Genomic DNA, 72,089 nt, shown 5'->3' on the forward strand with positions numbered 1-72,089 from the left:
TTTAAGTGTTTGCCCTACATTTTTAGACAATTTGGGGTACTAGATTTTTAAAATGTTTCGTTTCTCATTTCTAAAGAATCGTTACTTATTGCTGAAGACGACTTTTCATGTAAATAAAGCCAAGCATACTGTTTGCATATGCAATGGTGCAATTTCAATGTTAACGCTGATTTAATTGACGACACAATGCCACTATGCAGTGATAGGCAGGTCTTTTTGACAGGCGCAAAGCTATTAAAGCTGATACAAATTTGGGAGGGTTTTCTTCTAAGTCGGTTAGAGTTTATTAAGTAATTTCTTTGCGAATAAGAAGCCATGGTCGCTTAACTGTGCTCCGCTCAGTGACGTTACTTGTTCACGAATAAATTACTTAACAAACACTAACCTATACATAGGTCACTATTATTGGGTTGTAATGTCGGGTATTCGAACTGTGTTTCTCAGCATAAAACAAGGACTCCGAGGTATTTTAGAGATATTGCTGATACGTAGTGTTTCAAAATGTTGATGTCATATTTGAATAGAGGCAGGACACGTTTGTTTTTGCTATAGGCGAAGCAGCTCGAATAATTTGCCGTAACTTTCTCTACTTCTATATACATTTTGATTTCCTGCTCTGTACAATGAATCGCTCAATATACGACAGTATGACTGTTGAATCAAGTATTTGCAGGTGATCTATATATGTGGTGGCTGAGTACCAAATAGCGCGAAACGACAAATATGATAGCTGAAATATGGTTTCTCTTTACAATAACTGCGCATCATATGCAATTATAGCATGATTATTTCAATCGCATGGTTTATGAACAATATAACATATTTGACAATAAATAATACTGCTTTGTTTCATACGAGGAAATACTTGCCGTGTAATTCGGGGTACTATTACACAACTCGCTGTAGTATGTATAGCAACATATGAGATTTGGATAAACTGCATGCATATAAAAGCACATTTATTTACATCCATCCTTGGCGATGATATTTGTTCAACCGCCTACAAAGACAAACCACTAGAGCAAATGAGGACGTTTTCGACAATGAAAATCGATTAAACAAACAGGGCTTTTCGCGCAGCTGAAAGGGATATATAATAAATAAATAACAGAGGAAAACTATTTCCTCGTAAGTTGTGCGACAATAATTCATTGCAGACGTCTGTGTTTGTTATTCGTAAGGCTCTGGCATCGCCAAATTGAAAATAAATTAATGGTTCAGCAATGGTTAACGGTCATAGGAATGTATTTTAGAAAATATATGCCTTGATGCGAATCCGTTGCATAAATGTTCATTTTTTTTGTAAATACATATTATAAATTGGTTAAGTGTTTGAAGTAACAGCTTCTAACAACTTAGTCAGCCTACAGCGAGTCATGAGTTATGATGAAATGTTATGCACCTCTTTATGCATTGTCATTTGAAAGAAAATGCCACGGACTTGTGTTATTTCTGCTATATAAGTACTTTATTACTAGTACAGACATGTCGGTGAAGATGTTGAGTTATACGAATGGAAAAGCATTGAACTTGACGCGTTTAGTTTTCTTTATTACACATATTTTGTTAGGACCCGATGTTTATGTTGTGGTTATTTAAATCACGCCGTTTCGGAGTAGTTTTTGGACTAGGGCACTTGTGGCCTTGTTCATAGCCGTAATCGCGATGTCTGCATTTTCAAGCCGAATCTAGGGGTTCACTGACGTAATGTATGCATACGCTGTATTTTGATTGGATTGCCGTTAGCAAATTTGAATAATCAAAATAGTACCAGAACTGATTACAATGAAAACATCCAATAAAAATAGTTCTCCTAACAAGACAAGTTAATTGTATGTTCTTTTAATGAAGCACAAGCAATGGGTACGTAGCGAGTGAGTTAATCGGGTTAACTACATGAATGTTCTTGCATACGGTCAGATTAAATGCAATAAGAATATGAACATATTGGAAAAGTACGCATCGACATTTTCCGTTCAAAGCTCTTGATTTATAGACTGGTAGCCGCTTTCTCTTTTATCCGAAAAGAGACCAATATCAGCTAACCACGGTGCCCGTCGCGCATTCGAAATGTCTTGTGGGTACGTAAAACGAATCAAGCTTGCGGTCTAAGTAGTAAACAACCAAGATATTTGTTGTTGTTTTTTTTTAAGTATTGTTATCCTTTGTATAGAATGTTGGTATTAATTTATTAACAGGGCTGTTCTTTTTTTCGATATAATTTGCATGTTGCCGTGACATTTTCTCTTTGAATACAAAGTTTATTTTTTAACTAATCATTGCATGTCACTCAGCACTTTTTTAAATACAGCATGATTTTTGGTATTGATTGTTTAAATACTATTAATGTAAAATAAAAAAAAAACATATGCCGCGTACCTGTATAACGTTATAACTTGTGTTCTTGAGGAAAAGTAAATTCGGGTACCAGTCTACTGTATTGGCTCATTCACTCTGATCAGAGCGGTCGAATGATTCACACATGTACATGTTATCACTACTTCCGGATGCTGATTATGTGAATTTTATACGTGTTATATTGAAGAAATTTATCAATAAAGTCGCCATTGAATGATTACCACCATCAAACGGATTTATTGTCATCTTACCGTGGAAAACATGGTTAATTTGACACGTAGAATTTCAAGCAATGCAAGTTCGTTTGATAAAATCATGTGATTTCAATTTTGCAAAATGGAGATAAAGAAATATCAAATATGCGCATACTTATTAATAAAGTTTCATTTTAAATGAAGTCAAATGTATGAATATGCGCACAGCATCTGGCTTATGAATATGATGAGTGTTTACCTATGTGCATAGAAATGTCTTGGAGCCATTCTCAGTGTAAGTACATTTTGTTCAATGACATTGTGTGATAAACCATCGCCATTTGCCTGCTCACTTTGGATTTCTACTCTTATTATGCACCAGTCAATTGTTACCACCCCCTCGGGGTATACTGGGGAAATGGGCAGTGTTTTCACCTTTCAGGGGTGTCCTCGCTGTGCCTGATGACTGCGTTGGTTTTGTCTCCCCGCAAAATATAGCAGGGAATCACCCTTACCTAAGATCCTTGGGGTGCGAGGTTATTTGGCAGGGATTTTACCACCAGTTCGTTCCCGCAGGGTAGGGCAGGGATTTTATAGGGGATTGGTTGGACTGAAAGTCAAAGTATTCCCCAGACCTGGAGGGGGGGGGGGCGTGGTTACATTTGACTGGTGCATAAAGTTCTTTTTCTGAAGACGCTTTGAACTCACTTTTTGTTTCCTCGCCAAGAATGAAAATCAGTAATCACCCAATGTGGCATAGTGCAGTAATGAAGATTTAACCTCACAACAGTTTTTCTCAAATGCTGTCCAGGCTTTTTTATGCTTAAGAATAACTTACCTGGAGATGTCAGACCAGAAATCGTCTTGGCATGAGATTGGATTACTATGGATCAGTATGCACCAGTCAATTGTAACCAGGGCCCCCACATCCGGGGGTATACCGGGGAAATGGGCCGTGTTTTTACCTTTCAGGTGACCCCGCAATATCGGGTCTTCGTGGAAAATACAGTGCGGATGTGGCTTAACCTAATGTCCCTTGGGTGCTGGGGGGATTTGGTGGGGACTTTGCCATCAGATCATCCCTGCAGAGCGGGGATTTTAGCTTGGGTTGGATGTACCGAAAGTCCCCGCTATTCCATGGACCGGGGGGGGGGGGGGGCATGGTTACAATTAACTGACTGATGCATAAGCTTGCGTATACATACAGTTTCAGTGTTTTGGTGCGCAGTTGACAAATTAACTAATTACTTATTAGAAGTTAAGAATATATATTTATTTATATAAGTTATACTTTGCAATCTAAATCATAGATTTGAAAAAGGTAACCTGTATCAATAAATGCAATTATACATAAATAACTGTGCAAATTTTTATGATATCCAAATATGAGTACATTGCAGGGTCTATGTTATTTAAAAAAAATATACTAAGGGAGCTTTTAAGATTAGCTTTCCAATCGCATACGCAATGCAGTTTGAAACCTTGATAATTCAAACAAATCTTGGTTGCAGACCATTGCTATTAAATATTTGATAAGTCACATACATTATAAGGTACATTTTAAATGGGCTGTACTCAGTTAATAATGAAAAAGAAAAAACTTTCTTTTTTATAGAAACCTGACATTAACTTGGTATCAATGTGTACCGAATAAATGCATTGAAACTTACTAACTGATGATGCACATAGTTTACAAATGATTTATTAATAGCAGTTATTTCGTGTTTTTCCTTTAAAAAAAAGATTCGACACTGCACTGCAATTTTTTACATTTTGGTATTTTATTTACAATAACGCTATCAAAGAGTAAAATAGTTTATTAAAAAAATGTCCTTAGATTCGTTAAAGAAATAATCCAACTTTTTTGGTGCCATTCTGGTGTACAGTCCCTTTAATAAACATCAGGTGAATCCAATGCTGTATTAAATTTGAGAAAGACAAAAAGAAGACAGTACAAAGTTCAAAAAGTGTGATCAATTTGAGAATACCCGGTACCTTACGTAATTTATAAATATTCATGCGATTCAGACAATTTAAATGCTAGAAATCACAAAAAAAACATTCCCTTGAATTATTCCTGTCATAGTTTAAACTCATAATCAAATTTCAATGCACAGCATTTGAAATAATTTTAAACAGATGAAAAACTGTTATTTTTAAAAAGCACAATACATTGTTTATCTTTTATGTGACCTAACATTTAAAAAAAATATTCAGATCATAATTTTGAGACTTTTCTTGCACTTAAATGTGAACAAGTATGCTTGGGATTGAACACTTAGAAAAACAAATTTCAATGAAATTAAATGAAGCACAAAATATACAAAAATTGAAACTTTTTAGACTTTCAAAACTTTAACATTTATACTAAATACGGTTTCATAAAATGATGAATACATTTGTAGGATTTGATATCCCACTAAATGTAACCGTCGGCTTCGTTCATTCTAAACTTTTTCTCAGTGATAAGGAATAAATTTTATTCATTGCAGTTGTTTTCTAACTTTATGAAAATAAGAATAATGGAAACAATGCATTTACTGTTGATCAGTGCAGATTGGGGGAGGTCATGGTTGATTTCACTGAACCACCAATAAGCCCTGCCGAAATTGGATTCTAATTGGTCAGTCAGGTGTTTTTGGTAGGCATGATTAGTATGAATCTTAATTTTAACCATCATTTATGAATGTTTACCAAATCATTGAATATTAAAATAACAAGCGAAATGTTAGTTTGAATGATGAAAGCCATGAAATATGTGAAGTATTCAAAAAGAGACCATTTTCCAGCTTGTGTAAGTATCGAGAAAATTATTAAGTAAACTTATTTATTGTTTATCTGGAAAATGTTGAAATCTCATGTTTAGGCTTGATTGCTATGTTATTGCAATATGTTTTATTCATTGCAATATTAATGTAAAACATTTTTATGTTGACTTAAGTTTGTAGATAAAAACTAATGGTATTGGTGATATGAGAATGATCTCGTAAGTCTTTAAAATCCCTTTTGGTATTGTGAGGATTTTGCTCCAGTCTTGATCAGTTTAGCTTTTGAAGATTTTCAAAGTAACTGCAAAACAAGTCCAGCTGCCTAGAAAGACTATGACAAACCCTGACCAGATAAAATTTCTAGTGTTTTCAAATTACCACCTTGGCAATGGTTTTATCATAACATAGGATATTAATGCTAGTGGTTTTAAAGAAAATGCTAGTGTTTTTGTATTCGGAATGATATATCATAAGTGGCACTAAATTGAGCATAATTTATAGTTCTCATTGATAAAACACATAGCCCAAAGTACATGTTGATCTAAGATTGAAGGCTTGGATGGAGTCAGGTCAAGAAAATTGCATGTAACATTGTCAATACATTGTACTTTCCAACTCAAAAACTGTTTGTTTATTCAAGTATATAAAGCAATCCCCACACCAAGGAAATGCAGTATTGCTTAACCAGCTCAATTGACATCATGAGTTGAACATTAAATGGCTGCAATTAAAGGCACATCTAGATATCAGAATTATTCAAACTCTGATTTAGCAACCCTATTATAGTTTAATATATGAACTACTTTTGCGAAATGAAAGCTTTTTTAGATTTACAAGGACGGGTAAAAGTATTTGTAGTAAAGTAAATGTACTGCAACACCTGATACATGTTGCCTAGGAATCTTACAAATTTTAGGCACTCCAAATGTTACAGTTCTATTCAATTCGGAGTGCCTGAAATGAAAGCTTCTTGATTCTACATTCAACATCTTTCTGTACGACCAATGACCAGGAGAATCATGAACCTACAACCATTTGCAACTATTGAGATAGGGAGCTATCAGGACAGAGACAGAGGACAATACAAGAATGGCCTACTGTTGCATTTATTGATGTCTTTTACAAATATTATCCAAAGTATGGCCCTGTGGTTTAAAGCTCCCCTGAAAAAGAGGTGACAGGTTTTCTATAAAGGATATAATTACATCATTGAAAATCTTCTCTGAAACTGCAAATAACAAACCTTTGATATAAAATGATTTAATCATTTAAACAAGTATGTGTACTTTGGTTAACATACGCCAACCACGTAGTTTAATTTTTAAGGTCTGATTTAACGACATTGAGATTTTCAAAAGAACTATGACTTTATCTGATTAAACACTTTAGCCCCCCTCCCTCTACCCACACTTTTAAAATTTCCTTTGTAGCTTGCAAGCAGTTTTAGTCTAAAATTTAAGCTAGCCCATTAAACAGTGACCCCTTGTGATGTGATGCGAGCCGATTTGTTTAATGCTTAGAACATGGTTATCAACATTCCCCTAAATAAAGCCCGAGTCCATCAGTGCTCTCAGCACTTTGATTATTTTTAATTTCATAATTTCTCGTTCGTGTTAGGAAGTATGATAGGAAACAAGATGTGTACCTAAAATCGAAATGCGTCGAAGCATCATAAATCTATGCATTTATACAATGTTTTCTGTTTAATTACACGGTCATAAATAGAAGGTGAGGGTAGTATTGCACTCAAATCGTAGTATACACGACGCCCTGTCATTTCAACCAATCAACTCCTTTTCTTGTACTGTTGCGCATGCGCATCACCGTTACAAAGTGCATCGTATTACCAGATGAATGCCATCATCTCAAGTGTTTACTGAACTAAATGCTCGAACAGTTTCAAACACTCTGCCATCCCATTGGACAAAATAAAAGTTGAAACGTTAAAGGTCATTAGTTACCCTTTCCCATCATAAATAGTTTAATATGACACAGTTGCATAACCAAATAGTTTGTGTAATGCATTCCAATAACCTTTAGCTGTTTTACTGTTCGGAATGATATGTTCGGCTACTCATCACTGACTCCACCCACAACTTTGTAATGAAGCATGTGATGTTTTGTTTTGCGCCCGATATATGCAGCGTCGTTTGCAGGAGAAAGCCACGGCTGAGTTTGATTTGTGACATTTAAAAGAATAAAGTACATAATGCAGATACTGATGAATAATACGAATAGCAAAACATTTTTAGTTCTGTATCACACCTACGAGTCTTTTTTTCGTTTTTACTCGGTATAAACACACGTAATATTATAGGATCAACACTCTTATGATATAATTACACTACACGGCCCTGTTTATCTTAGATCGTGTAAAGTTTCATATTATTTTGTATAGTGGAATGCAGTATTTTCCAAACTGTTCGTACATTCATTTCAATAAATCAGCATCTACTTGCTATTCTGACATTAATTCGTTACATCGACGATATTAAACAAATTAAACAGTTTATCTCAATACGCATGCACAATGGGACATGCGTCTAGAGGATTGCCTTGGTTAAGCTGACAGGAGTTGGCATACATAATGTGATTAGAGTGAGTTTGTGCACACAAACTGGTTTAAACCCCCACTAAATTTACATTTTATTGACCGTTCCAAGGCGGTACCTAACAATCCTTGATAAACACACCTATTTTTTTATATATAGTATATATGCACTGTGCTTTTTGTGGAGTTTTGTGCTGTTCTTCCATGTTTCTTGTTTGTGATTTTATGTTCTATGTCTTTGGCGTTTACTCTGTGCCATTAAATCGGGTTTATGTTTAAACTTTTTGCTACTGAGCTTGTTTCTGTAACTTTTCGCATAAATATATACGTGATAACAAACTACTATTGGTTATTCGTGTGCAAATTCAATCCTATTCATGAACATGCAATTAAACCAAATGCATTTTGATCGTGTTTCGACTTCCACGTTTATCATTTTCGACGCCATTCGTATTACTAAACAGTATCTTTATTCTTCAACATATCTGTTCAAGTAATAAAACAAATAATTAAAACACAAAAAAACTCCACAAATTCGTTGCTCTCTCTCTCTCGCAAACGACATCGCATAATGAGGCACAAAACAAAACACTTGCCTCATTACACATTCAATGTGTTGTTATTGGACTGGTTTCTGGCTTGTAGCCAAAATAACATTTTAAACGCTAAAAACAGTTGAAGGTTATTAGTAAGCGTTTTATTTTGATAAATGCAAATACATACATAGTACATTTGACATTTTAATGAGCACTACTATTCAATATAGAGTGGTTGTTCCGATAAATGTTTATGTTAGTACAAGCGTTTATATATATATCATATGTCAAGAGATTTTAAAATTAGATTGTGATCATTTTACATTATACGATAAGGCATATCATAAGTCTTCTTTTATGTCGGAGTGTAGTTTCTTAAAGCATTTGACCTAATACACCATAAGACCCTACACCCGACTTATTGATGAACCTGTGTTTCTCTTGTGAAATGTAAAAATAAGCTCGTCTGTTTATTAGAATTTTCACAAACATTCGTATAAATGTAAATTCACTATTGTCACGAATCATACAATGGAAACTTCAGTGAATACACCCAGCAGTCATACATTTGGACATGGGCTTTAATAGTTAAGAGTACATGAATCAGGTCCAACAGACTCTTACCGAAACACGCCATAAAATAACATAAAAAGTGTGCATACATATTTAAATTTCTAAACACCTTGTAGGGGTTACTGTCTAGAAACGGTCAGTGAAAAATAAATCTTGACGTAATGTGATGTGCATTTTCAAGTTTAACTTGTCGCTTTTTAAAACATTCTACTCATCTCTTCATATTATGGGACCTCGTTCACGTTTTATATGGTCAGACATAGATTGTGTTTGTTTCCAAAGAGACTTCAAAGTATATTTTTATGTTGTGGTTCTTACTGGAAATGATCTTAATTTGCATTCTAATTATGAATGTAATTTTAACAACGGGATAATTGTTTTGTTTTATATTATTCTGAGTACTTAATTTCTTCAAAGCATGTAACGCGGAAAATGGCATTTATGTGTGGTATTCGGCTCATCAATGACGCCGGTGAACGAAGAAGCCAAGTTAGTTTTAAGTTTTATTTAAATGTTAGGGTCAATATGGGAATGTAACAACATGAAACAGTGTATGAAAATAAAATATCAATAAATGGCAAAAGAAACAAAACTATCTAAAAATGGTGATTTAAGACACTATACACTTTCATATATTAATATAATATTCGTGCATGGTACAACTGTATTATGCGTATTACAACGCATTTGAAAGCCTCAACTATGGAAGCGTCCAGGTGCCAAAGTGAAAAATATTTTCCAGTATACTGTCTCCTAATTAGGAGATACTAACTCACAATTATGACTTACTAAGTCCTAATTACGAGATACTATCTCATAATTATGAGATACTATCTCCTAATTACGACTTATTAAGTCCTAATTAGGAGATACTAACTCATAATTATGACTTACTAAGTCCTAATTACGAGATACTATGTCATAATTAGGAGATACTATCTCCTAATTATGACTTACTATCTCATAATTACGAGATACTAACTCATAATTATGACAAAAACGATGGTGATGACGTTGATGATGATGATGATGATGATGATGGTGGTGGTGATGATGATGATGATGATGATGATGATGATGATGATGGTTGTGGGGATGATTGTGGAGATCAAAATGGTGGTAGTGGTTATGACTGTGGTGATGATGATGTTGGTTGTGATGATGTTGTTGTTATGGTGATGATTAAAATTAGGGCTTTGCATATTACTGTCATTTTTAAGAAAATATTGGACAAGTTGGCAGCCAAGTTGAGCCAAAATGGCAGTTAAAAAAACAAACTTGGAGTGTTCAAATGACTAGTGCATAGAAACACAATAAATGAAAAAAAGAAGTCCATGATGACCCTATTATTAGTTTGAAATGACGTTGAAAATATGTACGTGAAGTTAGCGGCCTAGCGGCCCACCGGCTCAGCGGCATGAAGTTAGCGTCCTCGCGTCCTAGCGGCCTAGCGGCGTAAAGTTAGCGGCCTAGCGGCCTGGCGCCCCAAAATGCTATCCTATTTTCTTAAAAAACAAATAAATATTAACTGAATTTTAAGCACACACTATCACTCTGAGGCGATTATCAACATTTAAAAAAAAATCGAACAAGGAGTCAGCTTTTCAAAGCATGTGAACATGCCTAAAATGGTTTCCTATTTCAAGTATATATTAAGTATGTATACATGCGTTTTCTTTCAAAACTGTAATAATCGCGAGTTAGTATCTCGTAATTAGCACTTAGTAAGTCCTAATTATGAGTTAGTATCTCCTAATTAGGAGATTGTAAGTCCTAATTATGAGTTAATATCTCCTAATTAGCAGTTTGTAAGTCATAAATGTTAGTTAGTATCTCCTAATTATGAGATAGTATCTCGTAATTAGGACTTAGTAAGTCATAATTATGAGTTAGTATCTCCTAATTAGGACTTAATAAGTCGTAATTAGGAGATAGTGTCTCCTAATTAGGAGATAGTATCTCGTAATTAGGACTTAGTAATTACGAGATACTATCTCATAATTAGGAGATACTAACTCATAATTATGACTTACTAACTGCTAATTAGGAGATACTAACTCATAATTAGGACTTAATATCTCCTAATTAGGAGATACTATCTCATAATTAGGACTTACTATCTCCTAATTAGGAGATACTAACTCATAATTAGGACTTACTAAGTGCTAATTACGAGATACTAACTCGCGATTATTACAGTTTTGGAAGAAAACGCATGTATACATACTTTGAAATAGGAAACCATTTTAGGCTGCAAGGCCGCCAGGCCGCCAACTTCATGCCGCTAGGCCGCTTAAGTGCTCGATCGACTTTTTAAAAGAAAGAAGTTTTTAATTGCTTAAGAGTGATAATTTGGGCATAAAAACAGAATATACATTAAAAAATAGAAGGAGAGCCATGTTCACAGCCTTTGAAAAGCTGGCTGCTTGTTCGAAAAAAATTTAAAATGTTGATAATCGCCTCATCATCATCATCATCATCATCATCATCGTCACCACCACAACCACCACCACCACCACAACCATCATCATCATCATCATCATCATTAACGTCATCACCATCGTTTTTGTCATAATTATGAGTTAGTATCTCCTAATTATGAGATAGTAAGTCATAATTATGAGATAGTATCTCCTAAGTATGAGATAGTATCTCGTAATTAGGACTTAGGAAGTCATACTTATGAGTTAGTATCTCCTAATTATGACTTAGTAAGTCGTAATTAGGAGATAGTTTCTCCTAATTATGAGATAGTATCTCGTAATTAGGACTGAGTAAGTCATAATTATGAGTTAGTATCTCCTAACTAGGACTTGATAAGTCGTAATTAGGAGATAATATCTCCTAATTATGAGATAGTATCTCGTAATTAGGACTAAGTAAGTTATAATTATGAGTTAATAAGTCGTAATTAGGAGATTATATCTCCTAATTATGAGATATTATCTCGTAATTAGGACTTAGTAAGTCATAATTATGAGTTAGTATCGCCTAATTATGACTTAGTAAGTCGTAATTAGGAGATAGCATATCCTAATTATGATATAGTATCTCATAATTAGGACTTAGTAAGTCATAATAATGAGTTAGTATCTCCTAATTAGGAGATAGTATACTGGAAAATATTTTTCACTTTGGCACCTGGACGCTTCCATACTTTACTATTATGATTCATAAATAAAAAAAATCATTGACTTTCATATAACAAATACAACTTGCTTCCATTTGTTAAAAGTGAACGTTCTTTATGAAAAGAATGAAGCAGGTGAATCTACATCAAGAATTGGAGCACTCGTTTGTACATTTATGATTGGTTGAACAATGTATATAACAATACAGTTTGCGCAAGTAAATCATAAACTGTTGACATACACATTTGTTTTATCTCGACTTTTGTTATACAATCCGCATCTAATCATCGAAAAGAAGATACAAGCCGTATATCAGCTATGGCAAGCGATATGTCCCATCGTTCCAGTTTAAAGCTGCACTCTGACAGATTTAAAGATTTGACAACTTCTATTTTTTGTCTTAGAATGAGCATTTTTAAATATCAGCAAACTAGTCATATAAAACTGCTGACAAAAGATCAGATCGCAGTTTTTCATATTTCCGTTCGAAAATTGATGTTGAAATTGAATTTTGAACTTAAATATGAAAATCTTCGATCTGATTTTTTGTTAGCAGTCTTTCTATGCATTTTCGCATAAATTGGTTCGTTTCAAGACAGAAAAATAAAAAGTTGTCAAAACGTTCAATCTGTGAGAGTGCAGCTTCAATAGTTATCCTAGAAGTATATCCAAACGTACTAGCTTGATTTTAAACTGTTCTATACTTAATTCCACTGATTGACAAGTGGTTGTCCGTCAAGGAAATGCTACGGCGCCAATTATCGAAAATATTAAGATCTTACACGAGCCCTTTACACCTATTTTAATCGTTATTAAAGTTAATGTGTACACGAAGCTAACACTCACAAACATGGTACAATAAATAGTATACTTGCTCCTAGCTACTTTTTCCTCCTTATTTAATCCCTTATTTTGACATCATTTACATATTGCTATAAACAATATCATTACATGTTATCTGAAGGAATCGAGGCTTTCAAACCCCAAACCCTCGTCCTGATGGATAAAGCTTTAACATTTGGCATTTTAAATCGCACAACATCAACACTTTAAGAACAAATGATTGCATTGAACAAGCTTTTGAAACTGAAATGATTTTCATATGCCAAGTGTCCCATGCGTCCGTGAGTTTGAAATACATATATACCGGTTTCGGCTTCCTTGAGAGTCCGTGCATCTTGTCAACCCGCGGGGAATGCTATCGACCAATGGAAGGACGGTTTGATATTCTTGCTGTCAAATTGCCTTGAAGTCTCGTGTTTGTTTATTCTTCGGGAATTATTTTTTGAATGCTCGTAGGTGATTTTTCAAACTGCAGAATCTTTGAAACTTATATGGGAACACTGTACAATTTAAATGTCATGTATAGATAACGAAACAAAAAATGGTTAATTTTACGATAAAGGCGATTCATATGACATCTTGAAAGATAGGGACAAGGGTAAGTACATAAGACCCGAACGATCAATGTCAGTGTTAACAATATGGACTCTTACATTAAATGCCCCGTGTGTAATGCTAGGTAAGTGTTATACCGTTTTAAGATAAATATTCTTGAAATGTTTTACTCGTTTAAGTTTTCTTTTCATTTTATTTTTTTACATGTAATAATTTAATACCCTTCCTAATACGTAATTATCTCCAATTTTATGTCAATCGCATTTTTGTAAGTACATGTACAGTATGTGTTTAGAAATGATTCACATTAAATAACACATGAAGTATAAGAAAATTAATGCAACAACCATATGTCGTTTAAAAGGCATGTTCATTTAGATAAGAAAGAGTTTTGTCAGGATATATATCAAATTCACCTCTCAATGACCATTGAAGAAAACTGTCATAACAACATGTGCAATAAGTCAATAAGTCGTTAAATCCAACTTAATTTTGAGTAGAATGTACACATTCTTCCAGTAGCTATGTTTTTGTAAAATTCCGATAGATCTTGTTCCTGAAAAATACATTTTTCCCTCACAGCTACTGAGATATTTTTCTTCTTTCTTCTGCTTTGTTCTTCACCTAAGGCCACACGAAATTGATATATCGTTCCGCGGATTTACCGCTCCTATTTTTTTGAAAATGTAATTTATTTTTGTTGTTGTGCGCCCGCCCCTCCATTTTGATCGCCAAACAAAATAAAATTCGGGTAATAATTTATTTAAAGGCTAAAAATATTCAAGTATAACTTTTCTACGCTAGTTTTCGTGTTTTTGTAAAGGGAAGTTACCGATGCGTAGTGTTTTATACTGTATATCGATCGGTTTAGCATGGGTTTCAATAAATTCAATCAAAATCATGACGGCTTGCGGTATAAACAATGTGGCTCGAAGTTTGGAAATTAAATCTTATTTTTTACAACAAATATGTTTTGTGCATGCTTGAAGTCATTGTTGATCGTCTCATGCACTAAAGGATCATTATTTAAAGCAATCATTATGGAATAAAGCATGTGTATCTGAGACTGTTAGCGATTATATTGCGTAATAAGTGACTCGTTTTGAATGGAAATCGGAATGATTAACTTAGTACTATTTTATTCAAGTCATAATACAAGGGACCGAAATTTTACCTCGTTACGACGATGCTGAAGATGGCAGGTCAACTTAACTGGAACACGAGTCATTGTTTGGTCCAAATTGATGTATCAAGCTCATTTTTTTATCAAATTCTGACAAAACAACAGTTTTGAACAAATATCTTTTCACCAATAGCGATATAAACACTGGTCTGGATATAGCTCAACATAAGTAAGCCTAAGTTTATCACCTTATATTTTGTTTTTATTTGCAGCATAATACGGGATTGTAATGCACTTGTCAATTGTAACCACTGCCCCCCCCACCCCTCGCCCTTGTTCCAGGGGTATACCGGGAACAGCAGAGGCAATGTATTCCGACATTTTCCCAATGTCCATTAGAGGTTCAGTTGAAGATGGCATTAAAATGGGTTTAAGGGCAATTATTTCGAACAATCTTTCTTATTTATATTGAATATAAGGAAAAATATATTTTTCGCTCTTCGCTCGCTTCGGTTTTTATGAAAACTGACAAAAAAATATATATTTTTTATTCGCTCGCTCGCTCGCTCCATTTTTTTTTTGGCAAAAATCCGAGGAACTAAACATTAATTTGGTGTGACCTAAAGAGAAATAAACCATGATAATTGACAAGTCTCGAAAACCGGCTTTATGTAAGAAAAAAAATCTTAGACATGTTTCTACTGACAAGTCACGAAAGAGCCCTCGATTTTTTTTCCACGATGGTGAATGCGTGTGATGAAGTAGCAACTAGAATGAAGATCCAAATGTATACGTTGCTTTGTAAAACCTTTGTTGCAGTGTACTTTATTGAAGTGATTTTGTGAGCAGTTCTTCAAGACAAACACCAATGCTGAATTCGACAGTAAATTTATCGGTTAAATAAATCTGTTATTTTGTAACACCGCTCTCATATTGATGGTGGCTCATTTCGAGTTTTCGCAATTTCGCGGCGAAAGGTAAATCGCGCGACGTGGCATTGAGGAAAAGCGATTAGGAGCGAAGTGGCGGTCCCTTTCACCACGAAAATGCAACAGCACGAAATGGCAGGAATCAGGAATCATATTCATTGCCACAACTTTATTTTGCACGAAGTTGAAACTCGGTTTTCGAGGGGATGTAAATGTCGGCATACGTCGTATTAAGTTGTTTAAAATGCACGCCGTTCTCGCACAAATCGCTCACTTAATCGCCATCGTTCAATGTTCGTGAACGTTAATGTTGTCGTATTTTATCGCCTGGCCAAAAACTCCTTTAACTTTACAGGCGTGAGCATCTTATTTTAGTTAGCAAATAACAATTAAACCTGCTTTTGAATAATGAAAAATGGTTTGTTGTGATTATAAAAAAGATAATTTAAATTTAAAGTCCGCAATTTTTAAGGAATTAAATATTTTACAAATTGTAGATGTAATAAAGGACTTAAAAATATCGCAAAAATGAGTCCTGTTCTTGTCGTCTATAACAACTGCTGTGACATGGTGACAATTTACTATGTTAGATGGGCAACTTACGGTTGTTTCGACATAGTGTGACTAGTTATGACATATCTAAGTGTATTTAATAAAACTGCATAACACTGCGCGAGTTGTTTTTTTCTACCAGCGACTTTCGAGTTCGTCACTATTACGTTGCAACACCCGTAAACGTGTAGCCGCATCATTGTCAAGCATTTATTTTTGCATAAGGTGTAAAAAGATATATACCTTAATACTAAATCAATCAAATCAATAATTTGTAGACAATCAGTTATTGTGTAAATGCTAAAATTGATACAGAGCTAGCTGGAAGCTATACACTATTAATGGCACAGTGGATCGTACTATGTCTTACAAACTTGCCTGAAATCGGACGAATTTCTCGCCCACTGAATACGTAGTTACTCCTACAAAATCCTTCATGTTTTGTACATTTTCGTGTTTATATCGAAAAACTTTCAAGGAAACTCATGCTTAACTCTTACAAACGCATGTAAACAAGTAAATGTCATGCATCATTGTCCCAGAGGATTTCAAAGGAATACGGTATAATTTCCGAAAAAAAGGAGTCCAGACTTTGTTCACTATTCGTAATCATTCTTTGCGACTAAGGGTGCGTTTTTAGTCGTCCTATATCGCCATATGTAGCAAAAAATAGTGCGACAGGGGTCTTGGGAATCAAACATGTAAATGTGGCTTGTATATAACTCTGCCGTCACATGGTATCAATTCCAAAATGAAATGGTTAGCTAAATAATATTGCCTAGCAGATGATTATATGAATGTTTTTTTTTAATTTTTCTGACAGACAACTGACTGATTACACACTGTTCAGAATATGCTTATATGCGTTTTTATTTTATAATTATCCTTGCAGTCACGTGACCACACAGCTGTCACATGACAATGGCGTATTCGCGACCACGTGTGGAAACTGTGGCCATTACTTCAAGTACCGGGCGGACCCACCTTTCACCACCAGCGTCACATTCAAGGTCAACGGCACGGAGGTCACCGTAGCCGGTAACTATTGCTGAAATTAAGGATTAACCTGACGCCAGTACTGACTATCTTTGAAAACCAATGTAATCATTATATTTTGTAACTCTAGCCCAGATTCTTTTTACAACGTAATCTACAGGGGCGAGCCAAGTAGTTACAAAAATGACTATGACCCTTTTTGCGAATGGTCAAAGTACAACATACACTTAACGAGTATCATAGGACGTACAAAACATCATGTACACCATTATCATATACAAAACATCACGTACATATCGTATACAAAACATCACGTACGTATCGTATACAAAACATCACGTACATAGCATTTACAAAACATCACGTACATACCTTATACAATACATCACGTACATACCATATACAAAACATAACGTGCATACCTTATACAATACATCACGTACATACCATATACAAAACATAACGTGCATACCATTCATACACGTTTTCCGACAATATCAATATATCGATGATACAAAAACAACATATATAGCAAGTTGGACTAACAATAGCGCATTTATGCATTTGAACAATTAATACTAAAGGCTTAGACAAACAGCCCTTCGAGGGTAGCCAATCACAATTAACAATGGGAGCAAACGGTTTGATGCATTATTGTACTAACAATATTCAAACAATACAAACTCACACACATAACATCATTGCTTTATTGGTTAATCATCTATCTTGTTATCAATTTGAAATGAAGACATTAAATCATATAAGATATGTATATATTTTTGTGCATTTCTGTATCGTATATTTGCTTGAGTTGAATAGTAAAATAGTTCTTATATTTGTTACACCTTGCACACAAAGAATCATAAATACGAACATGAAAAGTCAATTTCTCCGACCCTTTATTTATTTCTATGAGACGTTGCATGTGATAAATGGCTGTCAAATAAAATATGTGAAGCATAAAATTAAGGAATACAATCACATAAAAGAGCTCTTAATATATTTTACAGCGGACGCGGGATATGGACCGGAAGCAAGCCTGAATGACTACCTGCGCCAGTCGGGAATGTCCCGGGGCACCAAGGTGTTCTGCCGCCAGGGTGGTTGTGGTGTTTGTGTTGTGGTCGCCAAGATCCCCCTTGGCGCTGGACAAACGCCCCTCGTGGCCAACATTAACTCGGTAGGTAGAGGGTTTTTTACGTTTGGAAACTTGATCGGATTTATAAAATCTTTCTACGATATCATACTAAGTTGGTTATTAGGAAAAGCATTGTATTTCCCTTTGTTTTAATGCTTGGCGCCGCTGTTAAAGGGGCTGTACTCCGTATGATTAAACAGCGAAAAAAAACAGAAGAAGAAAATTGTCGAAAACTGACATAAACTTGGTATCGATGTGTACAATGCATTGAAACTTACTAACTGAAGTACTACATAGTTTACAATTAATTTATTTTTCGCAGTTTTTTCGTATTTTTTCATTAAAAAAGATTACTATGTATGTCTTCTAGGTAGAATTCATTCCTTATGCGTGATTGGCTAGTCGATGTTCTCACGTGATATTACCAAGTTAGGTTTATAGCTTAAATATTCCAACTCTTTAGGGTATTTAGCCTTCGTAGCACAGTGGATTCAACACTGGACTGCAACACCGGTTCAAACCCGGTCTCCGACTTGATTTTTTGTTTACATTTTGGCATTATTTTACAATTATGATATCAAAAAGGAAAACATTTTGTTAAATAATTTTCCTGAGATTCTTTACAGAAAAAGCTTTTTTGGGTGCCAATCTGGTGTATAGTCCCTTTATATTGTGGTCGCTTAATTTAGACCACCGGGTAGTGTATGGATCAGTCAAGACGAAGCTACAACGAAATCTGATATAGACCGCACTTATCATTTAATAGTGCAAAACACTTCATTACAAAAAATGTCTGACATTGACTTTTCAGTGCTTAGCGCCGCTGTTTTGCTGTGACGGCTGGGAGGTGACGACCTCTGAAGGTCTTGGATCCGTCAAGACGAAGCTTCACCCCATACAAACCGCTGTGTCGGACAATTTTGGCACCCAATGTGGCTATTGTAGCCCCGGGCACGTCATGAACATGTATGGGTACGTATCGCTGTAAGTCAGAGAAGCTCGCATTTTCCGGAATGTGCCTTGCGAGAGCCAGTCATTATGCCATCTTAAGGATGTTTGCAATTCGTGCTTAACATGTATATACTTATTATAATAAACAAAAGACGTGGAACACAGAATGTACGTGTATTAAAGTATGCAGATCAATGGCACTACTGTTTTGAGAAGTTGTTAAGTTTATCCCATCCAAATCGTTCATTAAGCTTATTAAACAAATCATTGAAGAGCCTTTGACTGATAATCGGTTCATTCTTATAATTCACTTATAATATACACTATTTACACAGGTTGATGCAAAAGTACCCTAATATGGACAAGCAGTTCGTCGAAGACAATTTTGAAGGCAACCTGTGTCGGTGTACCGGTTACCGGCCAATACTAAAAGCTATGAAATCCCTGGTTCCCGACACAAGCTCCGATATCGAGGTGAGGAATACTGATGATTCGAATACAATATTATAGAAAATAATTCACGGGATTTAAATTTAACATTTCTTTCAACAAACATATAAAGTTCATAAAGTTACTTCGCTAACATCGATGTAACTAGGCATATGCGTGTGCTGTCGTCTGTATGCTTGTAAATTGTCTTTTATTTGTCACTTGCTAGAGGTTTCGGTGCTACTATAGATAAACATATGGTGACTTTTTACAATATCGGTGCACCACGCTTCTGTCAAATTAGAATCCATTATATAGGATATTACCGCAAAACTGTGTAAGATGACTGGTCGCGCTTGCTCCTCGAAAACTGGCGCGTCCTGTTCCGGAAGTTGCGGAGATTCACGCGGGGCTCATAGACCCATCCGACTGGCGTTTGGAGCCACTCGCTGGGAGAAACCGATGACCATGGGGGACCTACAACACGTACTGGCCCAAGTCCGGGGACAGAAGTACCGCATCCTTGGCGCCAACACCGGAACCGGTGAGTACCGATTGAATTTAGTTAAAAAAGTATGCTAGTGACAGTTAGGTCTGTGAGGTTTGTATTCATATAAAATAAAATCGAGTTAAAATCGTCACTGTTTCTAAACGTGTTGAATTTCAAATTGTAAATTACGGAATTCGTCTTTTTCTATTTCCATGTTCAAGTGTAAACACTACAGGACTTTTAGGCGAAGTTGGTTGCGAAAATTGAAAACAAACAACTCAATATGGCATCTTCACCAAGTGAAGAAGAAATACGTTACGGCAGTTTTGTTAATCCAATGCCTTATTTTGCCAGGCTACTTCAAGCAGGAATCGTGTGACAACTTTGACGTGGTTATTGACTGTGCTGGCATTCCGGAAATGCATGTCAACACATTTGACGTACGTTTATATCATTTTGTTATAAATTTAACATTAATAAAACGTAAGTTGTATACATTCAAATAGTATTGAATAACAAAGCCTTATCTGAATGTGAACATTTGTTCTCCGTTTGTAGTCATTTCGGCTTACACTACATGTATGACTGCTTCCTTCATTTTAAGGCGCAGACTAACACATACACGATGGGAGGCGGACGTACACTTACGGACCTTATGGACATCTTCCGTGCGGAGGCCGCTAAATCCACCGACAAGGGGAACTTTAACGAGCTGAAAAAGTACCTGTACAGGGTCGCCTCATCGCCTATCAGAAACGTACGGAGTTTTCATTGTAATTTGATTAAGAAGACGACTTACTTTGTTTTTAAAAGCACGTCTCTGTATAATGACTGATGCCACTGATGGTCTGTAAGCTTCCCATGGAAGTACCCTTGGTGTCAAGAGGTTGTAAGCCACAGGTTTAATACCACGTAATATGCAATTTCAAGTTGTACGCGTAATGTTGACCCTTATTGATGACGTCCTATTTCAGCGTGGTACCTGGGCAGGCAATTTGATGATGAAGAACAAGTACCCCAGCTTCCCTTCTGACGTCTTCAATATCATGACTGTTTTAGGGGCTAAACTCACCGTCGGTATGATCCATGATATTTCATTCAGTTGCAAATTATTATCTGTTAAGGGCTCGTTATTAGTTTTCTTCTTTCATCACAGTCTTACCCGTAGTATGCGAAGACGACTGCAGTCAAGACATATTAAATAAAACATTGAATGAAAACTTTTTAGTATTATAGTTCCTAGCTACAAACGTCGTAACTGTTATATAAGTGTATGTACTGAGACTGAGCTGCCTTGCGTTCGTTAGGATATCTCAAGCCCATATAGGCTTCGGCTATCTGTACCTTAACTATTAGTAAGGTCATTAATATATAACATACACCAACAAAATAAAGTCCATGAAAACCTGGAAAAGGTTTTATGTAAAAATGCAAACATTAAAATATTACCAATTTACATATCCTTCAGCTATTCCAACCCACATTGACACGAACCATCTCGTACCAAACCCCTACCTCCTCGAACGTTTTTGTTGAGATGTTGAACACGTATCGAATAAGTTTCGTACTTCGTCGAGACAGTTCTTAAAAGGTCGTAGAGTCATTGAAATGTATCGCAGATATGTCGTAGAAATATTTCCGTCCTATATTGTGAAATGACTTACGGTAGTAAGTTCGATACCTGAATGTTTTTCAAATATCGTACTTTTATGAGGCGATCATTTAATCATAGTAATACCCTATGTGATGCATGCTCCGTAGTATTCATTCTAACGTGTATATTGAACAGTAAATATAACATTTTATGAAGTATTCCGTACTACTTTTCCTTATCTCAACACTTGTGTGCCTTGAACTGTTAATACATTCATACAGAAATTTCCTTCTGATACTAAATAGTATTTTGTCCGTTTTCAAGTCGAAATTTAACGTATCTTTTCGTATAGCCTCACTTCCGAACAACTGAACAGAACTCCAATAAATTCGTAGTAAATTGAACCATATTGTTGTTCAAAACCCATACATTACATCAAATTTCTGTAGTAACTAAGCATTAGAATAGAATTGTACAAATGTCGAAGAAACTCATGCAAAGTAAAAAAGGTGTCGTATCTATGATCAAATATATCGCTGAGTTATCTTAGAGCAGGTGTACAAACGCTCATGTCAATTTAGATCTAGAATTTTGCCATTGAGAGTGAAAACTGTACGCTATATTGGGGAACCATTGGATCAGAAAATGTGCAGATTATGCCAGCAAAATCATATTGAGGACGAGAAACATTTTCTTTTTGAATGCAATCGTTACAGTGATCTACGTTTGTTACACCTGAACGAAATAATTTCACGTCAACTAGTCGACCATGATATAGACAGTAAATTATCCATTCTAATGTCCTCATACCCTAGGAAACTATCCAAATATATTGTAAATGCCTACCTGAAAAGACGAACTATTATGTACTCTTAATGTGATATTTGATCATTTAACTATCGCTCCTGGAACTCACATTGTATCTGTAATACCAACTTTGTTATGTTACTAGTCAATTTATGTTAATTACCTTATGTTACTTACATTACACTTAACATATGGTGGCCTATAGACCCAACGGGTCGGGTGCAAATGTTTGTACATATGTAATTACTACTTTGTTTGAATTGCACATGTCACAATAATAAACAATTTACTTACTTACTTACTTATAACGGGAATATATGATGAGTCCTGTCCCGCTGTATGTCTCGCACTGTCGTGACAGTGTGGGCGATATATAGCCTTATGTTGTTTAAAAAAGATATTTTCAATTAGCGTTGAAATACTAATATAGAGTTGTCCCCATGAGTTCAGGCCAGACGCCCAACGACGTGCTGACTGTAGACACGTTCTTCAAAGCGGACATGACCGGGAAGGTTCTCTCCAAGGCCACATTCCAGACGTTCGGAGCCAACGATGTGGTCGTTTGCTTTAAAGTCATGCCACGATCACAGGTATAGGAGATAGTTTAACAAATGTATAAATGATGCGTTTTTTTATATAGTAAAGAAAACGTTTATAATGTTATAATGACCATTGCTTAAAAATATTAAATAACGGTTAGCAAGATGTTTGTGGTGAAGATATGGTGCATTAGTGAGTAATGTTAACAAGTTTATATGGAAATGAATAATAGACGAAATTTATATATAATTATGTTTTTAATTATTCTTTTATCGGTTGCATTAAATACCACGTGTCTGCTCTCGTCCAGGTTATATTTTTAATTAGGGATAAAACGATACGTCAAAAAACGTAGCTTAATACATAGACATGAAACATACCGCGTCGTACTCTTCGTTACCTTTAAAATGACATTGCCTTTCGCTACTTTCACAGAACAGCCTGGCTCTAGTCAACGCGGCCTTCCGGATGCCTATTGACGCCATTCAGGGTTTCTTGATAACTGGACAGCCGATTATTTCTATTGGTGGCATAAGCGAAACTTTCGTAAGTAATTTTGGAAAAACGTTGAATGAGGCTTTAGTATTTGTTCATAAAGCAATAAACAAGGTCTTTTCTGGCATATTCAGTCGTTATGGCCAATTCATTTGGCTATGTGACTATTGTTTATCATAAATATTAACTTCTGCCGTTAGGTCATTCATTTTTATTTGGTAATAATGTACCTTTTTTTTACATAAACCATATATTAAAATGCATGTTTTAATTATTAAAAGGTTCGTAATTACTATAGTAATTTCCCTATTTCTTTGTAATGACTTTAACAAGTCCTTTGCTTTGTAGCATCGAGCGACAAAGACGGAGACGTATTTGTACGGGAAGCACCTGTCAGCACCTTCCACCATTGCAGGTGATTTGCCCTATCTTCATAATAAAATATCTTAAACTTTATGACTTCATGGCATAAATGTCTGAAGTCTTCTGTAGCTGGCGTAGACTCGGAGCATGGATAAACATAATATTCTAAATCTTAACGTCACTGTTTCTAACATGTTGTTGGCTCCATCAGCAATGTAATAGAGCGTTGTTTATGAATACTCCGCTATTCCATTAAGTTAATGCCCATTTATAATATGCCATGTAACGGTATTATATTTTTACATGAATTAGATGGTATGAACATGTATGCTGAAGGTACTATATTCACAATTATGTTCATGTTACAGTAATAAAATTAAAAAGGAAATACATGTAGTATGCTCCTATATTGATATCGCCATACATTACAGGAGCTTTGACAACGCTGGCGGGCGAACTATTCCCGACCCCAGGGCTGGTATTACCTAGCCCCGAATACCGGAAGACCGTGGCATGCGCACTTCTATACAAGGTTTGCAGGGAAATAATTATAGATGTGTTTAACAATTATTGAAGTATTAAGCGCATTTCAAGCTCCCTCAATCTTAATGTTTGTATTGTACGTGGAATGTTGAAAACACGCGCATGCTATTTAGGTTTGAGGGGAAAAAAACAAGCGCAGCCGTTTGATTAGGACTTTACAAAAGTGCACACCCTTTTTTTTTAAATGAAATTTTCTCTTTATAATAAGACAAGACCAACCGATTGTTAAACCTTTAGTTAAGTATAGACAGTTGATAACATGTATATTGCATGGAGTGAATGTGATCTGCTGTATTTGTATCAATATTCGTAACAACTGTTTCAGCTATACTTTTTCATGACACATTTAAACTTAACTTTTCTGTAGTTATTCTGAACAATTGGCTCATTATTTTATCTAAATGAAAAATCAAGTTGTTTTATTAAACCTAAATTGCATTAAAATGAAGATGATTTTTAAAAGATTTTACTTTCCGATAAATAGTCTGTATTATTTACACAGAAATATACGTATGATGTCATTTGTACTTTTCATGAAATAACAAATGTTTAAACTAAGATTAATACAATGAAGTGAAAATAACACTTTAAAACGTATTCAATGCGTAAAATGAATTTCCGAATTTGGAATAAAAAGCATTCATTATCTGGTTACGTTTTAAGTTCTTCTTATTCTTAGTTCATTCTGAAAGTGTTGGGATCCAATGCGGGCTACAACTTCCGGTCTGGCGTTGACGTACTGCACGACATTCGGCCGTTGTCCAGCGGCATACAAACCTATGATAACAAACAAAAGGCGGATTGGCCTGTTCACAAAGCCGTCAAGAAACTGGAGGGTGACGTTCAGGTAAGATGATGGAGACAAGTCCTAGGTTGAAGTCGAATAGTAATCCGATAACGATTGCTAACATGGGCGGTGTGTCTAGCCGCAAGAACTTACTGTTAGAAAAGCTCACACCAATTTGCGGAATGGATTTCAATGATGTTTACTGTGATTAGGTTTGGTGATAAAAAAACAACCTAGGTTGAAGTCGAATAGTAATCCGATAACGATTGCTAACATGGGCGGCGTGTCTAGCCGCAAGAACTTACTGTTAGAAAAGCTCACACCAATTTGCGGAATGGATTTCAATGATGTTTACTGTGATTAGGTTTGGTGATAAAAAACAACCTAGGTTGAAGTCGAATAGTAATCCGATAACGATTGCTAACATGGGCGGCGTGTCTAGCCGCAAGACTTACTGTTAGAAAAGCTCACACCAATTTGCGGAATGGATTTCATGATGTTTACTGTGATTAGGTTTGGTGATAAAAAAAACAACAGTATTTTTCCTGTAAGTATACAGAAGGTTTTCATTAGGTGATGTAGCTGTGTTCCTGTTGGTATGGCGATCGTTTTTATTAGCTGATGTAGCTGTGTACATTCGCTGATGTGGTCGATGCCTGACACATCATGCTCACCGAAACCCATAATTATGCGTCATGTTGAAAGACTCTATTTAAAAAATGGGAACATTAGTCTTACAGAACAGGGGCCTACAAGCTCAGGGGGAGTGCTAGGCGTTAAGAGATCAATGCATAAATATGTATGCAAATATACGCCTATCATCTAACCATACAACTAGCTCCCATGTTTGTTTTTCTTAAATTAATGTAACTATTCCCTGTATGAAGGTGACAGGCGAGGCGCAGTTTACGGACGACCTGCCTCCACTTCCTGGTCAGCTGTGCGCCGCCATCATCACGGCCACTGTCGGAAACGCCACCATACAGTCCATAGATCCACAACCCGCAATGGTTAGTGTATTTACTTTAAATAGTTTTTATTGTTGTTTTTAAACTTAATTGTTATATTCTACTGTTGCCTATTGACCTGCAATGATCGTAATCTGTATTTCTTCGCGTGCCCATCGTTAAATGTCATATTACTTTATGCGATGTTAGTCAGGTAAGCTACATAAAATCTAAATGGGAAGGCCTGATACACGGCCTCTTAACGCCAGCTCCACCACTTTACGGTGGTGCAAAGAAAAAGAAACGGCTTTGTGCTGTTAATATTTACCATAGAACTATAAGTATCTATCATATGTGTTTGGTTAAGAGATGGGTATTTTTGCAGACCGGAAGTGTGTTAATGGTCATGTGACCAGTTCTGGAAAAACGCATCTCACACCCCCATGTAAAATGTCACACGCAACAACGCGCCACTTCTTATATATTTTATTGTATGGTTTATGAAATGTACATTATTGCATTTCAATAAAGCACAATCAAATGATTAGGTATGCAATTAATTAAGATAGATAATAAATAATCGTAAAAACGCGATTTAAATAGTTACTATTTGACATCAATAGTGATTTAAAATTACTGCGCTTTATGACGTCAGTAAACAAAATTTCAAGCGCTTTTTGGTAAAATGTACAAAAGTGCGTTTCTAAGTCAATTTTCCACAAATTGATAATTTTGGATATGCAAGAAAACATCTCAATCACGTTTTTTTCCGGTCCGGATCGAAAAATCCGTCCCTCGGTCACGCTGCGTGGCCGGTAACTCGGCTTTCGCGCGTGCACTCGGGTCGGATTTTCCTCTCCGTACCGGACACACATGATATATACTTATAGTTCTATGGTAAAATTAAAGCACCTAGCCGTTTGTTTTCGGAATAGTTTTCAATAAGGTTAAGGTAGTTTCCGCACGTAGTATGCATAATCAGCATTATGTTCAATAAATGATAAACATAGCAACTTATGATGTATTCATTCTAAAAACTTTTTATATTACTTCAAGCACAAAACATACTCGATAGCGCCACCACTAGGACAACAGCGCCACCACTTTTATTAATATGTGCTTATTTCCTTTTTAAGAAGTGCTTGTCAGTCTTGTTGTGTTCCGACATAGGTACTATGCATACCAGTTATGTTTGCATGCATGAGAATGTTCCTACAGGGTGTGAAAGCACCGAATTGTACTTGCTATGCAATCAGATCTCAAAATATGCACAAGTCCGATTTGGGAGAAAAGTTCCTGGCACCACAGTTTGCACAATATTGAAACGAAATAGTAACCAGCTTTCCGTATAAGTGTTCTTGCACGGTACCACATTCTCCGATTTTTGAAATATGTCCGTTAAATGAAATTATCAAATAAAATATAAATCGTACTCACATTTGTTCATGTAAACATAGGGCACAGCTCCACCACGGAAGTGTCGACAGCTCTTTTTCTTTGCACCACCGTAAATTGGTGAAGCTGGCGTTTAGAGGCCGTGTGATAGAGATTATTGTACAAATCCGTGAAACCACTATTTCTTAACTAAGTAAAATCATAATATTTACATTATAAAGCTTTTGCAGTATATTTTTGAAGCCACTTGTGTCCTTGTTACATCAGACTGTTCCTGGTGTTGTTCGGGTATTGACGGCACTCGACATTCCTGGGGCGAATGATATCAGAGTTCCCCAGCTGCTCTCACCAACTGGAAATGTTGAACTGGAAGAGGTACTCACTCTTACGTTTCGGCTGCACAATGAAATAAGTCATTAATTCTAAATGTATTTGAAACAGTTAAAATATATTTATATTAATATATAGACAAATATTTTGTTTATTTTGTTTGGGCTGTTCTATTTATTAACTCGCATGCATATTTAAATTGTTGTTTTGCAAATACTGTGTAAATGGTCCTACATTACTTTCACTAGCCTTTATCTTCAGACATCTGTGATGTCGCTTGTATAAGCACTAGCTATGTTTTGAACGAAATTACATTTTAAAATTATAAATCAGCATATCGCTGACTATCTTAAGTGTTTAACCATTGCATATAAAATTACTTTGTGGTATAAGAAGTTGTTATTATATATCGTGCGACTAACAACCAATTTCCATTTACGTTCTTACCTTTTGTCCGTAGCTTTTCTGCAGCGGGAAAGTGATGTACTACGGACAGCCAATAGGGATGGTAGTCGCGGAGAGCCAGACACTCGCCGACAAGGCGGCGCGCCTCGTCAAGGTCAACTACAACTCTATTTCCGCTCCTGTCATCACCGTGGATGATGCAATCGCCGCCAAAACCTTCTTCCCGCAGCCCACTCCGCCGATTGTTGTTGGTGACCCCGATCGTAAGAATAAGGAATATTTTCATAGAAACACATATCTTCCTTAAACAATTACTCGCTTATTCTTGCTTGATCCTGTAACTTGCATACAAACTGGTTCAATAACAAGGTGCCGTGTCAATATTTGAGTTAATTATTTGAGATATTATAGTTTATTTGAACAGTTAATGTTTACCTACAGTCAGTTGGTCATGTGACCAACGTTTTAATAAAAAATGTCAGAGGAAAAGCACAAATGATGCTTCAAAATATTTTCAATAGTCCGCAAACAACCAACAATCAAACGCCCAGAATAATCCATCAATCTGCATGCTTTTGACACTGACAAAAAAATTCGGCAAGAAAATGGGCACTTAGCCCACCAGCAAATGCTGAAAATTATGCAACATTCAACGATACTTATTGCCATTTCTGTGGTGAATGACAAAATCATACTCACAACAGAAATGAATTCTGTCTTTGCCGATGCAGTTCTTTCATCACTTTATTTGTTGATATGAACACGAATTAAATCCATTGAACATGTGTAAACATTCGTGATCTTGAAACTTAACCTGTGAAGTCTGTGACTGTTAAGATAATGTTTGGTGACTGATCCACGTTAATGCACTTGTAAAAGCTTTTATGTTTTGAATTGATATTGACGTATTAAAATGCAATGATTTTAACTTAAAACGTAATAAATAAAATTGAAAATGTCAACAGAAAAAAACAGTTGCCACACCCTTTCTTAATGATACTTGATACTTTTAAGGTATTTCATCGTGTTTTAATAAACAAAATAACATGATAAATCGAATACTAGGCTAGTGCCGTGGATGGAGAAAGTTGATCTAGCTCGGCTTAGGAATTCTACCTTGCCAGATATATTTCCTTCATCCATGGCATTAACATAGTATTCTCTACTTCCAGCTGCAGTAAGCAGTGACCAGGTTTAAGTAAAACTGGCATAAAGACACGCAAAGTATTTTGTTCTTGTTTACAAGAAAAGCGTACACTTACATAAAAACAACCATAATACAATGTGTCATTGAAGTATTTAAATAGAAACGCATACTTGTTTAATAAGAAAACACACCTCACATTGTAATTGTATTTCTATTTAAAAAAATAAAAACATACATTTAAATGAACCTAATGCTCTGCGATATAAAGTCTAAATCTGTGGACCATTCGAATTTCAAATATACACTTCTTTATAATAATTCATGTTTGCTGTGAACATGGCACAACAAAATCACGCATGTAACGTTACTGTTCACTGTATGTTTGAGGCAAGAAAGTAATTTCCACACAGTGAAGTTATTCACAGCGTACTATTGTTGTTCGCCAATGACAGTCGAGGTTTTATCCAATTTACAGTAGCTCCATATCATGTAGAGCAGATCTGACAGTAAAAAACAAATATTTATTTTGTAGAGAGTATTTTCTTGTTCTACGTGACTTGGTGCAGTCGTATATTTTACATAATTCCCTGTTCTCTCTGCACATGCACAAAGTAACTATGACCGACAGCTAAGGGTGCCGTTGTTTGGAGGCAGTTGAAGCCTACGGCATGAACCCGAATATAACAAAAGATGCTAAATCAGCTGTCAAAAAATCGTATTGACAACTATTCAGTACACACTTCTTTCTAGTATACATCCAAGCAAGCACAATTCAGTACCAAAAGGTGCGTTTTTTGTTGTTGAAATCCATTCTCATGCGAAAAAAACACAATAGAATAGCGTAATTGAAAAGAGCATAACATCATTTTAAATGACATTATGATCGATGTCATCCTAGAAACTGTGCTATGTAAACGTACCGAGGTAGTTATAATAATCCGTATATCTACAAAAGAAAAGTACCCTTAAGGTTTATCAGTCGATGAACAATTTAATTTTATCAAGGTTATTTTAGCAAATAAATACATGTACATTATTTCACTTATCATGAATAATAATATGTGCTTGTACTAAAACATTATAACAATGCAACTGAACGTACATGACTGTACGTGAAAACTAATACATGTTGCATGGAGCTTTTCAACAAACACATTTTCCAACAGCGAGTCAGTATTCCGATTTGAAGTTTGCGTCTGCATTATCACCCCCCCCCCCCTCCCCCCCAGGTCACAAGTATCAACAATAAGCATATGATCATAAAAGTTGTTTAAAAGTTGCCAACCTATTTCGTTCCAAAGAGCTGAATGTCGAACATTTCATTAGCAGACATGTCGGGTCTTCCTGTAATAGAGGAAATGTTCATTTAATCTGACAGCTCTATTGCACTTCCAGAGGCGATTTCAAGCGCCGCTCACTCCATCAGCGGCGTGTTTCGAACGCCTGAGCAGATTCACTTCCATATGGAGACTCAGGTATAGCCTCATCACAGTTCATATATTTGATGCGGGAAAATGGTGTTTGACAAGAAGCCCGAATACTCAATATCACGTCATTGCTACCTCATGGGTTAACACGTGCAATACTGGAATGTTTATTGTTAAACGAATACTGATTATAACCAGCTATTCAAATATTTGAAACCACTTTATAACAGGCGACAAACGTTGTTCCCACGGAGGACGGGCTGCAAGTCGTCTCCACAACCCAGTGGACGGACAACACCCAGCAAGCAATCAGCCAGGTTACCGGAATACCAAAAAATAGGTTAGTCTATCATTTGCAATATATACATAGTTCTAAACAATCGGCCCTATGTCTTATGATAATATCAAAAGTCTATATGCCGTACACATATATGACATAACAGGTACATATACAGTCATAATCTACACAGCAACACATTCCAATATTAATAGTATTTTCTTTTATATACACAAAAACCGAAATAGCGTGAATTATTCACTGACATATAAAGGTTAATCAAGTAGAATTAATTGACAATCATCTCACTTTTGTAAAGTTATTACTTCAAAATAAACGTTTGTGATTAGATCACAACGCATCTGGCTCTAAACTATGATCTATTCACCGATAGAGCATGCAAAAGTAAGAACTTTTTCCTTAATGATTTACCGAGATATGCACCGACATCACCTAGACAACTAATCATACACATAAATTTTGTAAATGAGCTACATAATTAACCATAATTTACCATGTACAAAGACTGACTTATCTCAAGCCATTAATAACACGGAAACTACGAAACTAACGGCACATCAAGCAGAGCCCAACACAAAATGCATTAATTATGAATCTGTTTAATGGAACACTGACCAAAGCCCAACATGCCATGAACTATGTGTGGACCTGTTAAAAGGACAGATTGATCAGAGTCCAATACAAAATTCTTTAATTATGACACTGTTTATAGGTACACTAATCAGAGTTTAACACACAATGCAATACTTACAGCCTTGTTAAAAAGCACACAGATCATAGCCTAACACACAATGCAATAATTATTGACCTGTTTATAGGTACACTAATCAGAACTTAACACACAATGCAATACTTACAGCCTTGTTAAAAGGCACACAAATCAGAGCCCAACACACAATACAATAAGTATTGCACTGTTTATATGTACACTTATCAGAGCTTAACACACAATGCAATACTTACAGCCTTGTTAAATGGCACACAGATCAGAGCCCAACACACAATGCAATAAGTATTGCACTGTTTATAGGCACACTAATTAGAGCTTAACACACACTGCAATAAGTATTGCACTGTTTATAGGCACACATATCAGAGCCCAACACACAATGCAATACTTATAGCCTTATTTAAAGGCATACAGATCAGAGCCCAACACACAATGCATTAATTATGACCCTGTTTAAAGGCACACAGATCACGCCCAACACACAATGCATTAAAGAGTGTACTGGTAAACTGATCAGAGTCCAACTGACAATCAACAAGAGACGCATCAGTAAAACCTAGCCACAGAGACGTTAATATATATATTTTAGAAATGGTGAGTTTGGCATTTTATGTTCATTAAATATATAATTAAAGGATCGATGTGTCGGTAAAGAGGATGGGTGGAGCTTATGGTGGAAAAATTACTCGCAACAATTTCATCGCTGCCGCCTGTGGACTTGCTGCAAAATTAACAAACAGGTATTAAATTGTAGACTTTAGAGATAATCATACTCCCTGGAAGACTAGTCGCTTATATAAATGGAGGCAAGAGTGAAGTTAGTCTCATCTGAGGTTTGTTTCAGTGAAAGTACTCCTGTTTAAAACACATGCAACTTCAACGATATGTCCATCAGCCAATAGCGAATTGTGATCTTTTAAAATTACATAATTAAAACATTGAACATAAATTACGAAAGAATGCTCAATGTTTTACAACCAAACCAATTTACCAAACACGAAGCGGTATCTTGCCAACAAATCATTGCAAAGATAAAACTATAAGCACAAATGACCTTCATACAGGCCGGTTCGGGGGAGGATGGACATCCAGTCGAACTTGGAGGCGTGCGGGCGTCGGTATCAACACAGGGTCGACTTCCGAGTGGGTTTTGATGACACCGGGCTCCTGAAAGGCATTGACCTTAATATATATGAGAATGCTGGGTTCCTACCCAATGAACAACTGGGCTTCGTTTTCTCGTGTTATGTGGATAACTGTACGTTTTCTCTTTGATATTAGTTAAACCTATGTTATTAGTTCATTGTCAGTTTTTTACCCAAAGAATAACGCAACTAAAACAAATAACCACTACTTTATTTTTTTTTCAAAGATTGTCACTGTGTTGTGAATGAATTTTGTTTTCCTTTCATTCGTGAAAAATATATTTTATTACAAACAATCATTGTATATTAATTTTGTTTTTCCGAAATAGTTAAAAAATGTAACTGATTTTGCGTTTCAATACTACAACACTGTTGCTAACTTCCTTCGATTGATATTGAATTAAACTCAACAATTCTTTGCCGTAAAATATAAGTAGTGTCTATTGTCTTCTCCGAAGCAATTAGGAAGTGTGTGAAAGAGTAACATATGTGTTTATTCATGTTTTCTGAAAACAGCCTATTTCTGTGCAAACTGGAGGATAAATATGAACAGCCTTCGGACCAACATTGCCATGACAACAGCCGTCAGAGCACCGGGTATGTGTATATTAATTTTCAGTGTCTTACTAAACTTACGTTAATAGACAAAGTCAAAACGAAAAAAACAAAATCAGATCTGCCTCCGTATGTGAGTAGAGAGCTACAGAAATGTAAACGAAAGCAAAGCAGATTATATAGTCTTTATTTCTGCTTATTGGAAGCTCCAAGAACTGTATTCTGCAGCTACTGTGTTACTATGATCATTGTTGTATTCTTTTAACATTTATTAATGATGGTTCCATTTGTTAAACAGGTTTATTTACTACATTTAAGGTAGAAAGTATACTGGAACCATAGCACTTTTTACCTTTGTATAAAACAGTTACGTGTTGGGTATTTGTCTTATTGTAGGAAAATGTTTAATTGAAATACAAATATTCCGTAATTATATTAGCCACCCTCTATATCACCACTGTTCTGACAGCATCCACCCCGGCGGTGATGATTATCGAAAACGTGCTGGAAGAGGTGGCCAGGGTGGTAAACCAGGATCCCTGGACCGTCAAACAACTCAACTTCTACCATACAGGACAGGTTAGTCAATATGATAACTCAAACGGAACTACGGACATAATATTAGTAGAATGATAGCAGAAGACACAAATTGGTCAACACATTTTGATATAGATGTATTACAGAAAAAACAAATATCGGACAGGTAGATGACATGACTTAATCATAAGAGAACTAAGGCATGTAATTATGATTCCGTTGATTATTTCATAATTTAATATTTACTTAAATTTACATAAGTCATAAGGTAAAACATGAAGCAGACTGTTTCTTCTATGTGCATATGTATGTGTATTGCTCATACAGTTTTAAATAATGAGGTCATGGCGAGGTTATATCTCTTATAGTACAGCTGCATATTGTAACACAGGAAAGTACAATGACACAAATCTAGATTATTAACGTCGGCATTGTACATTGTCTGTATTAATAAATAAATAAATTGTCGATGTGGATGTGTATTATGTAAGTTACGTAGTTGCCACTCCAATATTCTGTATAGGTAACACCGATTGGAATGAAATTGAATCATTGCAATATTGACCTGGTCTACCAGCAACTCATGACGTCAGCACAGGTCCACACACGTCAGGAACTTTTCAAGTTCTATAACCAGGTATGTTATTATTCTGATTTAATACAAAACTAGTTGAGGGACCAGGGACAGCTAAGCAGCCAATTATTTAACTATGATCCTGTTAAGAGGCATAGCGGCCAAAGTCTAAAATACGCTTAATGGGAAAAAAATGCCGTTGCAATTTAACATAGACAGATCACTTTTGCATAAAAACTCTTCATTAATAGTAAATACACGTTTCGGCTACTGCTTTGGAGCGGTCAGCGAAAACAGCGGAAACCTCATACAGTTGAAACACTTTATTGCTGTGTACGGGTTTCTAACGCAGTAAGGCACAGTCAATGTCGATGTTTCCATTTATTTCTCATATGAAATGTTACTTTTATAAAATAATCATATTCGGATTTTCACACCATTACATCTAGTACACAGATACTGTACAGGTGATATTAGATTCGAGAGATTAAACGATATCCCTTGCAATATATATATATATATATATATATATATATATATATATATATATTGAAGCCGTTCGTATGATCAGACAATAGTCTTTAATAGTTCTTGTTTATTCTTCGTTACCAGGACAATCGTTGGAAGAAGAGGGCGTTGGCTGTAGTTCCGGTGAAGTTCGGCATGTCCTCGTCATTTGACATGTTCACGGCCGTGGTCTCCATTTACGGACACGATGGGACAATCGCAGTCACCCATGGTGGAACGGAGTGTGGTCAGGGTATTAACACCAAGGTAATTTTAGATAAAAACAGTGTTTCAAAACCTGAATTTGCATGTAAACAGCTAGCTCTAAAAGTCTCACGCGTAGTCATCTGGACAAGAGTATGATGTTTGTTTGAGGGCTTCCCTATGTTTTTCACAGATATATTTTAACTTTCTTGGAATTGAGTCAGTTTGCTTTCTTCTATGAATAAACACCAATCAGCAACATTGGTTTTGTAAATTTAAGGATAAAATGATTTAATTGTCAATAGCCCTACTAACGCTTTTCGTCAAAACAAATGCTTAAATAATTATTAGCGAAAAAGGAGCATTATATCTTATCATTGTAAAAAAGCATTTAATTCACATTTCATACGAAAATAAAAAATCTCAAAATGTAATAAATTAAACTAACTTAAAGGGTTGAGCCTATGTTATGGTTTCCCGACATTAATTACATGCCCGCATTTATCCTTGCAATCCGTTGACTATTAAAAACTTAAAAATGTTTTTGTCTGACACTAAGGTTGCCCAAGTGGTGGCTTACGAGCTTGGAGTTCCCGTGGACATGGTTTCCGTGAAACCGACGGACAGCACAGTGGCGGCCAACAACGCTACCACCGGTGGGAGCACCACCAGCGAGGGGTGTTGCAGGGTAAGTTTATTAAAGACATACTATGTATCTAATTATATAACAACTACTGGTGGCATCTAGCTTTTGGCATGACTTTGGTTTGACTCAATTAGTAAGACATTACTTATACATTAGTAATAACATCATATAAATTAATGTATTTTAAGTTAATATCACGTTTGTTCAAGCAAATAAATATTATCATAGTGAATTGGGTATAATTGAGGGGTAAATACATAGCGGAGCCGGGCCGTAGTCGAGGGACGTTGTGAGCACGAGGGCCAATTATCACGCAACGGCCCGGCTTCGCCATGTTTAAACCTCTTAAATGCATATGTTGTTTTTTCCATCTTTTGTTAGTTAACTATATTTTTTATAAAGTTAAGCTGCACTCCAGTTGTATTAATACAACATTGCATGTCTGCAAACTGATAATCGATCATTGGCCCGGGCAGCAGAACTGATAATCTCCGAGTCATGCAAATACTCGCGAATACCCTGCACAAATGTGTTAGGTTGTCCGGTAAGCGCAGTGGTTAGCGCACTCGCTTCTTACCTAGGCGACTCGGGTTCGATTCGCGGCCTTTGCGCATGTGAGTTTAGTATGTGGTCACCAAGCCGGACAAGTGGGTTTTCCCCAGGTTCTCCGGTTTCCCCCACAACGTAAGACCACACTCTAGGCTAAAATCGTGTCAACGAGGGTGATGTGAAATAAATATGTTTAAATTACAAATGAGTTACTATATTTAGCAACATGCGTATTAAATATTAATAACATTAATCCTATATCATAAAATGTTAATGTAAATAAAGAATTTACCAAAATATACAACGTGTCGAATAACTTCAATGTGCTAATCAATACGAGAATGCTTTTACAAAGCACATTTAATATTGGAAACATACACATACATCTGTTAAAATTCCAAACACTTCCAGGCGGCGATAGAATGCTGCAAGGCCGTCAATTTGCGGATAACACCGATAAAGACGGCCAACCCGGACCTTGACTGGGCGAAGCTCATGAGCAAGTGTGTGGATGTTGGTGTCGCTCTCACAGAGTCCTACACGTAAGAACTCTTTATTCCCCAAGGTATTTCAAAGGAATAATTATAAAGGGATATTGCTTATGTGTGTATGTGATTTATTACCTAAATTAAACTCTTATCTTATCAATCTCCCTTATGTATCAAAACATAGCTCTGCGTCTTTTAATTACATTGTACGGGCCAAAACGCATACGAGGGTTGTCCCAAAATTGCGTATAATTCTTAAATAAATACGATACCCTAAAATTTCCTAAATTGATGAACAATCATATAAGCGATATAATGTTGTACACTCTTGATAGGTTCAGACTTAAATTGCATGTGATCATGTTAAATATTAACCTATTACTATTTTCTCATTATTCAACCTTAAAATTTCAAAACAATTTTACGCTATTTTGAGATGGCCTTCGTACTTAGTAACACTAGTAAACCCGCTGCGTTGTAATAATGAAGCATTTTTTTAACGCAAAATAGGTGTTATCCGGAATTCATCGAGAAAGGTTTTTCCGCTAATTTGCATGTAGGTACAAATACATGAAGCCCAGATAGGTGTGGTGATCTATTCATGTTAAAATTCAGCTAATCCATATGTCCCTTGTCCATAGTAAAGTATTTAGATGACATAAGGTCATAACGTTTACCCAAGTATTTGTACCTACAGATTAATAACATTACGGAGTAAATCTATCAAACATACAAACATAGCCTTACTTTCGAAACTAATACAGGAACGCCGGGAAACACCCGACAGGTGGAAGTGACCTTTTTACTTACAACGTTTACGGCGCGACTTGCTCGGAGGTGGAGTTGGATGTGCTTACTGGTGAATACCAGATCAATCGTGTCGATATCGTGTATGACTGTGGAGAAAGGTATATGGCGTTTTAGTGTGAGTAATAAAATAGTATGTACGCGTTATGTCAGCGTTTAATAGAGCATGGCGAACGTTCATATGTTGTATGACTGTGGACAGGTAAACACCGTGGTACTGTTTGTGGCAAACGGGGCTTTCGAGTACGACCAAGCAGAAAGATGCAATATTGAGAACTGTTGGTGGTAAGCGAGGCATTCGAGTTTGACTAAGGAGAATGATGCACACTATAGAACTGTTGGTGGTTAGCATGGCTGTAGAGTTTTGCGGTAGTGGGAGAGGTATGTCGTAATTAAAGTTGTTGTAAATGATATGAATCTTGGTTTTCGAGGTTGACAGTTAAGAATGGTATTTATAGAGAGTCTGGACATTCGAAGTAAATAGTTGGGAATATGACGTAACATTTTAATGACAAGCCTCGATATCAAGTTTGACTAAGGAGGAACACACGAAGTGCTGTTTGTAGATAACATGAACGTCGATTCTGAGCCAATATTTAATACGTTCTTATTAATCTTATTTAACTTGCAATTGAAAAAAATCCACATTTGTGAGCAACCCTTTCATCACATGCTTTACCTTGTTTCCGGTTTAATACAACCATTACGTATTGTTCCGTATAATACATGTTCGATACACGGCCTGTAAACGCCAGCTCCACCACTTTACGGTGGTGCAAAGAAAAAGAGCTGTCGACACTTCCGTGGTGGAGCTGTGCCCTATGTTTACATGAACAAACGTGAGTATGATTTATATTTTATATGATAATTTCATTTAACGGACATATTTCGAAAATCGGAGAATGTGGTACCGTGTAAGAACACTTCTACTGAAGGCTGGTTACTGTTTCGTTTCAATATTGTGCAAACTGTGGTGCCAGGAGCTTTTCTCCCGAATAAGACTTGTGCATATTTTGAGATCTGATTGCATAGCAAGTACATTTCGGTGCTTACACACCCCGTAAGAATATTCTCACGCATGCAAACATAACTGTTATGTATGGTACCTATGCCAGAACACAACAAAACTAATAAGCACTTCTTAAAAGGAAAAATGCACATATTTATAAAAGTGGTGGCGCTGTTGCCCTAGTGGTGGCGCTGTCGAGTAGTGAATACTTTATAGTTACTTAAGAATTCATGAAAATCATTATTGAAATATTCTTCCGTTTTGTTTTATTTTTTTTAAATGGAGACAGGAAATGACGTCACGAACATATTATAAAAGGAAAATTACGTCATCTTACCTGCAGTGCGTTCAGTAAGGCGGGCGTTTAAAAAACACTGTGTGTCCAACACTGGTGCAACGCTGCGCATACAATGCAAGTGCGGATCCAATCAGCAAACGTTCGCCGCAAACATGTTTACTGAACGCATGGTTTGTTAAAAGAAAGCAAATTTCGTTAATAGTATAGTGTGTATGGTGCACCAATTCATATTAACCAATGCTACATAGAGCATCAAAATTAATCACTGGTATCTGGAATTGAATTATTTTATAAAAGAAAAATGTATAAATAATGATACATTACAGCCTCAACCCAATGGTGGATATCGGTCAAGTGGAAGGTGCATTCGTTATGGGACTAGGCCTGAACCTTACCGAGGCGGTCAAGTACGACCCAAGCACCGGGCAGATGCTCTGCTATGATACATGGGTAAGCAAAACATAGAATTAAAAACAATATCAGCTCGGATGTTTTCAAATTGTAGTTTCGTGGGCCTTATAAAAATAGTGACCGGTTACCATTCTTTAATAAAGCCCGCGTGTGCAAAAGTTGTGTGTTAACGCTTAGTAGATCAGTCTAAATAAGACTATCGTCTGAATTTGAATTTAATAGATTTACAGAATGTCTTTCACTATAAAATAATCCTATTAAGTTCCAAGCTATAAAGTGCGGTATAATATAAGAATAGCACAACAGCAAATTGAATAAAACTGGTTAAGTTTTTTTATTTTGTTTAAGATACCCAAATATTGATAAAAAGTACAATACTTATCCACCAATTAATATTAACCAATCGAATCATTTAAATTTGCAAACTAGCCAAAATATAACTTCTGGACAACTTATCAACGTTTAATATAATTGGTTAAATTCAGACCACTTCGGACCTCCTTACATTATACTGACCACCCAGTCAGCTCATGAAGATTTCGGCCTCGGTCCGTTCAATGATTGTTGGCTGACTAGACGGTCATTTTGCCACAAGGGGCCTTAATTAGTCTGTAATATCTCTTAAGGACAGGTTTGCTGATATGCACTTATTCGAAATTGTGACTGTACAAGTCCTAGTCTTTCCCATTGAATACAATAATTTGTCACATGAAACCTTTACAGAAACATAAATTTCAGTTAGAAATAAGGGTATTCTTAAATGCTGACTGTTAGTTATCGAACGCAGGCAAAGTACAAGAGTTCTATTGAAACATAAGTATAAGCGTTATAGATCAGCGGTTTATCAGTAAGAATATGTCTAAATGCTTGTCGATCGTTAGAATTCGCAAATTGTTCATAACGCAGATGTTCCAAAAGCGTGAATGATATAGACTTTCGAGTTCACGTTTAATGTTTTATTATTGGTGAAGAGTCCAGTGCAGAACCATTTAGTTCCCACTTAGTTAATTAACTTAAGATTGTGTTGCTTCAAACAATGTATATATGCATAGACTTACAGCGTCGTTTCTTTATCTTCTTCAGAATTATCATCCTCCAACAAATAAAGACATCCCAGTCGATTTCCGGGTCTCACTGCTGAAAAATGCACCAAATCCTGTCGGAGTACTTGGGTCGAAAGGTAAGCGGATAAGAGATATATTCAAGAATTAAGATAATAATTAATTAACTTTTCGATGTAAATTTACATACCGCTACCGGAAATGTTCAAGTCGGATTGACAATTAGTGTAAGGAAACTTTTTCCATTCTTTTAGTGCATGAAACACCATACATATATTTAGCAAATACACCCAAAACATTGAAAAAATTTGATCGGTGAATTGTAGCACAACATGATAATAATATTTTTTCTAATAGTTCTATAAATTAACAATTCATATTTCCACTCATTAACACTTGAAAATACAAGAATGTGTTATGTTGGTAAATTACTTAATTATATAGTCATTGTATTTACGCATAATATACAGCCTCACTGAAGAGACATTCCGACAATCAAATTTCATAGAGTGTATCAAAGAGTTGCTTATCATCCTGTTTACCTCTTGTAGGTAGCGGAGAGCCGCCGTTGAACACTGCAGTCTCCGTATTTTTCGCCTTAAGAAAATGCATTGAGGAGGCGAGGAAGGACGCCGGGCAAACGGGGGCTTTTACGTTTGGTAAAACCAACGTTTATATATTGACAGACAGAAACAGAAAGTTAATTTCGAATTTTAAAATGTGCATCGTCAACTTAAACGTGTATGAACAGTAACAAACAATGTAGTACAAACGAGAATATTTACAAAAAAAAGAACACACAAAAAGTAAATACGTTACAACACACTCAGTAACTATTGTTAGGGTTATAATCTATCTTAATCAGAGGATGAACAAATTCTACAGTAGTGTTCTAGATAACTTTCATATTCTAGACTAGTCTTAAAATGTCTATACATATCTTTCACTGTGCTTTTTTAAGTATCATACAAATTAAGATACAGAGATAATTAGTTTATATCTTTAATAATCTAATGTACTTTTAGTAGTACTTTTATTAAGGGATTGGAAAGCTGATTGCAAACAAATGACTTAAAATATTCACCGTTTATGTTAAATTATGAACTGCAAAAACGACGTAAGCGTGCCCTTAGCTCAAATTAATAACGTTATAAAATATACGAAATCAAAGACCAAATTTAACTTCTAGGCATGTCACTATAGCTTCTAATATAAAGTTCTTTTATTACAGAGCCACCAGCCACCGTCGAGTCAGTTCAGCAATTATGTGCCACCAATACTACACAATTTCATATTTAGACTGGCAGTGATGATTGATGTACATTGTTATATCATTGAACATATTTGATCAACCGAAGCTGATAATAGTTTACGCACTTTTATTTTGCATACTTATATCTAGTTTAATGTACAATTGTCGAATAATCGGGCCTTCGACCCCTTGGTTGACTGTCAAATGTCTTGCCAATAGACGACGGGTCCATCATGTATTATGTACATTTAAAAAAAAAATTTATTCACCTTCTCTTACAAATGGATCAAAACATAAACGTTGTGATGTAAATTGGTTTAATTGGTTTGTGCTAGAGAATCTTGCATTTAGCGAGTTATTTGACCTGCAGTAACAAAGAAAGATGTAAGATATGTGATAATGTCGGGAAATAATTCATTGAGCCAATGTTTCTAGAAGTAAAAGTTATATACCCGACTTTGAATAAACAATCGTGTATTTTAACAGTTGTGATGATCATTTAGGAATTGCTTCAAAGTCCACTTAATATTATATTCTATCTATTCCTGAAATACGAACCAGTGATCATTGAGTCGGACACTTTGAATCTATGTTATTAACATCGTTTTACTCCGAGTATTGTTTTTCTCAGTCAAACATGTTGTTGACCTACATATCGTTTACTACAGTAATTATTTGATATTAAATTACAAATCGACACACACTTTGGCTAACTTAACCAAACTTAAAGGGACTGTACACCAGATTGGCACCAAAAAACATTTTTCTGTAACGAATCTCAGGACAATTATTCAAATAATAATTTACTCCTTGATATCATAATTTTAAAAAAAAATACCAAAATGTAAAAAAAACCGCGTCTGAGTCCGGGTTCGAACCGTTGTCGCCAAAATTGCAATCCAGTGTTGTAACCACTGTGCTACAAGGGCATACCCTACACATATGTAATATTTAAGCTATGTACCTAACTTGTTAATATCACGTGATAACATCGACTAGCCAATCACGCATAAGGAATGAATTCTACTAGGTAGACAAACCTAATAAAAAAATTAATGAAAAAATACGAAAAAGCTGCAAAAAATAAATTAATTGTAAACTATGTTGTACTTCAATCAGTAAATTTCAATGCATTGTACACATCGATACCAAGATTATGTCATTTTTCGACAATTTTCTTTTTTTTTTCGCTACTTTATCATACGGAGTACAGTCCCTTTAAGAAATAACCTAACCAGATTAATTCAATCGCCTGAGACTTACTTGACAGAACCTCGAGATCTTAACGTTGGCACACATTATGTGTCGAAAATGTGAAATTATATCACATATCAATTTTTGAGATATTTACTGAGACAAACAACATTTAAGAAAGGTGTAATGCCTATACTCATAATATGTTTTCCACAGTCAATGAGCACAACATTAGATTGGTCCAGCCTTTGTTAAACATATTTTCACTAAACCAAGGTTCAAAAGCTCTGAAATCGTCAATGCCGGTACAGCTATACCATGCCACTATCCCTTCTGCTTCTGTTCAATACGATGAAATTTCTCATACATGTGTTACCGTGTAAATACCATTATAAATATACTGTACAAACATTTAATTAATGCTGCTTAAAGGACCAAAAAATGATCCGATTAACATTTGGAATCTGTTTTGAGTTTTTTTTTCAAATTACTCTAAGAGCTTGGATTGCAAGATATTGTCACAGACAATGTCTTCACACAACAGTAAGTTTATTCATGAGTTCGCTGTTATATAGAGTATGCTTGAACATTAGTGTTAACCCTTCCAAGAACTGCCAGGTTTGATCTGGTGGTTCGAATATTCAGAGTATGGGGTAACCGGAAACATGTTATCATATTACGTCACAATATAGCGGGGAAAAACTTTAAATCACTTTCAAACGTAAAATCGAAACGCTAATGAAAACACTTCATTTAACATATGATATATTTACACTTTCCAAACTGTTGATTTAAGTTTTCGTTGCCTACTGACACAATACAATCAATAACAAGATCAACAATGTTCAATTGACATGCATATAAATAAGCGATGATTCGCGATCAGAACATATCAGAAGCTGTTGCGTTCATCGAAAAATATTCGCATTTACCGAAAGTTCATTTAAGAAATGGAAGTTGAAATGTACATATCAAGTATTCAAGAACGCTTCAAACATCTTCTCCGTGAATTAGTTCGGCGTTTCCGTGCAACTCCAGGAACCATCCGGAATTGAACCCAAACGTACGTAAACTTAAAACGACAGTATCCACTTTTGTGCGTTTATATTTACATAAATAATGCATAATTTTGCTATGGGTTGGTTGTGTAGGCTTAAATCAATATCTTCGTATCTACCCGTTATGACACGGATATGACTACAAGCACATACACAGGCGTCACATTTCTTAAAATCTGAGTAAAATACTTCACCTTGCTTTAAGCTATAACAATTTGAGCTTACCAAGTACAAAACAAATCAGTTTGGTCGTAAACAGAGCTAGTACACTTTTAGCTTAATGCTATAAGAATGTTTCTCTGATGTGTGAATCCTGCTAATAGACAAAGCCACATTTTAAACTCAATTGCAACATTTTATATTAATATATCAAAGGGAAACTGATTTAAAAGGAATCATATAGTGTCTAATGATTCAAAACAGATACTTGTCATGGAAAAGGGATGGTAGGAACTACAACAAATGGCAGGGAACAATTATTTCAGGAAATAATTGAACGACAAAATAATGGGAAGTCATTTTTAATGTCACAACCCACACATGGGATATTGATAAAGTATGGAAGGAAAAGATTGATGTTAAAATTAACTAAAAGCCTTGGGGTATTTTTGAATCCTGAAATCTTGCAACGGTACATGGCTTCACCTGTTGCATCTATAACAACGCAAGTGTCGCACACTCAGCAATCGTGTGAACATGTTTTTTTTTTAAAATGTATTCGTTGGCATTTTAACATAACCCTTGTTTTACTAATAAAAATCATTAAAAAAATTAACTGGTCAAAAGTACATTATACATAAACGTAATGCAGTTTTTATTATGTTCTATGTTTTGCTGGAGTTGGACGATAAGTGGTATGCAATCTTTCAAAGACAAACTTTCGTGGTCATTATAACGTTTTGTTAGAAGTGTTACGTATCCTCTTTCTCTACACATAGAGCTCCTTCAAATGATATCTTCATGTTTATAAATGAAATAGTGGCAACCGCAAACGATTGGACCCATCAAGGAACGTAGGAGAAAAGTGACGAAACTCAGCGGAGTGTTAGATTTATCTGCAATATTCATTTCGTCTGTCAATGATGTTAGCTTTTAAAGACAATCGTTTAAAAAAGTGGAGTTTAAACCAGTCCTGAGAAATATAAATGTGGAATGATACTTGCTAATGAATACATGGTATACGTTAACCTTTAATACCACGGGGTTTAACAGACCTGCGACTATTTCTGCCATTACAGTTATGTGATATTGGAGTTGTTTCTAATAATACGTAGGTGTGTTTAAAAACGTTCATACGACAAAAATTATTTGCACTGACCATAAATGGTTCTGGAAAATGTAATCATAATATATATTTCGAGATCTAGAAAATCCACGCCAAATCACCATTTTTTTCCAACTTTACCAATTTTAATTTTTAAGCAAACGTCATAATTCTGACGTTTTTCTCTGTGTCTTGAACAGTGTTGTAACGTAAACAAACAGTGAACGCTTCATTTTGAGAGGATGTAGTCTACAAGAGTAACAACATACATTATGATTTTGGTCTTCGTTTGCTGCACTTATTGAAACTGTTGCATGAGAAGCTATACCACAATGCGTCTTTTCCTGTTTTAAGTCCGTACATAAATGCTATTACCGATAGGACACACCTTGTATCGAGAATGATCTAATTTCATTCGCTGTCTCATGTAGGGAGAATCATGCTTTTGATCTCGTGAAAGTGAACAAAGCAATTTGTCAATGACACTTAATGGTAGATCAATGTGAATGTATGAAATTATGTGTTGAAAAAGAGTATTTTGTTTATACGGAAATGAGAGCCAAGCAGAGTTATAACACACTACATGAAGGAGAATATTGTAACATTATGGACGGGAGGGACCTTAAATTTACAATTAAAATATGATTTGTTCCATTGTAAAGATGAATTTTGCAAGATGTACGAGTAGACGACATCGACATAAATGTGGAAAGTTTTATCAAATGAAATTGAATTTGTTGTAAAGTTTGATACGTTATCATCTGTTTTAATAAGTCATATACCGGTAAATTCCATTTATCACACTAGCATCACATCAAGTTATAATTTAAGACGCAACATTTGAATTGAAATGCTAGAAATAAGACAAGGCTTAGTTGATCTGTTTACTATCTCGAAGCGTAAATCTTTCTTCCAGCAAAATTATATTAAAACCGATTTTCATTGTTTTTGCCACAGGAGATTTAGACAGAATACGTCATTTGTCAAAACAATTCCAATGTCTACGTACGAAGTATGTTATTTAATGAAACAAGTTTCTACTTCAAAGAAATTAAATATAGACTGAAAGCCTTTTATATATTATACCGGAAATTCGTTTAGAAACCTTTGAATGATTCATTGGTTGGACCTTGGAGTCCTGTAAAGATGGATGAGGATGTACGCAGACAGATCTTTCTCGTTTTATTTCCAACTCTACATATTAATAGTATTAATTTTCCTCGGGTAGATCTTGCAATATGATGTCGATTTATAAGCGATTTCAAAATATTTTATTTCTTGTTACGAAATTACCAACGCTAAGGATAAAACTGACACACTTCATAACTATAAATGTTTGTACCACACGCACTTGCGAACCCCAAAGCACATGTTCACACACACACGTACACACACTACTCCGCTCGCTCGCACTCACACACACAATACATTCTTATATGGTTTATTGGTTTATTGGGGAAACATATACAGTAGGCATAAACCCATGAGTACAATATACAAATACAATGGTTAGTACATTCATATGGTTGGCGATGAGTAGTATGTACATGTAGTAAGATACAGCGAAAGGAGAGTAACTTGCAATACAATAAACTAATATTTCAGGCAAAACTCAATGTTTAAGATTTAGGAAGGCACACACACACACACACGCACGCACGCACGCACGCACGCACGTACGCACGCACGCACGCACGCACGCACGCACACACACACACACATACATACATACATACATACATATATATATGTATATATATATATATTACTAATTGTAAAAAAGTAAATTTTTTGCAGCAAATGCTTTATGACAAAATGTTGCTATTTTTTTCAAAACAACACAACTTTCTGATTGTAATAATTTTTTGAACTTTATTACATTAGCGTTGGTACGGTAATATCTGTGTATTAGTGTTTGTCTTAGGTCTATGAAACATTCACATTCGAAAATAAAGTGAAATTCATCTTCTAAAGAGTTACAAAATAAACAGACTCTTTCATTAACTGGAATAGGTGTAGGTTTGTTCCATCGACCTGTTTCTATACAAAGTCTATGTGACGAAACACGTAATTTAGTTAGTGAGTTTCTATACTTTTCAATGCTAACAATATCTAAATATGGTTAAAATTTAAAATCAGCAAACAGTCTATACGTTAATGCTCTACTTGAACTTTCTATATCTGCATTCCATTCTTGCTTACATTGGTCACTTATTCTTTGTTTAACATGATATAAAAACAAATTTACATTTCCTACGGTCTGAAATAACCAAGCATCGTTAAGTCCTAATCGTTGTAATATGTTTCTAACATGCTTTGCCCAAGATGGCTTATTTGGATATATATCTAGGTCATTTAACATTTGCCCAATTCACCATAAACAAAGACATTTTGCGTCTGCAATTTGACTCCAAGTAATTGCTTATAAAATCTAAGGTATAATCTCTCTAATACTGGTGCATTTGAATATCCTCAGATTTCACTACCATAACATATCACTGGGTCGATAAGTTTATGAAATAAATCTAATCTGTGACTTACAGAAATGTATGGGAATTTAACAAGATATGATTTCATCGTGTAAATTGCTTTCATGGCTTGATCGGCTATACTTTCAAAGGCCGTATTAAAAAATCCACCTGTGGTGAAAACAATTCCAAAATAATTAAATTTATAAACAATTTCAATTTCTTCATTGTTATAAGTAAAGATAATGTTACCTAATCTCCGCCCTCCTTTTTTAAATATCATGATTTTAGTTTTACTGTTAACTTTTAGTTTCCATCTATTACAATATTCTTCCAGTATGGATAGACCAGTTTGTAGTCCCTTTTCCGTTTCAGAAAAAATACATATATCATCTGCATATAAAATGAGATAAAGCAACATACCAATATCAATGTCATTATGGCCTTTCATGATTAAAGTTTCTTCTCAGTCATTTAGATACATAACAAATAAAAATGGGGAAAGGCTTTCCCCTTGCCTTACACCTAAGTTGCAACTAAATTCATCACTAACCTTATTATTGGTTTTAACTCTTGATCTAACATTTATATACATATTTCTAACAATATCATAATTTTTTCCTCTCAATCCTAGTGTTTGTCTTTCAATATAATCAAAGGCTTTTGTAAAATCTATCAAGGCAACAAATAACTTTTTATTTTTGTTTAACATATGCTATAAGAGTCCATGAACATATATGGATTCAAGGTAAAAAAAGTAGATGTTTACACAAATTTCTTTTTTTTTCTTTGATGCGATTTAACAAAATTATATCAAAGGGCTAGCAATCACATGTAAGTTATCCTAACATATTTTGTTTATAGAAATGACAGGCCATGCTTTATTAATCAATCTGCCTACCGCGCTCCGGGATTTTTTTCTACTGTATTTTATTTTTATTTTGAACACAGTCTTGTCAAACTTTGATTTCCCTTATACTGGTTGCAAATGATATATATTAATGTAATTATACAGTGACTAGATGATGTAAGACGCATTCTCCTCTGTAAGTTTGAAAAGTATCATACACCAATATCGTCATTCATCCTAGATTTGTCCAAACCATTTTCAGGCATGCACATTTGATTCAAGTGTGTTGTTCTGTGCTGTCGTCATTAGTATTGGAGCACTTTTATCAAAACAAATAAGTACTTATGACATAGGTAGCAGGAAAAATACTCTAGTCTAAGCAGTCAATAAAGATATGAGTCGTAAAATATCTTAGTGTCGTATTTTCGATATGTTCCACTATATATGTGTGTAAATTGAATTGTAGCCAGTATAATAAATACACACAAAAATGAAGATATGTTTCGAGCAATTTGGTGTCTGTAGTCTTTAAGAAAGGTCTTGGATAAAGCCTCAAGCCATCTGGCTTCTCCCATAACACGTGCCTTTAAAAAGAGTCTCCGATAATTTTCAGGCGACTGGGCTTCTTCCTGTAGTCTCTGCTTGTAAGGAGAGTCTCGGATTAAGACAATTTGGCTCCTTATCGTAGTCTATTACAAAAAGCAGGGTCTTGGATAAGTTTCAGGCGATAAGGTTTCTCCCTAAAGTCGATGCCTTTTAGTCGGCTCTTGGATAAGTTTCAGGCGATAAGGTTTTTCCCTAAAGTCGATGCCTTTTAGTCGGCTCTTGGATAAGTTTTAGACGATCTGGCTTCTTCTCGTAGTCTATATCTTTAAGCATGATCTTGGATAAGTTTCAGACGATCTGGCTTCTTCTCGTAGTCTATATCTTTAAGCAGGATCATGGATAAGTTTCAGACGATCTGGCTTCTTCTCGTAGTCTATATCTTTATATCTTTAAGCAGGATCTTGGATAAGTTTCAGACGATCTGGCTTCTTCTCGTAGTCTATATCTTTATATCTTTAAGCAGGATCTTGGATAAGTTTCAGACGATCTGGCTTCTTCTCGTAGTCTATATCTTTATATCTTTAAGCAGGATCTTGGATAAGTTTCAGACGATCTGGCTTCTTCTCGTAGTCTATATCTTTAAGCAGGATCATGGATAAGTTTTAGGCGATCTGGCTTCTTCTCGTAGTCTATATCTTTAAGCAGGATCATGGATAAGTTTTAGGCGATCTGGCTTCTTCTCGTAGTCTATATCTTTATATCTTTAAGCAGGATCATGGATAAGTTTTAGGCGATCTGGCTTCTTCTCGTAGTCTATATCTTTATATCTTTAAGCAGGATCATGGATAAGTTTTAGGCGATCTGGCTTCTTCTCGTAGTCTATATCTTTATATCTTTAAGCAGGATCATGGATAAGTTTTAGGCGATCTGGCTTCTTCTCGTAGTCTATATCTTTAAGCAGGATCATGGATAAGTTTTAGGCGATTCCGCCTCTCCCTGTGTTCTGTGTCTTTAATATTAATATAAAAATCTACAGAAACAAGCTTAGTAGCCGAAAGTTTAAACATTAACTCCGTTAAAGCCGGCTCTTGAATAACTTTTGGACGATCGGGCTTTTCCCTGTAGTGTGTACCTTTAAGCAGGGTCTTGGATTAGTTGCAGTCGATTGAGCTTATTCCCGTAGTTTCCAGTGTTTCATTGCAATTAAACGGACCTCAACATTTCGATATAAGCATGAATGTTAACTAGTCTAATAGCACCCTTGTCGTACGATAGAAACGCTACTAATAAGAACCATGAAACTCAACACACTAAATTCAAAACTCCGTGTGAATCATATGAAGTGATCATATTCTTTTTTGAAAGTGTTTACTTAACAATATTATTATTGTATTTACACATCAGAATGTGCACTTTTATTCATAACTTTGGAAAACATGTTTATCAGGCAGAAAAAAGAGACATTTTTGTTGTAAACATTTGTGATATACTTTCATTGACAGGGTCATCAATATGGGGGAAACAATAAAGACAAAAGAACACTTAGATAGTACAAGCAAATGAAAAAATCAGTTAACAAGTGATATATATATTTACAATAGCATGTTGCATTTAATATGCTGATATTAATTATGACTATTACGATCTTTACTATATTTATTTATGAAGTAATTTCTTTACACAAGTGTTCAGTTTTGGTTTATTTTCGACTTAATCAATTCTGTAAACTTATACATACTTGGGTTTCATATATAATTCAAGCACTTAAGCACTTTTTCCTATAAGAAAACAAACTAGGCTTCGCACAGTTAAGTCAAGACCAACAATCTAATATGCAATATTCCAGGCTAATTTCAAGATCATACGGATTACTTGTATTGCATTTACTACTCTGCCTAATAGCGTAATTCCCTTGTCAGTTTCCTCTACTTTCCTAGTATTTAAACGCACATTTGTAAAGCCTTATTTGTCTCCACACTGATGTGGTGAAACGTGCTTTCCATTGACGATGTGTTGTCTTATCTTGATTAACCATACTTTGATATTGTAAATTAATTAAACTTCTGTCTTAATTCTGCAATTATTGTCACTCAGGCAATTCTTTCCAGATCGCTTCAATGCAAATTTAATGAATAAAACTCACCAAAAGGCATTTTTAATTGGTATATTTCTCTTATTTCTTTATCTGAATTATGAAAGTTCAGATATCTTGTCTTTGAGCAATATTTATATAAAACCTTTTGGAAAATTCTAAACCGAAAATAGAGGCAGCTTTGAAAAACAAATGTTCGAATTTCAATACTTTTGATCTAAGCTTTAACTGTCAATCATTATCATGAAGACTGTTTTTGTTTTCAAAATATGTTATTTTGTACTACGTGTGTTATAAACGTTACCTTTGAGCAAATAATGGTCGAATAAAAGATCAATAAAGTGCATGTCCGTTCATGTACATAACTAAATATCGATTTCTTTTTTTTTCTCATTTATTTTGAACATATATAATATAATAACCGAATGATAATCTCAAACACATTATAAATCAAAAACATATCTATATTGTTTCATATTTTCAGAATATCAAAAACTAATCACGCACGCGCAAAAACAAAACACACACACACGAACACACAAACGCACGCACACACGTACACACATACGCACACTCACACTTCCCCTTCACTTATTTATGATTTTACTATATGTGGTTGTGTAAAAAAAGAAAAAAAAAGAATCTAAACTATTTATATGCATTCTGGTTCTGTATACAATCGGTATCTTAATTATCTTAAAATTATAATTTTAATACATTCCATTTGAGAGTGTGGTAATCATATCTATAATTTTGTATTACGATATCTCCTTCAATTTTTTGTCTGAGAGTTAAGTATTGTAAATAGGCATTGAATGATGGGATAGTGTTTCGGTATTTCATTGAGAATATATAAAATTTCATTAATGAAATAAGGAAATTACATATTGGTGTGTGTTTAAATTTGATATGGATACCGAAAAATGCTATTTCTTTCGTTATAACGATATTTATCGATCGCTGTTTGATAAAGTCATTTAAGGAACTCCATAGTGGTTTAACTTTCTGACAGTCCCAAAATAAGTGACCTATTGTCTCGATTTGTACGCTACAAAAATCACATATGTTAGATTTTTTTTATTCTACATTTATGCAAATATGTATTTGTGGGTATTATTCTTAGTAAGAATTTATATAGAAAACTTCGTAATGATGTATCATTCGAGCTTATATAGATTGTATTATATATTTTTTCCATCCAATATTTTCTATATTCGGGAATGTTAGTTGCCATTTAGTTTCTGATGATGGCTTGATTTTGTTTTTTTGTTGTGTCGAATATAGAAACTTATTTGTTTGTTTCGATTCCTTTATTTTATCTGTAATTATTTGGGGTCTGTTTTGATTGATATTCTCGGATTTAATCTTCGTTTTCAAATGAATTGGGATACAATTAACTAGTGTCAAATATTTTAAGAAATCGTTTTTATTTATGTCGTATAAGCTTTTTAAATTTTCAAAACTGTAAAACTCATTTACCCTGTAGTCGTATATGTGTTCGAAGAATTGTATGCCTTTTTGATACCATTCTTTAAAATACAGTGTGTGGCCGTTTTGTTTTATCTCTTTGTTATTCCAAATTATTGTTTTACTTACATTTATTTTCGACTTCTCTTCATAAAATGTGGTTTTTATTTTTAACCAGGATTTTAGTACATCATTTAGGAAAGTGTGTTATATATCTGGTGTTATATAATTTATAACTGTTTGATCAAAATCTGATTCTAGTAGTAGTTCATGACCGTAGTTTTTTTAGTTTTCTATGAAAAAATACTTTCCAGTTTCCATTATTTGACGGGTCTATATATCTTTTTTAACCATAATGCTTTAATTGAATTCAAAAATGATTCTATATCTGTAAGCTTAAGTCCACCGTGTTCATAGTCTTGGTAAAGGATATTTTTTTTTTATTTTATCCGGTTTTCCATCCCACATAAAATCAAAAATGTATTTTTTATATCATCTATCATTTGTTTAGTTGGATTAGCTTGTAAAGTAAATGAATAAATGAGCTTAGGTAGAGCAAACGTTTTAATTACCGTAACTTTTCCCATCAGTGTCAGTTTTCTGTGTTGCCATTGTTTTAATACTATTCTAAACTCTTGAAAAAAAATTATCAATATTTCTTGTAATATTTGCATTTCTATCATTTGTAAATGTCATTCCTAAAGTGGTAGCATAATCGGATGTCCATACAAATTTTATGGTATTACAAAATTGTATATTTGATTTTTTAAATGATCGCACCCTCATAATAATTGATTTAGTGGTGTTCAGGTTTAGGCCTGAGCATTTTGAGAACATTTCAAGGGTTTGTACGAGTGTTTCAAAGGATTTTTTGTCACCATTATTGAAAAATGTTGAATCATCGGCAGAAAAGGTTTGCTTTATAATTTTGTCATTAATTTTAATTCCTTTTATGTTGTCGATTAGTGCAATATAGTTAGATAGTGTTAAGCAAATCATAAACAATGTAGCCGACAATGGGCAGCCCTGTCGAACGCCTTTTTCGAGTCCAAATGACTGCGATAAATGTCCATAAATGTATTGATTATCAGACTCTGAATGTTGTTGTAGAATAGAGTTACCCATTTTAAAATATCTGGTCCAAACTTTAATGATTTTATGCATTCAAGGATAAAACTGTGGTTTAAACTGTCAAAAGCTTTAGCAAAGTCGGCAAAAAATAAGGGTCCTGGTTTTTTGTTTTCTTGTAAATATTCTATGATTTCAAAAATGACTCTTATGTTTTTTCCTATATATCTACCCTTAACAAACCCAGATTGTTCATGACTTATAATTGGTGGTAACACTTTTTTATTCGACTGTTAATGGCTTTAGTTGCTATTTTATAATCTACGTTAAGTAATGTAATAGGTCTCCAGTTAGTTAGTTCATCAAGGTCCTTATTTAGTTTCGGTAAAAGTGTTATTAATCCCAGTTTCTGAAGTTGTGTTAAATGTCTTGTAGTAAATGAGTAGTTAAGTGATTTAATAAGGTGTTGTTGTATGTCTTTCCAAAAGGTTTTATAAAATTCTGCAGTTAATCCATCAGAGCCCGGGGTCATTGTTTTGCATATCTTTAAGGGCTAGTTCACATTCGTAGCTGGTCAAAAGGCCTTCACATGCATGATTTTTATCCTTGTTAAGTGTTCTGTAAGGGTTTTCTAGAAAGGGTTCCATGTCCTCTTTTTTAATTTGTTTATCTTTAGAGTGTAATTATGTGTAATATCGCACTTCCTCGTTTAAGATTTTTTCTATACCTGTTATTCTCTCGTTTGTAACCTTTAGAGTATTTATTGATTTTCCTTTAGCGCGTTTCTTCTCAAGGTTGGCAAAATATTCCGTGTTATTTTCGTTGTATTAAACGTGAATTGATTTAGCTCTTAATATGATACCGTTTAGTTGTGTTTGTGTTATTTCATCTAGTTTTTGTTTTTTAGTTAAGATAATTTCAGATATTTGATCGATTTCATTTTTGTTATTCGTATTGAGTTTTGATTCTAATGTTTGTATTTCATTTTGTAGATTTGTTTTTTTTTCATTATTTTTTAATCTTTTTAAGATGAGTTGTAAACTTAATTGTTTCATTCCTTATTGAACCTTTTATCAGTTCCCAAAGCGTATTTGCATTGCATTCGGTGTTATTACTAACCGTTTTTTTATGCAGATTTTTATGCTGTTTTGATAAATTGGGTCTTATAACACAGAGTTATTTATTCTGAAATACCCCGGGCCTCGTTTTATCTTCGACGTGTTTAAACTAATTGATACCAGTGAGTGGTCTGTTTTATAGCCGGGGCTTTATAGTGGTTTCTTCTAAAATGTTTATTAAATCATCAGAAACTAAGAAGTAGTCAAGTCTATAGTGAATGTGAGGTTTTGTGAGTGCCAAGTATACTGTATTTTTTCGGGATGTTTTAGTCTCCATGCATCGCTTAAGTTTGAGGAGCTTAACATTTCCAATAATTTCGCTCTGCATTTTTTATGAGTTCCAGTTTTGCCATTTTTCTTGTCTAAATTCTCGTTTAAAACTGTGTTTAAGTCTCCCCCTATTATAAATGTTTTGTCGTTGTTGTTGAGAATATAATTTTCAAGCTGTAAGAAAAGCAGTGGATCATCTTTATTTGGCCCATATATGTTTATCAATGAAATTTCTGAGTCATGTATTGTTATGTCAACAATTAAAAGTCTACCTTCTATCAATTATGTTTCTTGTTTTATTTCAATTTTGTGTTTTGGATTAAAAAGAAATGCAACACCCTCACTATTTGATTTGTTCCCGCTAAATATGCAATCAGCCCCCCCCCCCCCCATTCTGTTTTCCATTTTTGAATAAATTCCTTTTTATAGTGTACTTCTTGAAGCATACATATATCATAATGATTTAATTTAAGCCATTCAAACATGCGTTTCCTTTTCTGATAATTGCCTAAACCGCGAACATTAAGTGTTGCTATTTTCGTCTCCATATGCTAAAAAATATCCATTTCAAAATCATTGTAATAAGAAACCATAACGCATTATAAAACATGTAGATTGTATGTATCAGTGTTTTTTCCTCCAGACCATTAGATCATTTGATATATTCTAAATTACTTTACAAACGATGTGTAACCAAAATTAGCTATTTATATAAGAGATAAGAGGAAAAAATTTGATTTCTATTCAGGGTATATGTTAACGTATGTTTATAATGTTTTAAAAGGTAGTATGATATGGGCTCTCAAAAAAGGTAAACTAAAAAAAAGCGTGATGTAGTCTTGTTAAAAATAAGTGTGTGGACAATAGTGTTAAATTAATATCACACTTAGTAATGTGTTACTTTTTATAATTTATATACTTTTGTATGTATTTCTTTGCATGTTAACTATATCACAATTGTATTAGAAATCACGAAAAGTACGACTGATCTATGCTTACTGCATTGCGCAGATTGATTTTAGAATTAGATGCATTGGTTTGTAGTAACACCTCATTCCTGGATGAAATGTTATATTTTAATTGTCATGTCTATGTATTGAATTCAAAAATGATAAATGAAAAAAAAAGATGTGGACTGTTAATTTGCCGCACGCAAAAATACATTGTATAATATTCTTAAGTAATTTCAATCATAAAGACAAATCCATTATACATTTACAATAGTATGGCTTCTAATGCTCTACTCACTATTTCTGATGTTCTACTTAATGTACATTTCAAACATATAAGATGCATTGTGTAAAATAACTTTTCCATTTAGGGTGTGTCAATAAACAAAATGTACAAGAATATAAACACACAAATATAAATACGTAATAATATGAGGTAGGTTTTGATTTTGTGTCTATTCCTAGCGAAAGGTAGCGAAAATCGGAACAGACTCGTTACAAAACTTACTCGTCTTACAATATAACATTTGATTTAAACATATTTTATTCAACATATACAAACAAACTACACAGAATATACACACACACACAAGTTGTCTATAATATTGAAATGGATTGGAACGAAAGCAAAGCTTATAGAGTTCTTCTCCAAAGGAATTAAATTACTCATTTCCAGAAAAATGCGTATGATTGACGATTAGACGATATATATCATCTATGCGAGAAAGGTTGTTTCTAATGCTAAAAAAAATGAATAAGTTTGTTTTATTTTTTTAGATATGGATTCAATAGTTCAAACATGATACATAATAGATACAAAATAAGCACAAGTGACAGTATAAAGGATATATAAGTAGGGTGTGGACAGATATGAAGGAAGACAAGAAGTTGGGTACATACCATATTGGGGAAACACTGTAAGTCAGGTTATGATCAGAAACGTTTCGAGTCTTGTATGAATTTATGAACAGTATCAAATATTTTGGAGTTGTTCTCGTTGTTTAGGGTTGGATTGCCATAGAGAATGAAACCAATGTTAATTTCTGTGATAATTGACATATCACGAAAGAAAGTTTGTCGAGTGTCGGTATATAAAGGACAATGCATAAAATAGTGAGTACTACTTTCAACTTCACCATACTCGCAAAGAGGAGAGCTGATAATATTTTTACAATAAAGGTGATAGTTAAGACCACTGCAACTAGTACGCAGTCGAGTGTGAAGTGCTTGTAATCGGCGGTTACCGTAATAATAGTAAGGCGGGCAGACTGGCAATCGACTACGAAGTGCATATTTAAAGGATGCAATTGAACGACAATCCCGCATATTCTGTGGAAGTTCATTCCATGCACGTATAGTTGAAGGTAATAATGAGGAAAAGTAAGAATCTGTGCGTGACATAACCGTTCTTGTGTTAGATGCATTCCGTAGTGGATAATTCTGTGTACTGACATTTAAAGGTGCAAGGGATGATAGATATTCTGGGGCAAGGCCGTTTTTCATTTTATAGAAGAGACATAGTTTGTGATTAATGCGTCTTTCTGACAGAGTAGGCCAACATAGCTCCGTATAAAGAACATCAATCGAAATTAACTTAGTAGACCCACAAACTATTCTACCGGCTTCATTTTGTATCTTTTGCAGTTCGTTTTTTTCGTAGTCCGTACAATTATCCCAGACAATATCCGCATATTCAAGAATCGGACGGATGTACGAAAAATAAATAGTTTCTAGACATTTTCTGTCCAGACGGAACTTAAGCCTTCGCATGATGCATATTCTTTTAAGTGCTTTACTTCTGATGTACTCAAAGTGTTCATGCCATGTACAGTCACTTGAAAGAACCAAACCAAGATGTTTATGCGAATTGATTTCTGAGATTTGTTGACCATACATAGACAATTCTGGATAAGTACGCGGTAGGCGTTTCCTGGAGAACAGGATTGACTTAGTTTTTGCAGGATTAAAGGTGACTAGCCATTTATCAGCCCATGTACTTATGCTATCAATATCTCTCTGGATTATTTCAGTGGCCCTTAAGGGCTCGTCAACGAGAATATAAAGACTAGTATCGTCTGCAAATAGCCTAACATTACTTCCAATGTTGATAACAATGTCATTTAGCCTTAAGAAAGACCCAACTAGATATGGAGCCAGGGAGAACTACACGTTGCCTACGTTTGCTAAGATAGTCACTAAACCACGAAAGTAAATTGCCATCGACACCAGTTTCTTGTAGCTTCACAATCAAGCCCTTGTGCCAAACTTTATCAAATGCCTTACTGATATCAAAGAATACTGCTCTAACCTCTAGGCCATCATCTAATGCCTTACAAAATGTGTTGTAAAGGTATGCAAGCTGATTAACAGTAGAATCGCCTGGCCGAAAGCCTGACTGGAATGGGGTAAAAAAGTTTATGTCACGAAGGTGGTTAAAGAAGTGTTTATATATTGCCCTTTCAAACACCTTTTCCATTGTATTAAGTAGGGAGATAGGACGATAGTTAACAGGAAGTATGGAATCACCCTTTTTGAAAACTGCACACACATTAGCATCTTTTCATGATTTTGGAAATCTACCGATTGAGAGAGACATATTAAATAGGGAGCACAACGGGCGAGCTAACGCGTTAGAACATTCTTTTAGGATTCGATTGCTTATGCCATCTGGTCCTGAAGCTTTATTAACAGGCAATGATGATATAATGTCAGTTATCTCATTTGGTAGCACTGATATATTGTCAATTTTGCGGTTACTGTTATGATTACTGGCTGGCGGAACAATGTGGCCGGTATCATCTAATAAAGATTGATTTTTAAAGTGGGTATTGAGTATTTCAGCTTTACTAACATCATCTAGGCAGAGTTCGCCATCAGAGGGATCTTGGATTGCATTAATGTTTGGCCTTGGTTGAGGATTAACAAACGACTTCAAAACTGTCCACCATCCTTTAGACTGAGAAGACCCTGAGCAAATTTTTTCTGAGAGATTAGAATAATATGTTTCTTTTGCGTCACGAATAGTCGAAGTTGTTTCATATAACATTTGTATCAGCCATTTGTATATCCTTTGATAAAGTACACAGTAAATGGTTTCTTGACAATATGGTGAAAAGGATATAACCAAGGTTTTCGAATTTGTCTAAAAACGTAACTTAAGTTGTACACATATATAGGTCCTGCACATGCATTTGTAATCTGTCAATGTAGTCAGTGAATAAGCATATTTTATATTAATTTAAGTTAAGCATGACCTTTCAAAAGGGAAAGTTAAAGCTGAACTAATCACATTGCACAATGCATATGTTTAAACAATAATGTGTGGAAACAAAAGTATCGAAATATTTATACTAAATGTAAAGAAATGTATTATTTAACTTCTATCCTTGTTACATTTTCATGTTAACGTGCATTTCTGAATACTCTATTTAAGTTGTATACGTGTACATTTCCATTCATTGTAATGTATGATATAAAGTCAAAAGGTGGTCAATATAATAAGCGGATTAAATCACATGTATTTATAAGCGTGCTGCTCTTGGAAGTCAATCGAAAGTTTCCAGTTGTTGTATAAGTACACTGAGCGTCACAGATAGCGTCTTCCAATACTTTTCCTCACGCGTGTAAGCTATTTGATACCCATCCAACGATTGTAATCACGATGTTGTATCTGGCGAATATTCCCGTCTTGCCCTTTATGAAAGATCTTCCCTTCCCATGCCCATGCTCTTTCTGTCGCACGTTCAGGGTTTTATAGTGTTTTCCTAATAGTACCCAAGACGTGTCTATTCAGGCTTGTGGGGTCCTCGTTTATAAAGATAAGTGTCCCTTTGAACTCTTTGAATATCGATTTCTTGACTTAACAATCAAAACATTTTGTGCTTATAAACGATAATAAATTAAATTTTACAATGGTGCTTTATTTGTGACCTTGATACATAATAGTAAAGCATGGTTCTAAGCGATGTTTTTGTTTTATTTTGATAGACCGGAAGTAGATCTTAAAATGTCCACAACCTACGTCTCTACGCCAGCTAAGGGATCTTAAACAAATACCGCCTTTATCACGCTCAGCAATTAAATGACTGAACGCGTTATTGTTATCTTTAGCATGAAAACAAATCAAATTTTTGTCTTGTAAAATGATATATATTGAGTCTGTTTATCTAAATGAATACCTAAGACTTACCCTTTCATTGTGAACTGAAACATTTTAGTCACACTGTTGAATCAATTCTGTTATTTGTGTGTGAATAGCGAAGGACTTTTGTGACGATATGAGAAATACATACTGATGTTATGAAACATATTTTATAAGAAACAAAATGCATTCATGTTTTCTATGGTGACTTGTGTTTTAGTTTCAGACATGGTTATCCAGTTTCCCATTTTAGATATTGTAATAACCATTTGCCTGCTGAGAACGGTCGCTGGCATGGTATTGAACGAATTGACCGAAAACTGCACTTTATGTAACCAACACAACGTTGGCGAAAAATTCCAATATATGTTTCAAGGATTGTTTGTGAAAATGATTGTCAAAAGCTAATAAAGATATGCAAATTTCTCTCGGTTGTATTTAAAACTTTAAGAAACGTACATGGCAAAATGGCCTAACCTGATCTATAGATTTTGGTGAACAGTTTTGCTATAGCTGGTTTTATGTATTTCATGTCTTTTCAAATTCAAATACTGCTCTTATATCTTATCCCGAAAGACAGATTACTAGTTGATAAGTGCTTTTATATAATGATAAGTCATAAAATAATATGTCATGTATACATGTACCTCTGTTCACATGTATATGTGTTGAGTGAAAATAAACTTGTATCATGTCACCTGTTATCTAGCGCAACGTGAACTTTGCAAGTATATACTTTATGTAAGTGAAAAGAAAAGTAATACAATCAATTGATTCATTTGTGTTCGTGTAGGGCACTAAGTGTTTAAAGCAACAATAAACGAATGTGAAAGTTCACGTTGTCTCTGTTCATCGTATTTCAACGTCATAGATGAAATAATATAACACTATCTTATGATTTAAATTTTGTTTTATCTGTGTTTATCATCAAGTATAAAGTACACATATTTTTGTTCTGTTTTTATTGGTGGCTGATCATTAAGTACAATTTGCTGCATCATTTCAATGTTCTACGTTTTTTCTCCTCACCTATGCTGAAATATGGTTGGTTTCTTTATACAGTAACTGTACTTAAATAATAAATATATAGCATCATTGGCAATTATTACAAGATTATTTCAATTTTATAGTTAATAAACAATATAACAGATTTGGTAATAATATTGCTTTGTTTCATACGAGGAAATACTTGTCACGTTATTCGGGGTACACAAATCGCTGTAGTATGAATTGCACAATATGTGATTATGATAAACTGCATTTATAGAGCGTCACATTTATTTACGATATCTCCTTGGAGATGATATTTGTTTAAACCGCCTACAAAGACAAACAACTAGGGTTTAAAAAGGACTTTTTTGCCAAGGACAATCGATTAAACAAACTATGTTTTGGGCGCAGCTGAACGAGCTTTATAATCATCAAATAACAGAGAAAAAAACCTATTCATCGTGAGTTGTGGGACAATAACTCATTCCCGACGTCTGTGTTCGCTGTCAGTTACTATGTTCCATCGCCACAATGGCAGTGAAGTAATGGTAAATAAATGGTTAAAGGTTATTCGAAGGTATCTTACGTAATAAATGCCCTAATGCAAAGCCGTCACTTTGCCATTCATTTTCAAAATACAATTATATCCGGTATTTGTTTTGGTGTTTGAACTAACAGTTTATGCTTCTAATTACGAAGTCAGCCGACAGCGACTCATAGGTCTTATACTGTTCTGTTATGCGACTCTTTATGCAGTATCGTTTGAAAGAGATTCGTGTGATTTCTCTCTGCTTCAATAATATTATTATTAGTATTATTAGTATTATTAGAATTATTAGTATTAGTATTATTATTATTATTAGTAGTAGTAGTAGTAGCAGCAGCAGCAGCAGCAGCAGCAGCAGCAGCAGCAGCAGCAGCAGCAGCAGCAGCAGCAGTAGTAGTAGTAGTAGTAGTAGTAGTAGTAGTAGTAGTAGTAGTAGAAGTAGTAGTAGTAGTAGTAGTAGTAGTAGTAGTAGTAGTAGTAGTAGTAGTAGTAGTAGTAGCAGCAGCAGCAGCAGCTAGCAGTAGTAGTAGTAGTAGTAGTAGTAGTAGTAGTAGTAGTAGTAGTAGTAGTAGTAGTAGTAGTAGTAGTAGTAGTAGTAGTAGTAGTAGTAGTAGTAGTAGTAGTAGTAGTAGTAGTAGTAGTAGTAGTAGCAGCAGCAGCAGCAGCAGTTGCAGTAGCAGTAGCAGTAGTAGTAGTAGTAGAGATAGTAGTAGTGGTACAAACCTTTCGGTGAAGCTGTTGAGTCATACAAATGGGAAGGCATTGAACGTGAAAACGTTTAGTTTCTTTATCACACATACTTTGTAATAACCGATGTAAATGTTCCGGTTATTCAGAAAACTCCGGTTCTGATTCGTTTTTCTTTTCAATGTCAAGCATCTCACTTTCGTTTTAGAATTGGAAAACAAGATGTGTATCTAAAAAGGAATTGCATTGAAATATCATGAACCTGCTAGTCGGTGCACTTTTCCATGCTTTCTGTTTAATTACACGGTCATACTATGAGGGGGGATATTCGTACTGGAATCGAAGTATACGCGTCGCATGTGCATCACCTTAACAAAGTGCGTCGTATTACCACATTATGCCATACCACAAAGAGTTAACTGAAATAATTGCCTAGTTCGAAACATTCTGCAATCCCATCGGACAAAATATAGGTTCGAACGCTGAAGGCCATTAGAGTCTGTTTTCCATCATAAATAGATTAATGTGACACAGTCACATAGCAGACGTTTTTGTATAAGCATTCTAACAGCCTTAAGCTGGTTCCGTGTTCGGAATGATATTTCTCATGTTTTCAATTACTAACCACTTTCTTTGCCAACAACTTTTAATGAGTCATGTGATGTTTTGTCTTGTGCCCGACTTATGCAGTGTCGTTTGCACTGTCGTCAGCCACGGCTGCGTGTGATTTGTAGCTTTTAAATGAAGAAATATTGCAGATACTGTTGAATAATGAGATTTGGAAAACACGTTTTTTCTTCATCACATCTGTATGACAATGTATTTGTTAGGACCTGATGTTAACGTTCATTATCATTATTATTATTATTACAATATAAACTTCAGGGACATGCCAAGAAGTATTATTCAGGTAATGCTTTATATATTTGTCGCAAGATTATTTTCCTTTTACTGTCATGAGTCACATTTCGTTTTTACTCTGTATAATTACACTTTCATTACAGTAACATTATGGGATCAACACTCACATAACATAATTAGACTATCTTTTACGGCCATGTTCTTTAAGAACTGCATTAGGTTTATTTACATTTTGTCTAATTAAATGCAGTTTTTCCAAACCGGTCGTACATTCATTTCAATAAATTAGCATAAACTTGCTATTCTGACATGTGTTTGTTACATCGACGGTATTAAACAAATGGCACGCGTCTAGAGGAATGGCTTGATTAAACTGACAGACGTTGGCATACACAGACGTGTAAACATACGATTGGTTATTTTTGTTCACACTTAATCGTATTTATGAACGTGTGGATGCATTTTAATGGTGTTTCGACTTCCACGTTTATCATTTTCGACGCCATTCGTATTATTCAACAGTATCTCCAACATGTCTGTACAAGTAATAAGAATAATAATAAAAAGACAAAAAGTCCACAAATCCGTGGCTTTTATTTTTGAAAACTTTATAAAAAGGAACAAAACCCAACTTGCCTCATTACACATTCAGTGTGTCTTTGTTGGCCTGGTTTGTGGCTAGTAGACCGAAATTAATCTTTTATTTTCTTGATTTGGTAAATACAAATACATACCTATTACCTTTGGCAATTATTCAATTGACACTATTATTCAATGTAGAGTAACTGTTACACTAAACCGTAACTGTTTTATGTACAACCTTTTATAGATAATAGATGTCAACATATTTTATAAATAGACAATATCAGGCATACTCACAACTGCGTTAATCTTTAATTTGTTGAAATTGACCTTTATTTCAATGTCAAATATTGCTTCTTATAACGGTTAGCCTAATTCACCATTAGGACCTTTAGACGGCTTTATTGGTAAACTTGTGTGTTTCATTTAGTAATGTAAAGATTAGTTCGCATGTTCATTAGAAGTTTCAAACATATTTCATATAAGAGCGAAATCCCCCCATTGTCAGGAATAATAATAAGCAAACTACAGGGAATATCCTTACATCTTACAGTCTTACATTTGCCCATTAGCTTAGTTTAGAGCGCAGGAATCAAGTCTACACACTCTCGACAAAACACAATTCCATAAAATAACATAAACAGAGTATATATATATCAAAATATCTTAACGCCTTGTCGGTGGTATCGTCTTGAAACAGTCAGTGAATACATGTTTGCTGTTATGTGATGTGCGTATCCAAGTTTGATGCGTAGCTTTCTTTAAAGAGACACTCTTATTCAAAACCAATACATACACATGTATAACACACATCAACTTGGACTGATAAACCTTTAACTACCTACTAAATAATGCATTTATGGAAAATATATTTACGGATAACAAGATTGTAACCGTGTATTTAATAGTAGAAAGCGCAAAATATAGTAAATGAATGGTGAATGCTAAAATATGCTAAAATATTTATTGTGGTCTACTTTAGTCTTATTAGGTAGAAATACCGTGTTTTATGCACATTTCTTTCAAATTAAACTCGGCATCCTTCATAAGTACTATTGTTTTCGGCATTTGTTCATCCTTTTTGGAATATTAAAACAATACTATTAATTGTTGCAAATCTTACTTTGGAGTAAAACTGCATCTTTAAAAAAAGTTTGCTAATATTCATTCTTTGCTTTACGTTAAGAGAAAAATTCCACGTTTGTTTTTGGTCCCTTGTGCATTTGAAAGTACAGGGACAAGTCTAGATTTCACCATTGAAAGATAACATTTCTTGTTAAAAAGGATCAGCATACAACACCCATCATTTAAGGTGAACATATCTTTTTTTTAAAAGGCACAAGGTCCGGAATCCAACAGACACGCGACGTACAACTCAGGTCAAACCACCTGACTACATTTACGTACACATGAAAAACAAATTTACAGTAAAGAAAAGTTTCAATACATATATTTGCGATACTGCATCCTCGATACTGCATCCTCGTCAACGAGGTTTTATTTTAAATATGTACTCTATAAATATATAAAATATGCATTAAAATTTTATAATTTTACGTCGTTTATGTGCCCGATTGTTCTTTTATGCTTGCGAGAATATCATATAATATATGCTTAAAACTAAAACTAACTTTGGCACAAAACATGTCTTAATAACTTGCCTCTAAACCATGAAGCCCTATTGGGAATTTTCAAGAAAAGCAAAACACAGTAGCATATGTATTTTTAATGATCTGAATGAAATTTAATATCCATTCCGCAAAATGTAACGACAGACAATTGTGTTTCGATGCATTTTTGCATTATCTGATATTAAGAATCAAAATAGAAGAGCAAATAGCATATATCAATGAAAAGTATGAAACCCACAGACATAAATAGGAAGTACTCAACATTCTAAACAACTAATATACATACAAATACACATCAGCCTAAACGACGCATATCAAATCATTGTTGTTTTTTCCTCATATAAATAAAGTAATATTTTCAACACAAAAAAGGTATATCACTTTGTGTGTGTGCGCGTGTGCGTTCGTGTATGTGTGATAAAAAATTGTTTTACATACAACATAGCAATGTTTAAGTATATATATACATTCTTGATATATTTTGTAAACATGATATATGTTGAAAATAAATGAGAAAAAAATAGTTGTTCAATTTCGATGGAAATTATTCTCTATACAAAAGCCACTGTCATCTGCAGATTTCCAATACTCTCTTAAATACACGATAATCAGTTCCGCGCTTGCTGTAGAGGTCGTGGATTTTACAGTTGAATATATTTGGTAGTGCGTGCGCCGCGAATATGGATGAAAGACAACTGACGGTGTTAAAAAGTGCATTAATATTAAATGGTATTTCGTTTGGAGTAATTAATTTTATATAATTAAAATACCAAGCAATGGATTATTTAATTTGTAGATTGTTTGAAGTCATGTTGTTAGTACTTTGTGTTAAATGTTTGAAATCACTGCCATCAGATACCTTTGAATCGACATCAACATCACTGCAACAGACTGGTAACGAAAATAGTACGAACATTTATGCAGATCAAAGGCAAATTCATAATGTAAATTTAACTGTGTCAAACCAGCCCGTCATAGGTTTTGGGCAGGATCTAGCAAACGAAACTAGTTTAAATCTGTATCAAAGAAAGGACTCAACGGAAAATGATGCGGACCCACCGTACATTGAAAATACCTCATCAGGTGACATTCTTCAAAAATATATTACAAGTACATATGAAACTGTAACAGATGAAGAATTCGAGTCGAGTAAGACATCAATTGCATTTACAAATGAGTCACTAAAGGATGAAAGTGATGTAACAAAAAATACTGCGACCAATTCTCCAGAGTTTACATCTACACAGAACGTTGACCGCCATGTTCCCTATTTCGTGAGCAATAATGAAATGAAAGCATTAGTTTTGACACATGATAATGGCCGTCAAAGGATGCCTTTTCAGCACCACTTGCAGCTAGGTAATGAATGTGTATACTGAAGATCCGAATTCCCCATCTATAATTGCATTTCTTGATTTTTACGTAATTTGTACTATTCTGGAACAAAGTGTTATGGATCAGCGTCAAGGACACAATGACACTTTGATTTAATCACAACTGAAGTTTTAGAATATATATTTACAAAAATGGGTTTATAACCAGACAATGTAAAAAGCATACACTATTCAATGAAAATGTGTTAAGTCTGAATGCAACATGACAAAGGTTTGACATATAACCTGAAAACCCTTAGAATTCGTATTTTCATTGCACATGCGTCTAAAATAGTATCACAAGTTAAATTGAAAGTTAGTTTTTACCGTTCGTTCAACGTTTACATGTATAAAACCCTTGATAAAACTAGTAAAAACTAAGCATGTTTTAGTAAGGTATATTTCTAACACCGTGATGAAGTACTTACAGGTTATTAATATGTATTTACCAACATGAATAACCATTTTATTTTTGAAAATGCATACTGGAAACTGTAATTTCAAAAAAGTTATACAACGTGACGTATATTTTCAGTACCAATGGAGGATGAACCGTTTGGAACATTCATTATGAAGGTATGTCAGAGACATCTTAACAAATAAACATGTTTTATTACGTAATTTAATAATTAGTATAGTTTTAGAGTTCGATATTTGTTAAGTGTTAATGAGTATAATAATAATAGTTATTATAGTTTGTTCATTTTTTGCTATTCTTGTGTTGCTTTGTATGTTAACCATTATTATTAAAAAAAAATATTCTTGGTTTATGTTTTATACGTATCCTATCTAAAATATTACTTTTGAGGGACAAAAATATTTTTTTCTTAAGTTATCTTAAACGCATTATATCGCAATTTGATGAAATATATTGCAATATGGCTTCCGTAAATTTTAATAGATATTGCAATACGGTTTTAGGCATATTGTGGCAATCCTAGGAACTGCATACTGTATGCATAGGAAACAAATGTAAAAAATATACTACCGTACCAGTCTTTATCTAGAAAGTGCATACAGATATTGCCAAGTAAAGTGATGTCTTCTCAAGCAATTTTTGCCTGTTCGTACCAAAAAGGTATGCGCGGTCGCATAATCTGTCTACATACTCAAAACGTTTCGGGAAAGAATGTAAGACAAGAGATTTTGGCCAGTAATTAGGGACTACTTAATTATTCTCATTTCCTACTTATCAAATTTCAAACAACATATTAAATAGTTTATAAATTTAAATGATTTTGTAACTGCATAAGTTACGCATGCGCACTTGACCAACGACTTGTTCACTTTAAAACTCTAGTGTGACTCGAGTGGACAATATTTATGTAAAAAGCTACAGAAACATGCTCTGTAGCAAAAAGTTTAAACATAAACCCGGTTTATTGGCAATGGGAACGCCAATCCAAAAACTCTCACATAGTGTCATTAAGTTGAAAGAATCATCATGAACCAACCGTATCAATGAATAGTTTCTAAACTCCACATCGTGATTGTGCATTTTTTAAACTCAATCCATCTAAGGTAATTGAGCTATATTGTCAAACGAACTGTCAGGAACACTCTCCTTAAAAATGAGTGTAATAATTGATCAAACAGGTTGAAGTTGGTGCCACCAAAGCGCGTACCAATCACGTTTACCCAGAAAAATACACTGTTCGTTGATTTATAATTTATTTCATTTTATTTAACACAAATACAATTTTTATGACGCATTCAAACATTAAATAAGAAACTGATATATCACCCGAATAAGAAAACATTTCATAAACCCGTTCGGATTAAGACCGATGACAAACGAAACAAACCACTAACGTAAGAATATAACATATTTAGGTTGGACAACCAAATAGCTATAAATAGAAGCTGTTTACTTTTAGAAAGACATAAACATGTAGAAAATGCTTCCACATTACCTCTCAAAAACAAATGGTGTAAAACAATATTGATATTTAAAAGATATGATGGTGAAGGAGGCCATTCATATTTACTCTTAATGTTAAATACCTTCACTCACTCTAAGCGCGAAGGAAGAGGTCATTTCTTTGTTGCATACCGGAAGGGTGTTTATCACAAATATACCGTTTTAAAAGTAAGCCTGTAAAACAGAGATACTTCCTAACAACCATATGTGTGCGATGCCTAATCATTTGTTAAAGTTTTTAGGGAATATGGCATATTTACCAATATACTCATTTATCTTCAAAACGGTGTGCACTTAAGTGCAGGCCAATTGTTTTTATTATTTATGAGCAAACGAGCTTTATACACCAACTTATTCAAGTCAGTAGCAAGATAATTCATTGACGAAACACACAATGTATATACGTTTATAACACTCGTCGTATCCATTTCTTTTCTGTAGGATTTTCTGCATAATACACATTGTTTATGACTTGTTTACATTATTAATTAGTAAAAACCGGAAGCAACATAAGCTCCATTTTCGTTAACAGGACAATCGGTTGTTGGTGAGTGTGCTAATTCCAATCGGTGTGGGGACAATCGGAGCGGCCATGATTGTTGTAACTGTGCTGTCACTTCGCTACATCGCACGACGCCGAGCGGTTGGGGTTATGCCTATCAACGATGACGTCATCGTGAACAAACACGAGTCAAGCGTTGCAAGTGTTAGTTCTTAATTTCCTTTTGTCTATTTTTATTTTTCTAAATTCAAATGAGTCTTGAGAAAATATCTTAAGTGACATTATCTAAATACATAAACAATAACAAGATCCAAGACACCATACTTAATTTTTATATTATTTGAAATGCAGACATACTTTTACACTCATAAACTATTATATATATATCATTTGATGTCATAAACATTAAACATCGCCTTTGTATTGTAATACGATATATCAATTTACCTTAATATTAAATATAAATTAGATATCTCATCCATTAAATTATATTCTCATTTATACAGATCAGTGGGGAGCAAACGGACAGAGTGTTCCTCCTTATTGGGGAGGAAGATGATATTTGACGCACCAAGTTAACATAGTGTCCCCATGGTTGTGAAGACAGAAGCTCAACTATGCGAAAACTAACAATGTTGTTGAGGACGTAGTTAAGATATAACGTTAACTTTCATTACGGCTAGACACCATAATTGCAATAACACATTACGATGTCAAATGCAGTTATGAAAATTCGTCATGTGTTCCTAATTGGCTCAACACTGTTGTGAATATGATCCCATATATCGACGTTCTTCAGTTGCACAATCATGTCGATGAAAACAACTGTTTGCAAAATAAAATTCTCGAGACGTGCTCGTCAATCAATTAAACAAAGCACGATCTCAAAGCCAATTTGTAATTTCTAGACCTTCTTAGGCATGTTTAAATGTATTTTTCTATCAAATACATGCGCGTACCTATGTAGAATTCCAATACGCCCGGACGTGAAAATCAATGTTGGCTCCCCCGAATTGCCAAGTGCTTTAATCTCGAAATTAGGAACACATATTGTCGGCTAAGAGATGGTGAATAATACTTTATATACTTGTAACATTTGACTGGCTAAATTTGTTGCAATTTTACTAAAGTTTGGCGTTCGGAGTGCTTGAGTGAAATTGGATGATAAATATTGTATTAAAAGGAATCCTACACCCCTCCCGTACCAACCTGGTATAACAAACATACAACAAACCAGTGAGAAACCTTCACGTGCTTCAAATTTCCTCAATTTGTTGCCTGAACAGTAATGTTTTGATGTCCCATTTAACATAATGCTTGACCTACTTTGCACTTAAATTCTCCAATGAAATATCCGCTTTTGAAATACAAGTAGGCACTTGAATTAGTTGATTAAATATCTGCATTTGAAATGACATGCCATAGTGTGGTTGTTCTGTTGAGTCGAAAGCAGGGCATAACTTGACAAGTATTAAAAAGAGGGTTATGGGCCTTGATATACGCGTGATATTCTCACTGGAAGTATGTGTACACAGCTTTATTTCAAGCATCTTTCGAGGTTATTAAGTTTTTGCAAAGATTAAGTGCTTTATTGGAATACTTTTTAAACCAAACGTTTTAAGAGTAATGGGTCTTATAACAAATGTGCTTATTATCAGTACTAACGTTTGTCTGTTCCATGTAAGGTTTTGAACGATAATTAAGTTTGCGTTTACCATGTGCCGTTAAACGGGTTTAACATTTTGACTACTGAGCTTGTTTCTGTAATTTTTCACATAAATATTGGGGCCAAATTGGATTGATTGCGTGACATTTTGAAGTGTTAAAAAAGCGTTACTTCACTGTTAATAAGCCAGCGTTAAGGGCCTCCCTACACGTGTGCATATCAGTCATTAAGAAACATTAGTCAAAAGTTATTGGAGGCAAAGTTATGTGTCTAACTACACAGATTAGTGACTGACAAGACGTGTACCAAGTTTCAGTGATTGATTTAGTTACATCCAAGAGTTATGGTGTTTTGCACGCCAACAACGAAGACGTATAGGCGATCACAATGGCTCGACTTTTCATCGAAAATAGACCAGCTAACAAAGAACGGCAATTACGTTAATGTGTTAATGTTTTGTTTGTTTCATTCAAAATTACAGCGTGCAGTATCACATCAGATAATTAGTAAATAGCACGCGAGTAGGGTGTAGCAACATCCGGCTAAAAATTGGTAAATGCGGCTAAAAATGCAGGAATTCCGTTTCGTGACATGAAAAATGAGCATGCCAGTAAAGATATTTTTTATTCCATTTATGAAAACTAATTTGATTTGAAATTTTCCCTCACGACAAGCTATGTTTAGAAAGTATCTGCCTTAATACCATGAAAATCCCAGTTAACTGTACCTGCATCAGGGCTGAAGAGACTGGTTTTCCGATAACCCGATCCTCCTTACTAACGTGTTCTGTTGGTAAAGGTTTGCTCCTCATGTTCACACGATCTTAATCTAAAATCAACAAACATCCTCTATATATTTTGAAAATAAGAATTATA

The 72,089-nt window shown here is 34.6% G+C and overlaps 2 protein-coding genes across 2 annotated transcripts; both read left to right on the plus strand.

Moving 5' to 3' along the window:
* The first annotated feature begins 13,558 nt into the window (after positions 1 to 13,558).
* On the plus strand, positions 13,559 to 42,583 carry LOC128207518 (xanthine dehydrogenase-like). The gene is made up of 32 exons (XM_052910468.1): positions 13,559 to 13,633; positions 17,006 to 17,151; positions 18,120 to 18,289; positions 19,059 to 19,219; positions 19,534 to 19,672; positions 19,946 to 20,171; positions 20,472 to 20,557; positions 20,722 to 20,874; positions 21,092 to 21,194; positions 22,969 to 23,108; positions 23,494 to 23,604; positions 23,902 to 23,968; positions 24,348 to 24,448; positions 25,139 to 25,306; positions 26,134 to 26,256; positions 27,856 to 27,963; positions 28,379 to 28,586; positions 30,866 to 30,945; positions 31,128 to 31,237; positions 32,561 to 32,665; positions 32,990 to 33,183; positions 33,587 to 33,667; positions 34,095 to 34,204; positions 34,686 to 34,799; positions 35,349 to 35,510; positions 36,007 to 36,135; positions 37,054 to 37,184; positions 37,895 to 38,038; positions 39,571 to 39,694; positions 40,739 to 40,835; positions 41,268 to 41,375; positions 41,948 to 42,583. The coding sequence occupies exons 1-32, from the start codon at positions 13,596 to 13,598 to the stop codon at positions 42,013 to 42,015; spliced, it is 4,005 nt and encodes a 1,334-aa protein (XP_052766428.1). The 5' UTR covers positions 13,559 to 13,595; the 3' UTR covers positions 42,016 to 42,583.
* Positions 42,584 to 66,431: 23,848 nt separating this feature from the next.
* LOC128207519 (uncharacterized) lies at positions 66,432 to 70,918 on the plus strand. The gene is made up of 4 exons (XM_052910470.1): positions 66,432 to 67,111; positions 67,661 to 67,701; positions 69,579 to 69,752; positions 70,055 to 70,918. The coding sequence occupies exons 1-4, from the start codon at positions 66,529 to 66,531 to the stop codon at positions 70,112 to 70,114; spliced, it is 858 nt and encodes a 285-aa protein (XP_052766430.1). The 5' UTR covers positions 66,432 to 66,528; the 3' UTR covers positions 70,115 to 70,918.
* Positions 70,919 to 72,089: the final 1,171 nt, after the last annotated feature.

The sequence above is a fragment of the Mya arenaria genome, chromosome 11, assembly GCF_026914265.1.
Source record: "Mya arenaria isolate MELC-2E11 chromosome 11, ASM2691426v1".
Taxonomy (NCBI): domain Eukaryota; kingdom Metazoa; phylum Mollusca; class Bivalvia; order Myida; family Myidae; genus Mya; species Mya arenaria.

What these genes read in the sequence shown, in the direction of transcription:
- LOC128207518 (XM_052910468.1), top strand. Translation starts at nt 13,596, where the DNA reads ATGGACTCTTACATTAAATGCCCCGTGTGTAATGCTAG. An exon ending in GCTGCAAAATTAACAAACAG is followed by an intron (nt 32,666 to 32,989) that starts GTATTAAATTGT and finishes ACCTTCATACAG; the next exon opens with GCCGGTTCGGGGGAGGATGG. An exon ending in GTCAGGGTATTAACACCAAG is followed by an intron (nt 35,511 to 36,006) that starts GTAATTTTAGAT and finishes TCTGACACTAAG; the next exon opens with GTTGCCCAAGTGGTGGCTTA.
- LOC128207519 (XM_052910470.1), top strand. Translation starts at nt 66,529, where the DNA reads ATGGATTATTTAATTTGTAGATTGTTTGAAGTCATGTTGTTAGTACTT. An exon ending in TCAGCACCACTTGCAGCTAG is followed by an intron (nt 67,112 to 67,660) that starts GTAATGAATGTG and finishes GTATATTTTCAG; the next exon opens with TACCAATGGAGGATGAACCG. An exon ending in TTGGAACATTCATTATGAAG is followed by an intron (nt 67,702 to 69,578) that starts GTATGTCAGAGA and finishes TTTCGTTAACAG; the next exon opens with GACAATCGGTTGTTGGTGAG.